This window comes from Juglans regia, chromosome 7 (assembly GCF_001411555.2).
Source record: "Juglans regia cultivar Chandler chromosome 7, Walnut 2.0, whole genome shotgun sequence".
Lineage (NCBI taxonomy): Eukaryota > Viridiplantae > Streptophyta > Magnoliopsida > Fagales > Juglandaceae > Juglans > Juglans regia.
This window is the reverse complement of record NC_049907.1, coordinates 14,251,438-14,315,599: the sequence shown is the minus strand read 5'-3', so window position 1 is coordinate 14,315,599 and position 64,162 is coordinate 14,251,438. Positions and strand designations below refer to the sequence as shown.

General features: G+C 36.9%; 2 protein-coding genes across 3 annotated transcripts; one reads left to right on the top strand and one right to left on the bottom strand.

Moving 5' to 3' along the window:
- Positions 1-7,039: 7,039 nt before the first annotated feature.
- LOC108990780 (metal tolerance protein C4) lies at positions 7,040-41,065 on the top strand. Of its 2 annotated transcripts, XM_035691919.1 has the most exons (13): positions 7,040-7,562; positions 7,699-7,753; positions 13,006-13,138; positions 13,300-13,355; positions 13,808-13,922; positions 14,055-14,112; positions 14,192-14,310; positions 24,532-24,651; positions 37,463-37,564; positions 37,648-37,720; positions 39,952-40,019; positions 40,424-40,484; positions 40,574-41,065. In XM_035691919.1, the coding sequence occupies exons 1-13, from the start codon at positions 7,235-7,237 to the stop codon at positions 40,696-40,698; spliced, it is 1,413 nt and encodes a 470-aa protein (XP_035547812.1). In that variant the 5' UTR covers positions 7,040-7,234; the 3' UTR covers positions 40,699-41,065. The 2 variants fall into 2 exon arrangements, with proteins under 2 accessions (XP_035547812.1, XP_035547813.1); XM_035691920.1 differs by lacking the exons at positions 7,040-7,562; positions 7,699-7,753 and adding an exon at positions 12,159-12,539.
- Positions 41,066-51,042: 9,977 nt separating this feature from the next.
- Positions 51,043-52,377, bottom strand: LOC108990774. The gene is made up of 2 exons (XM_018964854.2): positions 51,752-52,377; positions 51,043-51,683 (listed from the first exon to the last, which is right to left on the bottom strand). The coding sequence occupies exons 1-2, from the start codon at positions 52,194-52,196 to the stop codon at positions 51,163-51,165; spliced, it is 966 nt and encodes a 321-aa protein (XP_018820399.2). The 5' UTR covers positions 52,197-52,377; the 3' UTR covers positions 51,043-51,162.
- Between the last annotated feature and the right edge of the window lie 11,785 nt (positions 52,378-64,162).

The following is a 64,162-nucleotide window of genomic DNA, read 5'->3' as shown; positions in this document are numbered from 1 at the left end:
GTCCTCCAGCATCTGGATCGTCCTTTTTGATTGTCCATCAGTCTGTATTGAATTTAACTATAGTCTATATAAGTTCTAGACTTTTTATATTAGTATATATAATCAAATGTGTGAAAATTTATTTACAAACAAAAAAAATATATATATATTATAATTTATTATGCCAAAAATGTGTTTATATTGATATATATATATATAAAAAATAAGTTTATATTAATAACTTAATATTAATGTTTATGTTTAAGATTAAAATTTTATGTTATATTAATTTTCTATTATAAGATTAAAATTTATATGTTATATTAAAAATTATAAGATTAATTTTATATTATATCACATGTTATGTTAATTTGTTATAAAATTAATAGATTTGAATGATAAGATTAGAATTTTATATTTTATAAATTAGCAATTTAACACAATATATAATATAAATAAAAAATTATAAATATATATCGGTCCGATTAGGTTTAAATTGGTTTTCAAAATATGAAAACCAATACAACATCGGTTCAAGACCGGTTTTGGTTCTTAAGAATCGGTATCTCACCAGACCACTTTTTTTGGATTTTTTTTTACACCCCTACTTTTCACCTTGATCAATCCTTCGTTACCAAAGAATTCTAGCTAATAGTAGACCAATCGTTCGTACGTACACCCCCATTGCTCTTCTCTAGGGTGGTTGACTTGTTGTACTTGCATCTGACATTGGTAGAATTTGTGTTGTTGCTACAACATGTTTGTGATACAATTAAGTGCCCTTTCTAGTTCGCTCTCTCGCCCATCACACAGTTGATTTCCCTCGCGGCTACCCCTAGGTCGCTCGTCTCATGGAACTTTTAGATGCACCATATACTCGAATCCTGCCAAATAACCCAAACTTATTACTTTGTAGCTTAACTTCTGCCCACTAAACATAGATAAAAGTCCTTAGTACTAGAGACTTAGGAGATGTTTGGATTCGCAGGACATCTTAGCTCATCTCACTATTATTCATTACTATTCATCAACTTTAACTCATAAATCTCACTACTATTCACAACTCATCTCATTACTATTCACAATTCATCTCAACTCATCTCAAGTCATCTTCGAATCCAAACGTCTCCTTAAGCTTACGATGTTAGGGATTGAATCCTATTCCTTTGGTACTGTCCCCTACGTGACAATATGGATTTACCCAAAGTCATATAATCGGTCTGATACCAAGTTATGGTGCCCCATTCCTCGTCCTAGCACAGATCTGTGGTGCCAAGGGTGCCTGCCGGTAGGCAACACCTTGAATTTAGATCAGGGATATGTGTGCAATTTTCAGAAGAAAGTTGTGCACTTGTTCGCAAAATAAACATGTAAATGTATATCGCAACGGAATAAATACAAGTTTAGTAAAAAACTAAATGTTATTTGTACTAGAGATTTAAGCCATAAATAGGTTCATTCATTAATCCAGAAATATCCATATATCATTGTCACTTTTCAAATACCATTACAAAGTACCATCTGTTCCTATCCTACGTTTAAGTACGACAAACCAACCATGGTTTGTTGCCTGACTAAATAGTACATCTCTAAAAATACAAATATCTATTAATTAGAGACAGGTTTCCGCTATTAGTACTCGGGCGGGGTTGGTCCTCCTTCCTCGGGAACCTCTCCTGGAGCTACCTCTGCATCAAAGTCTACAGTTCCGATAGATGAAACCATATGTAGGTTAAACAGCTATGACAAAACTACTAATGAGAAACAATGCACGTAAAGATATAATGCACAATTTCATGTAAAAAATCAGTGAACACATATATTCATACATAGCGAGGAATCACCCTCTAAGTACGAAACATATGTATCCATAGTCATGGTGAGAAATCATTCTCTTGGTAAAACATAGTGGCTAAGCATGAGAGGAATCATCCTCTTAAGAATTACCCTTGTGCAAGTCTCAAGTATACATAAATATCATTGAGGTAAGGAATCACATTTTCCTCAAGTACATAAAACTCATCATATCTCATTATGTAGTCTTATCACATAAAATGTCAAACAGGGAAATCACTTCGTCGTTCGATCTGGAGAATCACTTCCACTTGGCCAACGTGTAAGTTGACTTGCCTGATTCAAATCCTCCAAAACACAACACACACACACAGACCGAAGTATACTTGTTGCACCGAGGATACGTCTTATTGGTCAACTGACTCGAAGACCCCACACATGTTACACTTGGGGGAATCTCTTAACCACTCTATCAAGTGAGACCAATACGAAACCATTCCACCCTAGTCATAACGTGGACCCTTACTCCTCATACGAAACTCATGGCAACTTGTTGTAGGAATGGCACAGGGACTCCTCAACCCACCCACACTTGTTGCCCCGAGGATACATCTAATTGGTCAACTGACTTGAAGACACCACAGATGTTACACTCGGGGGAATCTCTTAACCTTTCTTTCAAGTGAGACCAATATGAAATCATTCCATCCCAATCATCACGTGGACCCTTACTCCTCGTATGAAACTCGTGGCAACTTGTTGTAGGAATGACACAGGGACTCCTCAACCCACCCATGATGATGACACACGGTAAGACTCACGCACCTAACAATCACAATCACCACCGATTCAAGTAATCAAGCTCATCGTCTCAAATCATATAGTAAAAATAATCTATAAACATAATGAAAAGATGTATATTATTTTTATTAGCAGAAAGTGAAAAGTTTCTATGTAACACCCTGTATTTTAGTGTATTTTAATGAATGAATTATTTTTATTGATTCAGAATTTATTCTCTTGTTTTAAAATTATTGGATTTTTAATTAGGCTGTTTTTATGATTTTTAGTTTACGAAAATTATTTTTTTGAAGTGCTTTCTTTAAATTAATTATTGTTACGTGTTTAAATTTTTTCTCGAATTAAATTAACTTATTGTTGGGTTTAATTATTTATTTTCATTTTAATCACTGGGTTTGAATTATTTTATTTCACTTGCTGTTTTAAAATCGTTTCCGTTGGATCATTTTTGTGACCCAAGTTATGAGGTTTGGACCTCATTTCTTTCCCTATATTTTCTCTTTCCTCTTTTCTTTTTCCTTTCTTTTTCTTTTCTTCGTTTCTTTTCTTTCTTCTTCTTCTTTCCCCTCCCGCGCGACCCAGCCCCTCCCTCTTCCCCGTGCATTTTTCTTCGTCTGCCCACCCCACCGCCACCGTGACTTGCACCGCCCAGCCCAGCAGCTCCCCCACCCACCGGCGACCTTCCCCCTCCGATCTCAGCCTCCCCGACGCCGCTGTTAGCCTCCACGCGCTACACGAAGCCGCGGCCTTCTCTTCACTCCAGCGCCGCCGTCGCACCACCGTTGGCCACTATTTCTTCACCACTTCATCCTCGACCTCCAAGCAACCCATTGGACCCAACCCCACCTCCGATCCGTCATTGGTGAAGCACATCTAACTCCATTTCCGTTTTGGGTATTTTTGGCCTTAAACCACCATTTGCGCCGTCACCCACGGCCAACCATCACCACCACTAGCTTCACCGACATCCCTAGGCCCTACCCAAACAATTTCGGATCTTCGTTTGCACCCGTTAAAAAGTGGGTATTTGTGACCCACGGCCACAGTGTATTTTACACTGTTCCGCAGCTATTTTTCCACTTCTTGCACCTCCCTGATCCTCCAGAAATTATCATATAGCATTGTAAGTATTTTTCAAAGAATTCTCGTGAATTTAATGTATTTTTGTACTAGCACATTACACTGTATTTAATTGCTGATTGGTTTTGCCGGACTGAGTCCGAGGAGTATCGGGGTTGATTGGATTGGGTGTTGGAGTTGTTAGCATGATTGGTTTAGACTATGAGATTTGTTGGCGGTTCGGGTTTAAATATTGGTGTTTTGTGTATGACGTGGGTTGTGGCGGATATTGGTGATTTTAGGAAGTGATGGTATATTTTGGGATTATGAAGGTTTTAAGTTTTGAGAAATTTAAAATAGGTTATTTAATAAGTTTAGGCTTAAATATCGAAATATATGATTGATTGGAAACTTAAGGAAATTACGTGATTATCTTTATAGGTGACGATTTATAGTCGACTCGACATATTTGAGGAAAATTCTGGAAAAGTTAAGTCGTCCAAGTAAGTGGGGGTTCCTATGCTAGGTTTTATACGAATTATTGAGACTGAGGTTAACTTTATGAAAACTTTGCATATTTTGTGATGAAATGAAAACTTGAGAAAAATCAACCTCGGTCGTTTATTTGCATCACTCATGAAACCTGTACGAAAAAGAGAAAATATTTTTTGACATGCATTATATAGACATGAGTAATATTTGACATATTTCTGAAATATGCAAAAGAGCGAATATGATATCATTGAGATTTTTATGCATGTGCTATTGGATCTGTTTTTGATCAAATGGAAATGATATGGATATATTTCGCACGTGTTTTGATATGACATGGATATGATAAAACTTTGGCATGCTTATCTGTTCTGAATATGGTTCTGATATGATGATACTGGTTCACGTGATATGGTTGGTACCACCATAATATGATAGAGTGCACCCACTTTGGAAACAAAGTGGTCTTTTTACGTGTTCTTTCCTGTGTGCACACTCGGGGCTCCGAGATTGAAAAATGAGAAGTTCACTACATGATACTGCCTGGTTTGGCCACTGGGGATAGCACAACCCTACCACGGGGGTTAAACATGGTATATGATATGATATGATAAGATGAAGATGTTCAGTTATGTTATGCCAAAACGTTTTTGAATATAAAATAGATCCTCAAATATGAATTGTTGACTTGAGTATGAAATGATTGAAAAGTCGCTCTGATTTTCTGATAACACGTTTTCTGAGATCTGCATATAAAAATAAAATGTTTTGTTTCTGCATATTGAACTTTCTGAAAAGGCTTATGTTTACATGCTAGTATATGTTCTCTGCTTACTGAGTTATTAATAACTCACCCCTTATCTCCACAATATTTTTCAGATGATTTGAATGTTTCAGTTGAGGATCAAGGATATGGAGCATGGGTGAGAAGAGTTAAGAATGATGGTTTAAACATAGAAGGTTTATATGGGTATTGAGGATTTTCATTCAGTAAGCTTGTTGTGCTCTGATGATGTGATTTGTTGGGAGATTGATGTTTATATTAAATTTTGTATTGTCTTAGAATAGTTATTCTGGAGTAATTGATATAAATATATGAGTATTTTGTGCGATTGAGAAAAATTAGAATATGTACTATATGAAAGGAAAATGATTTTTAAGTGACATGAGTTAACTCTCCAGATCCTCGGGTATGGGGCGTTACATTCTAAATATGCAAAGTTAAACCTTAACATCCCAATATTCACCCCGCATTCCTAGAACTGTCTTAAAAGTTAACCTACCTCACAGTACATAAATACTACGGTAGCTCTAACACTGCTCACCTATCTCTCTCTTGAAGTCAGTTGCTCTCTTTGAAGACTTCAACTCCAAAGACTCCATTTTTACTATGAAAAGACTCCATTTTTACTATGAAGTGAGTAAAAATTGAGTCTTATCCCTTGAGTTATTAATGAACTATCAACAACATCGGACGAGATAAGCTGACCTTGAGCCAAGTACTTATCATTTTAACTAGGCAAGTGCCATAATTTATTTTTGGACGGGATGAGAGTACGATGCCCAAGAACCAGGTTAAAGAATGAGTTGTCATTCTCAGACAATAGACACACCAGAACGCCAGAGGGGTTGTGGCTTGTGTATAGATTAAGGTATGATAGAAAAAGAAAATGAAGGAAAGTATTTTATAGTTTATGAAATGAATGTTTATTGGTAAAGTTTATGAAGTTAATGTTTTATTGACAAGTTAAAGAATAAAGTTTAGAGTTGGAATTAATTGTGGATTGATGATTGATTATGCTCATTTATTTTACTATTAATTATAAAATAAATTATGCTTCTTAACGTAAATCTCATTTTATTATCTCATTGATGATATGAGATAAGATAAGATGAGAAGAAAGTTGAATAAAATATTGTTACAATATTATTTTTATTTTGGAATGTGAAAAAATTAAATTGTTTATTATATTTTGTGTAGAAATTTAAAAAAACTATAATAATTAGATGAGATGAAATGAAATGAAATGAGTTGAGAGAGTCTCTCAATCCAAACAACCCCTAAAAGTCATGTTAGGAAACAAATAGTTCTTTAAAAGTTTCTTAAAATTTCCTCACTTTCAATCAAAATGCTTTTACACCAAAATATTCTCACTCATTAAAACATAATACCTCAATTTGCTGAATAACTTTTCAAAACAAATTTCACATAATTAGAAAAAAATCTCTTAGTGAAAAATTCTATCCAAATATATTTTTTATTGGATCCGTCAGTTTTTAGTTCTTTTATTTTCATATGATATTACATTAGAAAAATGATATATACAGTCATAAAAATGTACAAATCTCGTATGAGTATTTTAAAAAAGTAGTTAAATTTGAAATTCACATGAAAAAATTAATTATTTAGTAATAGAGTTCACTTTTTTTTAAAAGAGTATGCGAGACTTGCACAACTTAAAACTATATCTAACATCATTACTCTTTTATATTTGTACTATTAAGATGTACAAATTTCACGCACTTTCTTTAAAAGAAATATTAAATTTAAAATTCACTTAAAAAATTATTTTCTTAATATGTAACAGATTCCAACTATAAAAAAAAGTGTACAAAATTTACAAACTTTGAAATGGTACATTAATTCTTACCCTGTCCCAATTTTATGATACAAAACTTTGTCTTTTTTCTATAGGTTGATTTGGTTACATAAAATTCTCATTTTATATAATTATTATAATTTTTTTTAAATTCTTATATAAAATATAATAAATAATTTATTTTTTTTAAATTTTTAAATTTTTAAATAAAATAATATTTTAAATTTATATTATAATTACATCTTATTTCAATTAATTGCATAACCAGACAACACCTAAAATTTTTGAAGTTTTAGAAGAAAAAGTTTTACATCTTATTTCAATAAAGAGAACAGAGAAAGAGGAGATTGGAGGGGGAATGCATGCGCGGCGAAGCAGTGATATACTGGTAGGGCGAGAAGTTTCTCTGAAATGGCATCTTCCTCCTCTATGCCGGCAAACACACTCGATCTTTCTCTTTTATTTATTTAATAATTTTGAAATGGAATAGTAGGAAATACCAACAAGCCATGCGGAGAAAAGCGGAGCCTTGCCTTAATATCCTTCGCTCTTACCTCCGCCGTTGCTCCTCCCACCAACTGCAAGACCACCCTTCCTTGCGCTCTCTTCGCGCTCTCCCCTATTTTCCACTCTTTCAACCCTCCCACCACAAAAACCGCGATCGTAGTCAAACTCTCACTCACAGCAAGAGCTATGACTCCAAGTTTGGTTCCTTTGTTAAGCTACTCTCTCCTCATTCTCCAGTTGCTGGTTCCTCCGAACGCTTCGTTCTATTGGGAATGGTTTCTTTGGACGGCCTTCACCGTCATCATTACCATCGGTACTCCTCCCATCGCAGTAAGTTGTCTCTGTCTCTGTCTCTGTTCTTTTTTTTGTTTTTCTTTCTTCTTTCTTGCTTTCCAGACTTAAATTTGCGCAATTAACCTATAAACTTTCATTTAATAAAGATGGGAATTTTCTTTTTCGGTTGCAGATTTTTTTACGAGGGCTAAGCAAGTGAAGGAGATCAACACCGCTGATGAACACAGGTCAAAATCTTGTCTCCTCTTCTGTTCCTGTTTTTTCCTCTATCTTGTCATTCGCGTTTGTGTATCTAGCATCGTATATGTTCATGTTTCTAATTTGGTCAAACTTGGTACTGTTGTATGGAAAATATAACTGATAAGGAAACGTATATTGTATATTGTATTGTGGTATATGTGAATTTAAAAAATGTCAATGGGAATAGTTGGGAAGATGTTGGAAGTACCTACACATAATTTAGCCAGGGTTTAAAGACAGTACAGTTATTGAAAATATGGTGGTAAGGTGAGGTGCTCTGTCAGCAGGCACAGTGTAAGCATGGTGGGCCCATAACCCACAGGTCCTAGAATCAAAATTTGGCTTTGATACTATTTGTAATACCCCAATGGAAGGCCCAAGCTATATGACCTATACTCTAAAAAGAAGGCCCAAGCCATATGACCTATACTCTAAAAAGAAGGCCCAAGCCATATGATCTATACTCTAAAAAGACTAGTCAATGATATAGTTCGAGCCCCATTGGAACCATTATAAAGAGCAAGAACTTCTCCTTTCAAATAATGTGAGATCTCATACCCCACCTACCCTTATCCCTATCATATGGGGTATCATAGTTCAACTAAAAGGTCTTGCCTTTCACTGAGAAAAGAAGGCGTTGCAATTTTATCTTTAGCACGAGTCTAAAGTATCAAATTCAGTGATTCTCAAACTTGGCAAGCATCTATAAATACGTTTTTTTGGATGCTTTGCAGACTCAAACTGTAGATGCAGATATATCAAGTTTCTACATAAAATGTGAGTCCATGTCTATGAAAAAAATGTGGGGAGATTATGACAGAATCAACCTCATTTTTTGACCACTTTTCTATTGTAAGACATTAGATTTTCCTATGGAGATACATTGAGTTTTAGCCCGATTCTACTCCAAGGCCTTTGTCCCTTTCTTTCTATCAATTTATTTTCTTTCTAACCATGTGATCTCAATTGTCTCTCCTCTCTCATGTCTCCTCCTCCAACTTTGTGCTCTCTCTCCTTTGTCTCTTTTCTCATCTCAAAAAATTGCAACCATGACAAGGACTCATAAGAAGGGATTAATTAGAAATCCCAACAATAAAAAGTTTTATATTAAAGAGGTGGATGGGACTAAAGTAGACAACATGAATTTCTAGGCTCCAAAGACTCTAAGAAACCAAAGCCTAAAATTCATATATTAGAGGAAAAAAACCCCCTTACAATGACTCAAAAGGGGCTATCTGTAATAGCCTCAACTAACTTTAGAATTGCTGCCCTTCATCTTTAATAGAACAAAAAAACTTTCATAGAACAAAAGGGGCTATTTGTAATAGCCTCCAGTTAATGTTCTTGTTGACAAAATGATGGCACCCACGTTGGAGGTGAAGGAACTTGATGTATTGCTGAGACTTGCCGCCATCTATTTAAACATCTTGTGACAACAACAATGGAGCTGCTGAGGAGGTATATGATTTGAATGCAAGGGATGGTGGGGGGAAAATATGGGTTTGTTGTTGGTGCCTTGTGAGGAGGAATGTTTAGGGCCTGGTGTATAGTTGGGAACTGTGTCTGGGGAAGATGTTGTCCCCCTGATATCTCTTCCTCCAATAAACAATATAGCTGGTTCATCACTGGATTGGGTTTTGCAAAAAGGTTAATGAGATACAACAGTGTGTGGGGATTCCATGTGGAGGATTTGACGACCAATTCACAACACTACTCACTGCAATTGAGGTGGGTCACTCGCTTGAAACAAAATCAAGATTTAAGAAGAGTAGGGAGTTAAAGCGCCTTACGTGGGCAATCGACTATGATGCAAAGGGAGGTAGTGGAAGTCGAGGGATGACTAGAGGGAGGGCAGGAGTATGAAGCCCTCCTCCGTCGTCGTAGGATCATTCGGGTGGAGAATTAGTCTTGAGGGAAACAAAGGGTTGGGCTAATTACAATGATTTGCTTTGCTTTGCTTTGGGGAGGCGTGTTTTGTCCCAATCGGGCTTGGTGTATATTGGATAGGTTTCTAATTTTTCCCTCTTGGGCGATGTTCATTAGGGGCTCTCTATTATGGGCTTGGTGTTTTCTCTTGTATACACCTAGCGTACTTGGTTACGCCTATTGATATTAATACATTTTTACTTATCAAAAAAAAAAAAAAACTTTGACCGTCCAACTTCGTTAAAAGTCACATGCTAGTCACGTGACATTTAAATAAGTACTTAAGACAATGAAGCATATCATAGTAATAAAAGACTGAGCTCGGGATGGCTAATAAGATGGATAAAATAGACTAGAAAAAATATTTGCTTTAGGCCTAGATCTACATCAATCCCTCTGGTTCAACATAATACTGAACTTTGAAGAGAAAACCTTGGCTGTTTCAGCATATAACACAAGATCAAATTTCTTCAACTCCTCTTTAGCAATCCACGTACTTTCACTAGCTGGCTTGCCCAATGACTTCACCAAGAACCGCCTATACTAAGTGTCTTTCCTTGATATAACATCTTTGAAATCAAGCACATTTTAGTGGGAGAGGCAAATTCCGGTTCTCTCAATATTTCTCCTCTTATTTGCCGACAATACCCTGATCTTTTGTGAGGCCAGCCATGACCATATTCGAGCCTTTAGGGCTTTTCTTCTATGCTTCAAAGCAATTTCTAGATTGAAGGTGAACTTGGCCAAATCAGATGTAGTTCCGGTGGGGCATGTTTATAATGTGGAAAGTATGGCTTCTATCTTGGAATGCAAGATATCTCGTTTGCCAATGAAATATCTTGGCCTTCTGTTGGGTGCCCCATACAAGTCGATATCAATTTGGGATGATGTGTTAGAAAAAAAGGAGCCGAAACTTGCAAGTTGGAAGAGAATGTACATATCCAAAGGTGTCAGTCACAGTTATTAAAAGTACCCTCTCCAATTTACAGACCTACTTCCTAACATTATTTCCACTTCCCTCTAAGGTGGCTTGCGGTATGGAGAAACTTCAGTGGGTTTCCTATGTGGGGGATGAATTATGTGTTTAAATTTCATCTGGTAAATTGGGCCATAGTCTATTCCCCAATTTCAGAAGGAGGTATGAGTATTTGAAATTTGTAGATTTTTAACAAGCCTTTGCTGGGCAAATGGCTATGAAGATATCATCTAGAACGGGGGGTCTTGTGGAGAACTGCCATAGGCTCAAAGTATGATAGAGCATGGGGAGGTTGGTGCTCAACTGAGGTGAGTGGACCATATGGGGTGGGGGCTCTAGAAGCACATCAAAAGAGGATGGACTACATACTTTAGTTATACCCAATTTGAGGTGATTGGTGGGTCTAGAATTAGATTCTGGCATGACATATGATGTGGTGAAAGGGCACTCAAAGAAGCTTATCTAGAATTTTATGGTATAGCAAGAATGAAGTCTCGATTTCAGACCTCCTAGATCAGTCCAACAGCATTCCCCAAGGAAATGTCACATTTTTTAGAGCTGTCCAAGATTGGGAAGTTGACGCATTCTCCGAATTCTATAACCTAGTATACTTTATTCCTATGAGAGGGGAGTTGAAGATAAGCTTTTTTGGCACCTCACTATGAAAGGAAAGTTCATTGTCCACTCATTCTACCAATCTATGAATACGCAAAATGCAAATCCATTCTCGTGGAAGAGTATTTGGAAGACAAAGTCCCCCCTAAAGCCAACATTTTTTGTATGGGCGGTTTCCTTGGGGAAAAGATCCTTACAATAGACCACTAAGGAAATGTGATTTTGTCAAAGTGGTACATAACTGAGGGGTGGATATTTTTGCTTCATTTTTTGATAGTTGTATTCCACCCATTAAGACAAGGTGTTGAGGATAGGCTTTGTTGGGTCTCCTTATGCAGAGGATTTTTCATAGTAAGTTTGTTCTCTATTGCTTTGCCCTCCCATGATGTATTAACTTTCTCATGGAAGAATATTTGGGGGAATAAGTCTCCTTCACAATTTCTTTTTGTTTGGATGACAACTTTAGGGAAGATTCTCAATTTGGACAACCTAAGGAAGTGACTAGTTTTAGTATTTGACTGGTGTTGTATGTGTAAAATGAGTTGGGAGTGTTTTGTGGAATTTTATTTTCAGTTTGTTTTGGGCTACATTTGGTCAAACATTGATGGGTGGTATATCACTTGGTGTGTTGAAAGGCCATGTTGGTAATCTTCATAGTGAAATATTATAGAAAATTATTCCATCTTGTTTGATGTGGTGCATTTGGAGGGAAAGAAACAGTAAAGAGTTTTTAGATTTTGAGTGGATGGTGGAGGATCTTAGAGCTTTCTTCATTAACTTCCTATGTCTTTCGATGTGTGTTCATTTTCGTACTATCTCTAGTGTTTTTAGACTGACCATGGCCTTATCCAATCGTTGAGTGCTCTCTTGCTTTGTTTCAAGCTTTCTCCGGCCTAAAGGAAAATCTTGTGAAGTCTCAAATGGTCCTGGTGGGCTTCGTGTTTAATACCAGAAGCTTGGCAAGTATTTTGGGATGCAAGGTATCTTCTTTGCCTATAAAATACCTTGGTCTTCCCTTGGGGGCAGCTTATAAAGCAAAGGCTATTGGGGATGGTGTGATTGAGAAGATTGAAAGAAGGTTGGCTAGAAAAGGATTTACTTGTCAAAGGGGGAAGAATCACTTGGTTTGAAAGGAACTGCTCGAGTTTTGAAGACCAGGAATGCTCTTTGGATGAACTTAGATGTTTATTTTCCACACCTTATTTCTATGGGCTTCTGATGTTGTCTTCAATGGGGCTAGCTTTCTTGACTTTCTTGTAATTACTTCTAGCCCCTAACTTATAACTAGGTGTTCTTTTCTGTATACCTCCTATGTACTTGGGCTATGCTTATTTATTCAATAAAACTTTATTTACTGACAAAAAAACTATTTTGCTTATCAAAAAAATGTTTTCAGCAACTTCTTGCTCTATTTTTTCCTCTTCCTGTTTATGTGTATCTACTGTATACTCTTGCCTATTTAGCTTGCATCCTCATTGCTTTTTTTAATAAAATTTTAACATATAAAAAAAAGGAAAAAGAAAATAAATCAAGTGGACCCTTTATATATTTGTATACCTCTTGATAGTCACACGGGTGATTCAATCGAGCACCCCACTTATTGATATATCAGTTTTCGTTTGATGCTTGCCTGTAATGTGCAAAGAGCCAACAATTTTAGTACCCCAATCTTTTACAATGTAATCCTTCTCCTTTCATACCTTTTTCATTTGTTTATTCTAGTCAACGAGCAGTCACGACTGCACTGTGGTGCAACCTCCTTGTATTTTCTCTGAAGTTTGGTGTCTGGCTATCAACCTCTAGCCATGTTATGTTGGCTGAAGTTGTGCACTCAGTTGCAGATTTTGCCAATCAGGTACTCTTTCAAGTTATTGTTCAGGACTGTTCTGTATTGAGCATTCTTATTTTTGGCTTGTTGCATTGAATTCAATTCAGTTTATTGATCATTGATTGTGGAAAAGCTATTTAGCCTTCACTTTGTGAGCAAGAGGAATCTAATTATTATTGACTTTGTAGGTACTTCTTGCTTATGGTCTGAGTAGTTCAAGACGTGCACCAGATGCTCTACATCCGTGAGTGTATCATGCATAAGCCACCTGTGCCCACCATTGATAACATCTTAAATTTCCATTATCTCCATCATCAACCAACGTACTCATGCATCTTATAATGAAACAACATGGGTCATTTTCTAGAAGACTTGCAATCCTATAAAAAAATGCCAGTTTTTATTTTTTATTTTTATTGGATCTACTCCTACATTTAAGTATGCCAACCAGAGTATTCAAGCCAATTGGCTGAACAAATTCAGGAGTGTTCTGTTTGAAATTACTGAAGCTGAATGTGTTTATAATAATCTTTTACATGGTTAAATCCGTTTATTTTTTAACCACCCGAAACATTTGTGCACAGAGTGGTCAATGACAACTGTTTTTTCTGTTTTTTTAAAGTTATACTCACCTTTGCACAGGTTCCTTATTGTTCTATATATATATGCTGAAATTATCATTCTTTTGTTTTGCAGTTATGGCTATTCCAAGGAAAGATTTGTTTGGTCTTTGATATCTGCTGTCGGTATCTTTTGTCTTGGTTCTGGAGCTACAATTGTTCATGGCTTTCAAAACTTATGGACTTCACAGGTACTTGTCCTAGTGAATCTTTACTCCTGAACTTTTCTGTCTACATAAATATTCTCTGTTCTAAATTCCCCTTTTTTAGCTGTTGCCTTGGTGAATGCATTTGAATTATATTAATAAATGTGCCTTCTTCAGCCCCCTGAACATATTTTGTATGCAGCTCTAGTGATTGGTGGTTCTTTTGTCATTGAAGGTACTCATAGCATTACAATTTTACATGTAGTTTACATTATTCCTCAATCCTGCTTAACATAAATAATTCTTTTCTTTAGGTGCTTCTCTGATTGTTGCCATACAAGCTGTCAAGAAAGGTGCAGCTGCAGAGGGAATGAAAGTGAGAGACTACATCTGGCGGGGTCATGATCCTACATCTGTTGCAGTCATGACAGAGGTTATCTACTGTGCCTTTTTGATCTATTCCTGTAACAAGTTGAAACTTTCACTTTTCTTTTCAAGAATAAATATGAAGTATGAGGAGATTATAATGGAAAGATAATTACCAAAGCAAGACTATAAAAAGCAGTAGAAAGATTTGGTCTATGCCAAGAGAGAACAATGGACTGTTAAATGGGGTTGTTATTGATCCAAAATCTCTATTCTGATCCATATATGATAGGACAACAGCTTTTTGGAATGTTTCTTGTACTTATTTCTTACATTTTCATGATTTGTTAAATTCATGATCGTAATTTGTTTGGTGAAATTTCTTTTGAGGTTCTCCTTTTACCAAGTTAATAAAAGAGAGAATGTTTACATAGATATCTTTATTGTTGAAAACTGGCTGAACTTTGCAAACTGTGAAGGGTTACTACACCAGTTATCCCAAAATATGATGGTTATGTGACTTCATTTGATTTTAGGGTTCTTACTTATCAAAAAAAAAAAAACGTTCTTGATTTTAGGGCAAGAATATCTGTTAGACTATATTAGACCACTTTTTTTTTTTGATTGGCATCGGGTGTCCAAGAACAAAGTCCCGATTAATCTCGGGGGTGCACAGGCCCTCGGCAAGGAGTTTCATGCAAGTGCACCTCGGGTAATTCAAGGGAAGTTCCCCCAGCCCAATGGCCTCTAGAAATTGTTTGCACCCAAGAAGATTTGAACCTTATACCTGGAGGGAGCATACCACCAAGACCAAGACTTTTACCACTTGAGCCAACTCCTAGGGGTTCAAATTAGACCACTTTCATACTGGTCTTATTACATAATCAACGCTTAATAACCCCAAGGGGTTGGCCCATGCGGTGAAAGCCTTGGTCTTGGTGTAAACTCCCTTCAAGGTCCAAGGCTCAACACTTTATGGGTGCAAACAATCCTTTGGGGCCACACCCCTTGGTGAAAAGCCAGCGATTTAACCAGTTCCGTGTAGAGAAACTTCCGAGGGTGCAGTGCACGGGACCGGAGTTTACTCTGCAGGGGTGGGTCTGAAGGGCCCTGCCTTGGAGAGGTTCCCCGACATAAAAAAAAAAAAACATCAACGCTTAATAATCTAAACATGTGACTTAAATTGCTTTACCTTATAGAGAAGCCCATGAAAAAAAAAAACAAAATAAAAATCATGGAAAAGAAAATTGATTACAGCCATTGATCTTGAGCACATCTTTCTCAGCCCCACATCGCAATAGTTTATATTTGGATAGAGAGACGTATTCTCCTTATTTTGGCTGCTATTATTATTGTCCACGTATTTATTTTCTTGTCAGTTCCATCAATCAATTCCTATAATTATTTTATGAGTTTCAGAAAAGGTATAAGATCCAAAAGAAAGATATATGAACCAGGTATTATGTTTAGTGTTGGACCAAATGGCGTCTCTTTTTCCATCAGCAAGTGGTGGGGGATAAGGCCATTGGTTCAACCTTATCCAACTGTGTGACTTAGTATGATTCAGAGTTCATAAAAGCTGGTTTTCTAATGACGTGACCAAGATCTTAGAAACCTTGACACTGGATGAAACAACTAAATATATGCCATGCTTTTCTCTCATAATTGGAGAGAGAGAGAGAGAGAGAGAGAGAGAGAGAGGATATAAATGCCATCGTTTTTGTTGCATTAGGGATGAGATGAGCGCTTTTGTTTCTTGCTATGATGTAGGAGTGTGAAAGAAAAGCAAAGAAAGTCAATATCTATCTTTTCTAGCTGGCTTAGGAAAAAGTGAGTTATAGTTGAGCTTTGTTAAGACTCTATTTGAATCAACTGGTGTGGTAGTAGAGTGGCTAGATCTTTAGATTTGAGAAATGAGCTGGGCTTGAGAAGGATTTTGGTCATCATATGCTGGAGGCTGTGGCTATCACATTATTGATTGTGATGATCTGTGTGCGCTGAAAATGGGTTGAAATTGTGTAACACCCCGTACCTCTAGGATTTTAAAAGCAAGAGGAACTGAGTGCTACTAACCTTAAAATCATTTTCCTAGCGCTAGGTATAAACGATTCCATCATCACAGTCATAAAACCAAAAGTACTTTATTAAAAGAAAACATCCCAAAAAAGGTTTTCAATAGCACTTATTGAAAAAGAGTCTAAAATCATGTGCTACAATAGGTCCAATAATCACAAGAAATGTACTATTAAGGCGTACTACAAAATTTTGTTAATTTTGCTCCTTTCCCTTGGAAGAACATTTGGAGGTCTTGTGTACCTTCTAAAATAGCCTTTTTTGTATGGAGTGCAGCTCTTGGGAAGATCTTGACTATAGATAATTTGAGAAAGAGGGGATGTGTAGTGATGGAGTGGTGCTATATGTGCAAAAAGAACGGAGAATTTGTGGACCACGTCTTACTGCATTGTGAGGTAACAAGGTTGTTGTGGGACGAGATTTTTCAAAGGGTCGATGTTGCTTGGGTCATGCCTTTGAGGGTGGTGGATTTGTTGGGTTGTTGGAGGAAAATGCAAGGTTGTCCTCAAGTGGCTGCAGTGTGGAAGATAATCCCGTTGTGCATCATGTGGTGTATTTGGTCGGAAAGGAATGCTCGATATTTTGAAGATAAGGAGCGCACAATGACGGAGCTGAGTAATTTTTTTATTCACACCTACTGCTTTGGTTTTCAGCCATTGTGTTAAATGGGAACAATGTTCATGACTTCTTGTCTTTAATTTATCGTTCTAAGAATGTATTTAGGTGTTCTTTTGTATACTTTCTGTATACACGGGCTATGCCTATTCATTCATATCAATAATATTTATCTCTTACTTATAAAAAAAAAAAAATCATGTGCTACAATAAATTAGTTCTGAAAATAAAGCGAATATCAAAACCCAAAATCCTCAAGCCTCGGTCTTGCCCCCTTGGGCCATATCCTACCCTGCACCATGCTTATAAACACCATCACTTGAGGCAGGCACAAATAAAAATAAAAATGAGTCAAATACTCAGTAAGAACTAAATCATACAGTAAACGTAATAACAATGTATGTTTTCAATCAAGCATCAAACATCTCAGTCATCATCATCATAATACAATATGTGTTATGGTTAGTGAACCTTACGGTCTTGGCTTTACTTGGGGCTAGCAGGTAAGAACCTAGCCCTCCGCGGGAATGTGCATCACTAGGTGTATCGCCAGTGACTCATTCCGGCATTGCAATCCACCCCTTAACCTCATGGTATCGTCTTCACTATCATGACCAATTCATTTATTTCATTAACAGTCAGACATGCAATTGTTCCTTTTATTTCTTTTCTTTTCATTTAGCCTTTCCTTATCTCTCATTCATTTAAAATATTTAGTCGTACTATATACATATCAGACAACCAAGAATTGTACATTTCACATATCACACGCATGACATTAATAATAAGAGTTCATGTAACATGGGCTGCTAAGAAAAGTCTATGCATATGTACTTGTAAACATGTACATATCTATACAGTTATAAAATATGAGCTTAATGCACGTGTCACAAATCGTCAAATGGCACTTATATTCAATCATATGGCCGGGTAAGCATTTTCTCACATGTAATAAAATGTGAATATAAATCATGCAACTACACCTAAAGAGGCTTCTCGTTACATTTAAAACCCTCCTAACTCAACCCTAATTACCCATGTGACTTAAAACCTATTTCCTTGTGGCTTGCTCTCTTCGTTTATTCATCATATAAAAGTATACCTAGAAAGGAGAGGTCCAAGGCTGCGACAATGAGGTGAAGCCGAGAGTTGCAATTGGTCATGAACTCCCTGTTTTGGTCTACAAAAATGGAGTTGTTTTCAACAACTGGAAATGTGGTGAGGGCAATGTGTGAGGTTGGACCAGAGTTAGGGAGGGATTGGAGGCTCACTTAGTGGCTTGCTGGAGTCCTCACGGTGGTTGACAGTGGTTGGACTAGGGAGAAAGTGTTGTGCACTACGGTTTTTACCGTTTGGTGTGTTATTGTGTGGTTGGTAATGAATTGGGCATAGTGTTTTGAGAATCCTTACGATGGTGTGGCTGGAGAGGGTGGTGCTCTAGAGGAGAGATGGTGGCTTAAGTTGGGCTCATGGTGGTTGAAACAAAATAAGAATAGAGGCTAGTCATTATACGTTCGTGCGGTGCGAACAAAATAAACACTCACCTGTCGTCAGTGGCTGTGCAGGGAGGAGCAGGTGGCAGTGCCGGTGGCTCGTTGACTTGCTGGAGGGGGACCTATGGGCTGCAGCAAAACCCTAGGAGCTAGGGTGCGTTTACATGATGCATGAAGATGCATATTTATGTACACAGGTCTGCTATATACATGAAGTCAAATGGGTTGTGGGTTAATAATCGGGTCATGCATATTGTTAGGTCCATCACAAGGGTCTTGGGTTGGATTGGGTCATAGGTCAGGGGCTTTATCTTGGGTCCTTGTTTTAGACATGAGCTTGGGTCATTACCCTAATACTAACCCATCTCAAAGCTAACTTCCAGCCCAATAACTTTAAAGCCTAAAATTTTCGAAGGTCCCCTTCAACCTCTTTCTAATTAACCTCAATACAATAAATTAAAGCCTAATAACATTAACATAAGATAAAATAATAATAATAACAATAGCATTTGAGTGGGAAATTGACATTTACATATTTCTTCCATCTTGTGTATAATTATAGAGTGAATGGAGGAGCTGATACGATGATGTGGTCACCGTCTAGGACGGGAAGATTTACTGTACGGTCGTACTATAAGTCCCTAATGAAACATTCTACAAGAGCGTTCCTATGGAAGAACATTTCAAAGACTAAGGCCCCTCTAAAAGTTTCTTTTATTGTATTTACAACTTCACTAGGGAAGATTCTCACCTTAGGCCTCTAGGGCAATTATCAGATTGCAGCTATGGAAGATGATTCTCATCTGTCCATGGTGGGTGCATATGGATGGAGAGGAATGGTCGCAACTTTGAGGATCATGAACGGACAATGGACGAGCTTAGAACTTTTTTTCTTCGAACTTTATTCCATTGGTCAATTGTAATAGACTTGAACGGCATGAACGTATATGATTTCCTTGTATCTTTAGACACCCATGCATAGGTGTTGCTTTTGTATATGTCCTGTGTACTTGGCTTTGTATTTTTTTAATAAAACTCGTATTTACCGATAAAAAAAATAGGGAAATTGTGGACCATTTATTGTTGCATTGTGAGGTGGCCAGGCGTTTAGGGGGTGGTATTTTCAATCGGACCAAAGAGGTATGAGTTATGCCTAGAAGGGTAGTAGAGTCGTTTGGGTGTTGGAAGGATCTTCGGGGTAATAAACATGTTGCTTGGATTTGGAAAATGATTCCTCATTGTATTTTGTGGTGCTTTTGGATGGAGAGGAATGGTAGGTGTTTTGAAGATTGGGAGTTCTTGGAAGAGCTGAAAAGATTCTTCTACAATGGGTCTAAGACTTCTTGGATTTGATTATTCTACAATGGGTCTAAGGGCAGGTTTGGGGGGTGAGATGAGAATTTTGTGTTTTGTTTTGAAGTTTAAAATATTATGTTTTAATATTATTATTGTTTTGGAATTTGAAAAAAGTGTATTGGGATTTAAAAAATGTGTATTGGGATTTGAAAAAGTTGAATTGTTTATTATATTTTGTATGGAGATTTGAAAAAAGTGTAATGATGAGATGAGAATTTTGTGTTTTGTCTTGTGTCCCAAACCTGCCCTAAGACTTCTTGGATTCTCTTTGTACACGTAGCATTTTCTCTCCGTACGCTTAACGTTTCAATGGTGGTTATGGGCATTTGACGGCGAGATTTGATTGAGTAGGCAGGAAGATGGGTCTTTCGAAACTGGTAGTAATCGAATCAAAGGTATCTGAGGTGATAAGGGATGGTAGATATCTACACATTAATGAGAGGAGCTGGAGAGTTGTGAAAGGTATGAGCTTGGGTTAGCCACGACACTCTGGTTCACCAAAGCATTGGAGGACTGTGTGAAGGTTGAAATTTGAAAAAAGTATAAATGCCACTTTTATTGCACTTATTCCCAAGAAGGTGGGGGCATTGGAGGTTAAGGATTATTGGCCTATTAGTCTTGTGAATGGGGTGTATAAGATTATTTCCAAGGTGCTTGCAAATCGATTGCAAGGAGTTTTGGGGCTGATCGTTACAAAACTCAAAATGCCTTTGCACGGGAAAGACAGATCTTGGACTCAATACTCATTGCTAATGAATGCTTAAATAGTAGATAAAATTTGGCAATTTGGGTCTCTTGCATAAATTGGACATGGATAAAGCTTACAATCATGCCAATTGGAATTTTTTGTTGTATTTGCTTGGGAGGTGTGGTTTTGGGGAGAGGTGGTGCACATGGATTTGGTGGTGCATATTGACGGCACGGTTCTCAAATATAGTGAATGGTTGCCCAATTGGTTTTTTTAACAGCTCCCAAGGTCTAAGGCAAGAGGATCCCTTGTCCCCCACTTCTCTTCGTCATAGTGATGGAGGTGTGTGGCAGAATGATTTTAGTGATGGTTAACAGGGGTTCTTGGCTGGATTTTTGGTTAGTGATATACATCGAGGTACTATTCACATTTATCATTTGTTGTTTGCATATGACACTTATTTTTTGCGGGGCCGATCTAAACCAAATTCAAGCACTAAGGGCATTTCTACTTTGCTTTGAGGCGGTATCTGGATTGAAAGTGAATTTATCCAAGTCAGAGTTAGTTCCAATTGGCAACATTCATCACATCCTTGGTTGTAAGGTCTCCTCCCTCCCTATGAATTATCTTGGCCTTCCCTTGGGGGCCGTCTCCAGGGCTAAAACTATTTGGGATGTAGTAATTGAGAAGATAGAATGAAGATTGGCATGTTGGAAGAGATTGTATCTATTGTAAGGTGGAATGATTACTAATCAAAAGTACTATTTCCAATCTACCTACATATTTCTTATCATTGTTTCCAATTCCTGCAAGTGTGGCGACACGTATTGAGAAACTGCAGCGTGATTTCCTTTGGAGTGGACTTGGGGATAATTCAAATTCCATCTGGTCAAGTGGGATAAGGTATGCTCCCCAATCTCTTCTGACGGTTTGAGAATTAGAAATCTGAGGGTGTTCAACAGGGCTCTACTTGGGAAATGGTTATGCGATATATACGGAACATGAAGCTTTATGGAAGTTGGTAATCGACTACAAATATGGAGGTTTTTTTTTTGGGGGGGGGGGGTTGGTGCTCTAGGGAGGTAAGTGGGGTTTATGGAGTGGGTATGTGGAAGCACATCATACGAGGGTGGGAAGTGTTTGTCCGTCATACCAAAATCGTGATGGGAGATGGCACAAAAATTAAATTCTGGCATGACATATGCTGTGGAGATAGCGCTCTTAAGCACTCATTCCCTACAATGTTCATACTTGGCGCATGAGAAAGAAGCTTCAATGATGGACCTCATGGAGATGGATTGTGACTTATTTCAGTGGAATGTGAGCTTCATTAGGGCAGCCCAAGATTGGGAAGTTAGCAATTTTGTAAATTTTTTCCAACTCCTATACTCCATGAGACAGAGGACCCAACAAGTTGATGCGTTGTGGTGGAAACCTGGCAGAAAAGGTATATTTTCAGTTCGTTCATTCTATAAGGCCCTCACACAACTGCAGAATAATCACTTTCCATGGAGAAGAATTAGGAGAAACAAGGCCCCTCCTAGGGCGGCATTTTTTGCATGAACAACATCTCTAGGAAAGATCGTGACAATGGATAATCTACGGAGATGCGGGGTGATAGTGGTGGAATGGTGTTACATGTGTAAACAAAGTGGTGAGACAGTGGACCATTTTCTACTACATTGTGAGATTGCTAGAGCGTTATGGATTGATGTATTCAGACGGGTAGAATTAGCCTGGGTTATGCCTGCAACAGTGGTTGAACTTCTGGCATGTTGGTCGAATATGGGCGGTATTCCACAAATCTTAGTTGTGTGGAAGGTGATTCCTATATGTATTTTTTGGTGCATTTGGCAGGAGCGCAATGACCGGGCCTTCGAAGACAGAGAGAGATCATTGGAGGAGATTAGATCATTGTTTTTTAGAACTCTGTTTCTTTGGGCCAAAGTTGTAGATTTTAACAGCCTAGATTTTCATGATTTTCTTATTTCTCTCTCTTCTTCTTAAATAGGTGTTAACTCTTGTATTTCCCCTGTGTACCTGGGCTAAGCTTATTCTCATTAATATAATACAATCGTTTACCTATAAAAAAAAGATTCATCTACAACACTCTTTTCTCTTGGGCTTCGGTCCTTGATTGTAATGGGGATGGTTTTCACAATTTACTTGTATCCATTTCTAGTTCATAGATGATGCTAGGTGTAAACCCCAAGGGGTTGGCCCAAGTGGTGAAGGTCTTGGTCTTGGAGTATCACTCCCTTCAAGGTCCAAGGTTCAACACCTCATGGGTGCAAACAATCTTTTGGGGCCACACCCCTTGGTGAAAAGACAGTGATTTAACCAATTCCGTCTAGAGAAACTTTAAAGGGTGCGATGCACGGGCCCTGCCTTGGAGTGGTTCCCCGACAAAAAAAAAAAGATGATGCTAGGTGTAATCTGTGTATACTTCGTGTATACTTGGGCTATGCCTCTTTCCAATCAATAAAACTTTATTCTTATAAAAAAAAAGTCTTCTGAATAACCCATACCTAATTGTCCTTGTTGTGAAAGTGGCCCCCCAATTGATGAGCCTTCTTTATGACATTGCCTTGTGATATCCTAGGGAGCAACATATGTCATATATAGGGTATGTTTTGGTTAGGAAAATATCGAGAATTCTTTAGAAAAGTTTGAGATATAGTTATTATTGGGTTTTGTGAAAGATTTGAGAATTGTTTGAATAAAAATTTGTTAAGATATGATGTTTATTGGGTTTGGTGAAAAGTGGGTAGGTAGATGAAAAGTTGTTTGGTTATAATTTTTTTATGACTTTGTTTTTAGTTTTTGTAAAAATCATTTTGGTTTTTTATTTTTCGCTGAAATCTATGGCAAAGTTTTTGAAGAAATAGTTTTGATTTAAAGATGTTTTGATTGAAGTTGAAAACATTTTTAACTGATTTGAACTTGGGTTCAACCTGTGCTAAGCGGTAATATTGTCAGTGGCACCCCTATGGGGTCAGCTGACAAGGGATTTGGGGTCAGTTGCACCTCAAGCTGTCCCCCACTCCAATTTTTCCAACACTATAGCATGGCTCATCAATTTTGGATTGGGTTTAGCAAACTATGGATGTGCATGGGCTTGAGCTGGTCACATAACCACTGTATATTTAACAGCCTGTGATAGAAAGAATTTGTTATGGGAGTAGTTAAGTTTGCGTAGTTTAGAGCAGCATTTTCTCTATTCTCTGTCTGCCTGGTAATGTATCACTTGTGTTTTAAAGATAAAAAAAAAAAAGGATCAAAAGGTTATCAACTATTTTCTCTAATTTCCCTCTCACTTCCCCTCACAGCCAAAAGGAAAAGAATTCTAAGAAAGAAAGGAGAAAAGAAAGAAAAAGCAATAAGTGACCTTAGCTTTTGGGGCTTTGCTTAAACTTTCATGCATGAGTCGCTCTTTCGGGCTAACAGGCACATACACCTTGTGTTAGCCTTGAGGTAGTTGTTCCATGCAGTGCTTTAAGAAATAAAATTTTAGTCATTGTTGAGAGGCATGGCTTCAACCCCAAGACTCTGAAGCCATTTATCTTCGTTGATTTGTAGACCAAGATTTTCTTATTTCACATATCCATTGAAGTGAATGTCAAGGCAATGCAGCTTTGGAGTGGTTTGAAAGAAGTGGTAGTACTTTTTTGTTTTTTGCAAAATGGAAGAAGTTTCAAGTTTCATTTTAATTCTGAATTTACTAGCGTTCTCCCATCCAGTTCTTTTGTTTTCATTCATATTTATTTATTTATTTATAAATTCCCATAAGGGTATGAACAGAACGTCACTTGTCTTGATCTGAAGCACATTTTTATTCCATACCTCATCTTTCTAGTTCTCTATCATGTTTTCTACCTCTTTGTTTTACTTTTCCTGTCTATGCTGATATACACATTATTTCCCTTGGTGCAACTATCATCTAAAAATGAGATCTGATTTGTGGTGATTACTCTGCATGGCTAATATTCTTCTCGAGAAGTGCGGTATGGCTTATATTGCTCAACTATATGATATCCCTTAGTAAATGACTTCAAATATGCAGGATGGTGCTGCAGTTACTGGCCTTGCCATTGCAGGAGCATCATTGATTGCAGTGAATACCACAGGAAATGCTATCTATGACCCCATAGGTTCAATAATAGTTGGCAACCTACTTGGATTGGTATGATGCTTCTCTCTCAACAACGTATTCTTTAAGTACGAGCTTGAATTGGTTTTGGGTACACTTACCCTCTTATTAATGTTTGTTCAAGGTTTTCTTTACACCATTGCATGAGTTATTCTAGTATAGCACCTAGGACTTGAGCATTGACTCGACGCATTGTCTCCATACCTTGTTACCCTAAAATATCGAGGGCACCTTGCCTTCTCCACCCCTAGGACCAACAAAGGGATCTAATGAGTATTTACCTATTTCTCTTTGATTATGCCTTAACTTGACCTAGGCCATACTTGGTCTTTGTGATTATGGGGGAACCCCTAGGTCTCCAAACATCAGATTCTTATCTCATTTCTCAGGACACTGGAAGCTTTTACAAATAACTTCTTATTATTATTTACTACTACTTCTACCATTACTACTAACAGAAATATAAAAAAAAAAATAATAAGAGCAGATGTTTAGTCTTGAAGGCAACAAAAAATGTGTGGGGTTTATGTTTGATTTGGATTGAAAATATTTGAAAAGATTCATATGATATGGAATTTTTTTCTTTGTTTCTATTCGTCTAGCCCTGCTTCTCCAAAAGTAAGCACTCATGGGTTCCTTCCATGTCACGCCCCGTACCTGGGGGTGAATCCTTCTAACCATATGTAACAAGAACTGAATAAAATTCTCAATAAAGTATCATGAACATCTCACCAAAAATTCTCACAGTGAAAAATAAATTCAACACTAATAAAACGTTGAATAAAGCTACTTGTCCTGACAAATGGGTCGTGACATGTTTTTTTTTTTTTTCTCTTAAGGAAGTCTTTTTGAATGATGTTGTGAATTTGTTTTTTTAAAAAAATGTGCAAGGGTATACAAAAAAAGAATGAAAAAAAGGGCCAAATGGCCTTATTGAGACCCATCCTCGGGCTACACCCTTGGTGGGTGTAGCACGACTCTAAAATGTTCCTCTTAAATCTGGCAAATAACCTAATGCCAATTGCATAAGCCAATTGCAGAAAACAAACCATATCCCAAAAATAACAGCGGTATTTCATAAGCATTTAATAATAATAGTATTAGACAAAAAGACCTCAGGCATAAGCATAATTGAAACAAAGGCCATGTTTACCCTGCGGCAGAGTTGTGCATCTCGGTGGTCAACCGAGCTGGAACAAAAAGTGGAATCTTTCCCCTATTAAGCTTGACGAGCTATGCTTGCACTCAGGAATGACCCACACAGAAAACCACTATCTCCAAAGTGGATGCACTCAAAAATAGAAACAAAGATGTCAGTACCAACATAATTATAGAGGCCACATTTTATACCCGTGGCGAGGCCAGAAACAGAAGCAGAACCATACTGTTATGCCTTAGAATTTTCAGATACAACATAATAACAGAAACATTGTACTATACAGATCATATCTTTTAATCACATAAACATTTCAGAAGTCATATTCACATTTTCCAAGTTGAGTGAAATCAGTTGAAATTAGTACAATCTATAAATAATAGAAATAACCTAGCACCTCTAAAAAGAAATGAGACGAAACATACTAATAGCACCATGACAATAACCCCACGATTCCAATTCTTTTAACCCAATTACTACCTCTTGTTTGTGGAAGGAAAGAGTAAGATTCCACTATTTCGAAAATAAGGTTACAGGCCCCTCTTTATATAGATGATAATGCTCATCTATTTTAGGGATATTTACAGCTAATCTAGAAAGGAAATCAGAACTACCTAAAACTGAAAGCTATAAAACGGGAAACTTATATCTACAGATTTGGTAACAGACTACCAAATCTCCTAAAATCATGGGATAAGAAAAACTGATCTGTTAGCTGTAGATCTCCTAGATATTAGCCCCTAATATTGCTAACAGATCCTTAAACATAAATCTCTCTATAATTCTACACTCCCCCTCAAGCTGGGCGGTAAATATTAATTAACCCCAGCTTGGAACTCAGATCATCAAACACCTTTCTCGATAGAGCCTTGGTAAGGATGTCTGTTGTCTGAAGACATGTAGGCACGTACAACATCTTGATTATTCCTTCCTCTATCTTCTCCTTTATAAAATGTCGATCAATTTCCACATGTTTTGTTCTATCATGATGAACTGGATTTTTGGCAATGCTGATTGCTGATTGCTGATTGATTATCACAGAACATTTTCATAGGTTCTTCATCTGAAATTTTTAATTCCTTTAGCACCCTTTTTAACCAAATTCCCTCACAAATACCGTGTGCCATTGCCCGGAATTCAGCTTCTGCACTGCTTCTTGACACCACTGACTGCTTCTTACTTCTCCAAGTGACCAAATTTCCCTACACAAAAGTGTAATATCCTGAAGTTGATCTTCGGTCTTGTACTGATCCTGCCCAATCTGCATCGCTGAACACTTCAATATCTCTTCTTTGGTTCTTCTCAAAAAATAATCCTCTACCTGGTGTTAGTTTCAGGTATCTCAGGATTCTATACACAGCTTCCATGCGTTCTTCATTTGGATTGTTCATGAACTGACTTACCATGCTAAAAGCAAATCCAATGTCTGGTCGTGTGTGAGATAGGTATTTTAGTTTACCTACTAATCTTTGGTATCTTCCTTTGTCCACGGGTGCACAATTTTCCTTAGCTCCTAGTTTGATAGTTGGATCCATAGGAGTATCTACCGGCTTACACCCGAGCATTCCAGTCTCTTTTAAGAGATTTAGGACACATTTTCTCTGTGAGACAGAGATTCCCTTTCTTGACCTTGCAATCTCCATACCTAGGAAATATTTAAGATTCCCAAGGTCCTTGATTTCAAATTCTGCAGCTAGTAAACTTTTGATGGTGCAGATTTCCTCTTCTTAGTCTCCTGTTAGGATTATGTCATCCACATACACTATGAGGACGGCAAGTTTTCCTGCAGAAGAGTGTTTAACAAATAGTGTATGGTCCGTCTGACATTGAGAGTAGCCATGCTTCTTCACTACCTTTGTGAATCTTTCAAACCAAGCTCTTGGAGATTGCTTGAGCCCATATAGAGATCTCCTAAGTTTACAAACCTTGTTGCATGTAGTTTGTGTCTCAAATCTGGGGGGAATTTCCATGTACACTTCTTCAGTTAGGTCCCCATTTAGAAAGGCATTCTTGACATCTAGTTGGTGGAGAGGCCAGTCAAGGTTTGCGGCCAAAGATAATAAAACCCGAACTGTGTTTAACTTGGCTACAGGAGCAAATGTCTCCTCATAATCGATTCCATATGATTGGGTGAATCCCTTTGCAACCAGCCGTGCCTTGAACCGATTAACACTCCCATCTTCATTATATTTTACTGTGAAGATCCATTTGCAGCCTACTGGGCGTTTCCCGGTTGGTAAGTCAGAGATTTCCCAAGTTCCATTTTTCTCTAGTGCATGAATTTTTTCATACACTGCTAATTTCCATTCTGGTGAGCCGAGAGCTTCTTGTATATTATTAGGAACTTGGATGTTGTCGAGGTTGGCAACAAAAGCTTTGAACTTCGGTGACAATCCTTCATATGACACAAATGTGTATATCGGATGTTTTGTGCATGATCTTACCCCTTTTCTCATAGCAATAGGAAGGCCACTGTCATCATTAGTTTCAGGATTAGTGTTACCTGGTGGATCTTCACTTGGTCTAGGACTTGAGTCAGACTCTTGGGTTTGCTCAAGAGATGCTTGTTGTTCCATCTCCTTTTGGTTCTTTCTCCTCCTTGAGTAGGTAATCAATTCATCACTCTTTGTTGATTGAATAGTGTCCAGATTTTGAGGTGTGTCCAGATTTTGAGGTGGATTGTTGGCTTGATCTTGAGTAGGAGGTTCTAGGAAGTAAGAAGACTCAAGGGAGAGATTTTGAGGAGGAAGTGATTCATGATTTAGTGATGGGCAAGTTTGGTCAGAATTATGAGAGACATGAGGTGATTCTTCAATATCCCAAAGTTGATATTCTAGGATAAAATTAGTCTCCCCCTGAATATCAGATTTGGGGAAATAAGGTTGTTGCTCAAAGAGGTGACATCCATGGAGTGATAGAATTGTTTAGTGACCGGTGAGTAGCATTTATATCCTTTTTGAGTTGGAGAGTACCCAAGGAAAATACATTTATGAGCTCTAGGATCAAGTTTGTCCCGGTGTTGTTGATGGACATGGACAAAAGCTGAACACCCGAAAACTTTGAATGGGATGGTGGAGATGAGACGAGTAGTGGGAAAGGACTGAAGGAGAATTTGACAGGGAGTCTGGAAGTTAAGAATCCGAGATGGCATCCTATTTATGAGGTATGCAGCAGTAAGGATGGTTTCACCCCAGAAATATTTTGGTACATGGGTAGAGAACATAAGAGACCGAGCCATATCAAGAAGATGCCGGTTTTTTCTTTCGGCAATACCATTTTGCTGAGTGTTAACACAGGAACTTTGGTGAACAATACCATGACTCGTGAGATAATCATTAAGGCTGGAATTGAAATACTCTTTGGCATTGTCAGTTTTCAGAATTTGAATTTTTGCTTGGAATTGTGTTTGGATCATGGTATTGAAGGTTTTAAAAATCTGGTTTGCCTAAGATTTTTCTTTCATGAGGAATACCCATGTGATTCTAGTGTGATCATCAATAAATGAAATGAACCAGTGAGAACCAGTAACATTTTTTATCCTAGAAGGGCCCCATATATCACTATGAATCATGGAAAAAGGTTGAGATGCTTTGTAGGATCTGTTAGGATAAGAATTGCGAATATGTTTAGAGAATTGACAGATCTCACATTGAAATTCATTTGGATTTTTACTATGGAATAATGAAGGAAACAACTTCTCAAGATACAAGAAATTTGGATGACCTAACCTATAGTGCCATAACATAATTGCACTATCATTATTAGACTAACTCACAGACAAAGAAACAGGACTACTGGACACTGAACAATCTGATTGATGAATTGCTCCTTGAGGAGGATCATTAACCTCTAGAAGATAGAGCCCCGAACACATCTTAGCACTGCCAATCGTCTTCCCCGAGTCCAAGACCTGAAATACACACAGATTTGAGCCAAATTTAGTAACACAGTTGAGATCACGAGTGAGTTTACTAATGGACAGTAAATTGCAATTTAATTTTGGTACAAGTAGAACGGAATCAAGAGTGATGTTCTCTGAAATTTGAACCGAGCCTGTACCAGCCACCTTTGAGAGTGAACCATCAGCTATTCGCACAGTTAAATTTTTATAGCATGGGGTGTAAGTTGAAAACAGCTTCTCATCTCCAGTCATATGATCAGAAGCTCCTGAGTCTATAATCCATGGACTGAGTCTCTCCTTGTTAGCATTTAGAGCACTTAAAAAATTACATTTTTGTGCCAGGGATCTGGTACCAACTGCAGTGGGAGCTGGTGCAGGCAAGGATTGGCTGAACATTTTCTGCAAGATCTCTATCTGTTCCTTGCTGAAGGGAGTTGGTTCGGGTGGAGGTTGTTCATCCATGGAAGCAAGGTTGCCTCGTCCTTCTTTGTCATTGGCAAACCGGGAAGGCCTCCAATCTGCTGGTTTGCCATGAATCTTCCGGCAGTTGTCCTTGGTGTGACCAGGACGTCGACAATGATCACACCATGGTCGCCCTTTCTTTGGTCTGTGATCGTTGTTGTTGTTGGATGGATTCCCTCTCACCACAAGTGCTGAACTCTCAGGATTTGTCACAGAATCTTGAGATCCCATCATGATCTTCTTTCGACTTTCCTCTCTCCGAACTTCTGAAAAAGCTTCTCGGATATTTGGTTGTGGTTTGGATCCTAAAATTCTTCCTCGTACTTCATCAAGGTTCTTATTTAATCCAATCAAAAATTTGTATATTCTTTTCCGTTCAATTATTTGTCTATACCTGATTCCATCATTCGGACAGCTCCAATTGTGCTCCTCGAATAAGTCTAGCTGCTGCCAATACCGATTGAGAGTGTTGAAGTATTGAGTCACTGTTAATTCTCCTTGGCGGAAGTCATGAAGAACACTTTCCACCTCGAATAATTCCGATGTATTCTCATTGTTAGAATATATTTCCTTGGCAGCATCCCAAATCTCCTTTGCTGTTCCATAGAGAAGAAAGTTTTCTCCAATGTCATTTGTCATGGAATTAATGAGCCATGACATGACCATATTATTCTCGACATTCCAGACTTTGAACTTTTCATCCGTCTTGTTTGGTTTGGCAGCATCTCCGGTGAGATAATCATCTTTGCCCTTTCCGCATATGAACATCATTACGGAATGGGACCATTGGAGATAGTTGTTCCCATTCAGTTTGTGTCCTGTAATGGGCATGAGGTTACTATCATTGTTGGAAGCCATGGCTTCCTGATTGGAGGTGATTTGGGAAACGGTAGCTCTTGAATCACGTTTCCCGTATTTGATCATATGAGGGAATTAGGGTTCAGAGATTGCTCTGATACCATCTTGTTTGTGGAAGGAAAGAGTAAGATTCCACTATTTCTAAAATAAGGTTACAGGCCCCTCTTTATGTAGATGATAATGCTCATCTATTTTAGGGATATTTACAGCTAATCTAGAAAGGAAATCAGAACTACCTAAAACTGAAAGCTATAAAACAGGAAACTTATATCTACAGATTTGGTAACAGACTACCAAATCTCCTAAAATCATGGGATAAGAAAAACTGATCTGTTAGCTGTAGATCTCCTAGATATTAGCCCCTAATATTGCTAACAGATCCTTAAACATAAATCTCTCTATAATTCTACACTACCCAACTTCAAAACTGAAAATAATTTCCAGACTTTTTCTATAATTGGTATAGGAGTACCCATCTATGCATATGTCTATTCAAATATTTCATAACATCCATTACCTAACGTGCCAATCCATTTAACCAAGGTTCAACCACATGTCATAAATAGGCTTTATACCATAGTCCAATTCTAGAGAGTAAGAACATTCACATAAAAGTACCCCAAATAATTCTTCAGTAACCATCAATTGACCAAACTTCACTGAAATTAAATCTATCCCATCCTCTAGCCAACTCTTGAAACCTCCAAACTTATTCTAAATTTTCACACAGTCTCCCCAAAACAAAGTTGTAAAATCATCCAAGTTCCACAACCAAACCATCACGATCAAGCCCAAATTTCCACCTACCCGAGACATAAACTAGCCAACCATATTTCAAAACAATGCTTTTATGCCAATCATACTCACAAGCACTCCAACTAATTGCACTAATATTACTTCTTAGTTGAAATTACTTCCATCTCCAAGTCAACAAGCAAATTCAACCCAACTTCACTGAAAGCCTAGAAATATGAGCCAACCCCATGGAATTAATACATCAAATTTCATGACATTATATCAAAACGATCACTGCTTATCGTGTCAACCATCCTTTAGCAAAGTTATTCCATAACCAACCGAGCAATCTCATTATCTCAACTCATTAAACTATATAGGTTTGCCAAGTCTAATGTCTTAACACCATACCACAGTGACCATCTTAGCGTAGGCAAGACCATATCCCAAACATCAGAACACAATGCCCATCTTAGCCTGGGCAAGACCATAGCCCTAGTTGTTGTGTCCCAATGATATGGCTCTGTACAAGAATCGAATTTATAATGGAAAACTAAGTAGAATCGAGGAAGCAAGACTGAGATTAAGGAATACCCGAAACTGGAGAGAGCAAGAGAGAGACCTCACCGAGATGGAGACTGTGATGCCCCTAGACCCCACTTGAGATTGGACGGTGTTTGTAGCATTGGGACATGCAAAATAAGGTTACACACCCTTTGTACATGACAATTAACATGCAATACACCTAGCATGTTTCTAGCAGTATGTAATAATCGTAGCGGAATGAGCTAGTAAAGGTTTGAGCAATTTAATATGGTACCAAAACAAGTACTAATAATCCCAAAGTACGAGGTTGTTTAAAACATCCATACAAAATAGGGTCCCAAACTATGACCCTTCGTAAAAATCCTCAAAAAATTGGTTTTCAGAATCTAGAAGTCCTTTTCTAAAATCTTCTTAATATCCTCCAAGAGCTTCAAAACATCACAGACGAACTCTTCGGCTGCTTCGACCGATCAACTAGTGAAGGGTCTGCGGTTTTCTCAGGACTCTTTGAGCTTTCCTTAACTATTGGGGGGGTTCTTCGTGTTTACACAGCTGAGATTTCAAGAAATCTCAACAAGCTAAACAAAATACATACACAGATATAACATAGGCATGTTTGAGGTAAACATGAACATGGATACATGAGCATGAGCGACATTTTTGTCAAAATATATTTTTTCCCATCTAGATTCCTTTTCAAAACATTGAACTTGTAACATATAACCATTTGCCAATTCTTTTAATCACTTTTTCACTTATTTCATATAACAATGTATGGATACCTCACATCTACCCTTATGAGCCGTGGGCTCCTTGCTAGTTATTGCACCACATCATCGGCCCTTTGACCGGGGTGAATGTCATATACAGATATGCTCAGGCAGCTTGAAATGCCTTCACCATGAGCTTTCAATATGATATGACAGTTCGCAATTCGCCACTGTATTTACCTTGTGTTGCACCCACTACCGTTAGGCGCTACTACGCTCTGAAATTCTTATAAAAAGAACTCATTCAAAGTCCGTTGACTATACTTCGTCAACCCAGAGGTTACCACTCTAATTGAATCACTCCAGAATGGATAGGGGAGTTCCACTAGGATATTCCCTTGTCCTAGCATTGGGGTCGTGTCAAAACTTGTTTAATGCACAACCCAAAACATGTAGCATGTAAACTTTTCATGAGATCATGACATGGCATGCAAACTTAACATGTGATCATGGCATATACTTATACTCAACATGCAGTGAATGCAACATGTCAACGGCTTCAAAATATTAGAACATTCGGATGCATACACACATAGGCTTAACACATAAGAATCAACATGGCATGAAACAATGCATATACTATGGCCGAGCATATCATTTAAACCAAAATTCCAGCAAGCATAATTTGGACATGTCATGAAAAATCAATCTTACAATGGTTAAAACCGAACATACAATGTTACATTTAAGAGCTTACAATTATCGAATGACACAAAAAACATATATGCAAAGTTTACACAAAGACATAAGTATATTATCCAAGAGTAAGTTAGAGGCTAACTTACAAGCTCCGAAATTAAAGAATAATGCCAACGAACAAGCAAGTTGTAACATATGTTCTAAGTGTCAGATTCTTGAAAGAAAATCCAAAGATCCAGGCATAAAATCAGTGCATTAAGGGGGATTAAAACCCTAACCCTAATTTGTTTTTAGGGATTTCCCATCCTTCCATCCTTTCCCATGTTTTTCTTACACTTTGGTTGACACCATGACGCATGGCAACAAGCCCTAGGGGCTGAATGACATCAAGCTTCTCCCTTTACATGGACGAAACCCTAGTGGCCAAGTGTGACAAGTCATTTCTTGCATGAGCAAAAACCCTAATGGTCGAGTGTGCTTGATGTGTAACAAAACATACTTGTGTGCGTGAAACCCTAATGGCCGGATGTACTAGGAGTGTATATGTCATTCTAGGTCGTGTATTCCTCACTTGATAACTAAATGAAAGTATCCCATGAGAACCCTAGTGATGGTCAACTATCACTCAAGCATTCACAAGGGTTTTCCTCCAATCCATTTTTCTTCAAGTGTTCGGGTTCTAAGAAAACCCTAGAGGCAAGACCATACTCAACTTGATTTCAAGCATGGCTCATCGTCCCATGGTCAAAAACCACACTTGTGTTCTCTTTCCTCGTGCTCCTTACAATACACAAAACAACCCTTCCTCCCCTTACAAAACCGAGACCTCTAGACTACTCCCTTTTGAAATTTCGTGATGTGAACTAGGAGTAGGGTTCGAGTTTCCTTACCGTGCTAGGCCCCATGAGATGCTCCATCAGCTTCCTTTTGAGTGTAACCTGTCGGCCCCTTAAAGCTAGGCTTTAAATATCCCTTCATTTCCCCGTGCCTCTCTTTCCTGTGATTGATTGTTCTTCTGATGACAAAAATATCATTGATCAACCTCATGCATGGATGCCATGTGGTGCCTCCTTACATCCACTGAAGTTCACTCCGCTTTCCTTCATTATTAGTTTCCTCAAAATTCCAAGAGAAACCTTTTGCATGTTTGCCAAGTGGCATAGCCGAAACCTCCAAGTCTCCATCATTAAATCCTTCTTGAAATCCCAAGGGACATACACATGCATGGATGCCAAGTGGCATCTTCTTGTGGTGGCCAAGCATCCCTCTCCCCCCTTTGTGCAAATTCCGAGATTCTCTCTTCTGCTTATTGCTCAGATGCTTATCTCCAAGATTCCTCATGATTACAAGCTTTTGGAAGACTAAGAGCCATCTTGTGCATGAGTGCCAAGTGGCATTTTAGGGCATGGGTGGAGCCAAATCGTGTAGATGGCATGTGGCACCCATGTGCCTCGTCCCCTTCCACTCAATCATGCCTCAGTTAAGCTGTCATAGATATTTGTGCTGGCCAAAGCCCTATTTCTATTGGCTCCCTAGGTACATGCGTGGGTCAGCCCCATCCTTAGTCCATTGGAAATCTAAGGGTGAGTTGCATGGGTGCCAAGTGTCTTAGACACACTCCAACCGAGCCATCCCTTCATCTACCTCATCATTGTCTCCTTGAAACTCTAAGAGACCCTTGCATGAGTGCCAAGTGGTGCCATATCACCAACCACCGAACACCCTTCTTTTATTTCTCAAGATTGATCTTCTAGAAATCCTAAAAGTCTCCTTGCATGAATGCCAAGTGGTGTGGCCCTTTAGGAAACCGAATCCCACTCATCATGCTTACTTTGGGAACACTAAGGGTCACTCAAACCTCAATGCATGATAGACACTGGTCACAACCTCTCTCTTCTCTTTGAAATTTTTGGAACCCTAAGGCTATTCCACTGAAAATGGCCTTTCCTTCTTATTTCTATTTCAAATCTAAGAAGCTACGGCATGAATGCCAAGTAGTGAAAATTTCGGGCCAACTGAAAATCACAAGGCCTAAAACCTAAATGGGCTTGGGCAGCTTCCTATCTTTGAAATGGAAGGAATCAACTTAAAAAGAAAGGTTCTTAATAGGTGGGGTTTTGACTAAATGGGTCCAAAGTCCATCAACTCTCTATACTTGTATATATCTTAGGCCCAAAAGGACCAATCTTGACCTCAAGGTTCTAGTAAAAAATTGGGGTGTCATAGAGACCTAATGGATAGGAGGAAAAGAAAGGGCTTTAAGGATCTGTCTTAAAAAAAAAAAACACGGGCATGGTGGGTTTTATTCTCTTGGGTTTGGGCTTGTAAACGGGCCTCCTATGACAATCTATTAGTGTAACACCCTGTTTCCCTAAGGTTAAGAATAAAGTCATTTTTAGAAATCTAGGGTAACCGGAATGCTACTAAACTTGCCTTTAAATGAAGCATCAGGTATAAAAGATTCCATATAATAAATAGAATTATTCCTTATTAAAATATTGAAATATTAAATTGGTATAGTAAAAACCATAAGTGGTTGTAATTGATTCTATTTGGGCCTAGTAAAAACAATAAATATTCTAAAATACTGGCAATCCATGAGTGGCTTTAATCTAATTAATGTTGGGCCTAGTAAAAGCCATTAATCACCACAATAAATTTTGGGCTTGTATTCTTTTATAATACTTTATTTTCTTGGGCTTCAACCATTATTTGTAATACGGATACTTTTCAGCTTGTATCTCTCACTAGTACCTAGTTGTAATTAGGTTTCATGATCTGTTTGTATTTTCCTGGGTACTTTGTTTCTATTCTTATTTCAATAAGGCTTACTTTTACCTATAAAAAAAAATTAATTTTGGGCCTGTAGCCTATTTGAAGTTGTCCAATAATCCGCAATTGGGCTTCCAAAAATATTGGCCCATTAATATCATCCAAAATCATCCATTAAAACTTAATGGGCCTTAAAATAAACTTTTGGGTCTATGGGCCGAACTAATATTCCTAGCCAGCCTCAATAAATAATAGCTTGTGGCCTATCCAATATGGCCTAGTAACCGAATTTAGGCCCAATAAAATTATCCTTATTTTGACCTTAGAAATATTGGACTGGGTCGTTACAATAAGATAGAGTTTGTACCAAAACCATTTACGGTGAACAGCCAACATATGTTCTAGCCATTAAAGATAATTTAGTGTTGTTCCAGGTTAGTGCATGAGGATACAAGTGCTAATTATAAATGCCTGGTAATATGGCCAAGGAAACAAAAATAGCGAGTACCATTACATCAAACGTATCTTTTCTGCCACTGCCTCTTTGATTATCTTGAGTATTGTAGGATCAGTTGGTGGCAGCATGTATGGGTTCTGGTCATATCAGATAACCTTTTCAGATAATGTGGAAGCTATGATCCAGGTTGGGGCTTTGAGTGTAAAGTGGAAACTGCTGTCCACAATGTTCCAAGTTGGTGCTAGTTCTAAATACTTGATATTATGACGTCATACCCGCTTCTCTGCCATTTACTGTTTGATTATTTAGACCTAGATGAAGTATGGCTTGTCATAACTCAGAGGCAATATGGGACTAATTCTGATTTCGTTGATGTTAAGTATAAAGTCGATTACCAATGTTTTAGCCCCCTCCCCCTCCTTTCCTCAGCAAATTAGTACGTGTACTATTGAGAGAGAGAGAGGTCAAAGGATCAAAAGGCATCACAAACTATGCAATTATGATTATAGTTTGACATAAGTTTAATAGAACTAAGTTTACCCTTGCAGGTGGCTATCTTTCTCATCCAGAGGAATCGGCATGCTTTAATTGGTAGAGCAATCGATGACCATGATATGGAGAAGGTTTTGCATTTCTTGAAAAATGACCCGGTATAACTATGCTAATAATTTGACTTTATCCACTTGGGTTACGTTTGTATTCTCGGATCTGAAAAATAAAGTGTTTCTTGCAGGTTGTAGATTCTCTATACGATTGCAAAAGTGAGGTTATTGGACCTGGATTCTTTAGATTTAAGGCTGAAATAGGTGAGTTTCCTGCTCTATCCTATTCTTTCTTGAGATTTAAGGTTCTGCTCAATATAATCCATTTTTACTACCTTCATCAAAATTCCCAGTATCCTTCTTGAGATACCCAACATATTAAAAGGTCAATTTCCATTGATATCATCAATACAACATTGGTGAGGTAATATATATGTTATGACATGGTGACATGTAACTAACTATATACTATGGTTAAGAAATATTAGTGCCCAGTTCTTTTTATAGGAATAAAAGGGAGGGGTGCAACATGAGGACTTCCCAGGAGGTTCACCAATATTAGTGCCCAGTTAACTCGTTGATCTGTAGATTAATAGACCTCTTGACCTGTAACACATGCAAACGCTGCTAGTAAATCTATGAGCACTTGCTTTTGCATCTTCTGAAGTTCCACCGTGGATTTTTTTAGTTTAAGTAGCTTTTATATTACTAAAATTTTGTTTAACAAAAATAAAATTATTACTAAAGAATGGGAATTTTGGTGATACAATGTAGCTGAATATTTGAATTTTTAAATGTTCATCCGATCTATCTGTTAAAAATTTCATGGGATCAACTTCATGACATTAAACTTTATCTCGAGAATTTTCAAAGTTTGAGCCACCTGTCATTTTTTAGATTCCTTTGCAGGTCTTCATTTCTTGAAAACCTTATACCAAGGATTATTCCTTTTAAATAAAGAAAAAAGAAGGAAACATAAATTTTAATATCACTACTATCAAACTACCACAATTGTCCCTTACTCCTCAAATTTGAAACATAAGTTGCAATTCATTGCCTCCTTTAAGATCTAACTGTTAAGATTGTTTCATGTCATCTTTTTTTTTGTGCATCTTTGTGGTTGGGTTTAAAAGGAGGGGATAGGGTACAACTATGTGTCAAATTGGGGCTAAGTAACAATTTTGGTATATTAGTGGTTATATTATGAATGGGGTGGTAGTTTGAATTCAAGGAAGTCCAGTGTACAACAACAACAACAATAATAATTAGTATAGTAAAATAATAATTTTGTGGCGTATGGCCATTGTTCCACGTTGAATAGAGTTGGATAATGGTTTTAGAAAGTGCCTCAGCTACACTGGCAATTTTAAGGGTGCTTGGGCCTTGTGAGTCTCGTCTATTTGTTTCCTTCCTCTCTAACTTCTTAAGAAAAGCAAAATAAAATTCAAAAACATGAAGAAAAACAAAAATATTACCTTGCCATAAATTTTGTGGACATTGATGTACTAGCACATGAATTTCAGTTAATGTTTTTGAAATTCCCAATGTACCCTTGTGAATTCACTAAATCACCTCCCAATTTACTTGAACAAATTGGATAGATCTCAATATTATGATTATTAAATAAATCAAATACTTGAAGTAAATAAATCACTTTGTTTAATACAATGATTGGTTTCGAAAGGAAACCCTTTAAAGAACTCTTTAAAGGTAAAACTCTACGGAGCAGCCAAACCCAGGAAAGTCAATCTTATTATTTGAAAATCAATTACAAGTACTCATCAATTACAAGACCTTTGCAACTTGATTCTCTTACTTGTCCAGACAAACGACCCGTTTGTCTTCCACCATGGTAGCAGCCAGAACATCTGACAATTTTCAAATATTGTCTTTCTTCCTAGAATTCTGGGGGCTGAAGTCCAATCACACGATCCTCCACACTTGGAGCACGATCACACTTGAGGAGAGATGAAAATCAAAGTGAAAATCCGCAAGTAGATTTTCCCTTCATAAGCACACGAGAAATATTTTAATGATCCTTAATCCAACTCCTTAAAGAGTCATGAAACCGAATCCCTTTAAATATTAGATTTGGAAAGAGCAGTTGAAGTAGGATTCTGCTAACAGGTAGAGTCAGTAGCGAGAACGTTTCCTAACGGATTGCTAACATTTCGCGATAACTCTTCACTGTGGTCACTGATCTGTGTTCAGCTTCTGTTCTGGATAATTGCAGATCTTTATGGATTCGAATTTCACGTTGCTGACTTATCTAAGCAACCTTAAGGACTTCTAGATAAACTCAATGTTGTTAACGATCAAGTCAACAATTGTTTTACATTCATCCAAATTCAAACTTATAATGATAAGATAAACTTTATCATTTAGTTATCTAATCCTAGCCAACTTTAGCATTTACGGTTTTGTTTTAATTTGGCATATTGGTATGATCATTGGTATAACTGTGTAATTTAATGGTGGCTTGCTGGATGTGACAGACTTCAATGGCGTGAGGGTGGTGCAAAATTACATAAATAGGACTGGACGTGTTGAGTGGGCCAGACAGGTAAATCCCCTTAGCCTGTGATTTTTCATCTTCGGTTGACTCCCAGTAATCTTTAGTTTCTTTTAAATGATTTGTAAGATAGAAGAAGATACCTTACAATTTATTGGCGAAGTAATTTCAATACTAGCTTCTTTTTGTTTACATGTTCCAAATGTGCAAAGACGCACAAACTTAGGACAGGCCAACAAATCAGTAGCTTTGTTCTATAGTTGTCATAGCACCATAAATAACTGATCTGCATCTTCTCTGATGTCCTTGCAATGAATTCCAAGAAACCAGCTCTGATAATCCAGATATTCTTCGAGCACACCCCCCACCCCAAAAAAAAAAAAATTTGGCTCTGGATTTTTTAACTAATATTTGCATGCGTTACTATGCATATCTGACTGGACTTGATGGGACAGTTTCGTGAAGCTGCAAAAGGGAAGGATGATACTGCATTGCTCAAGATCATGTCAAATTATGGTATGCATTGTATGAGAAATATACTTTATAACAACATGCCTAGAATACCGATCAAAAAACATGCCTAGAACTTTTGGGCCTTATTGCAGGTGAGGAAGTGGTTACAGCTCTAGGAAGTGAAGTTGATAGGCTAGAAAAGGAGATCCAGGAGCTTGTACCTGGTATTCGGCACGTGGATATTGAAGCCCATAATCCTACTGGCCCACCCCCGTGATCGACCGTTTCTATACTGGGGCTGTATTCTTTGTGCATCCTTCTTCATATGATTGTCAATAATTTTGATATCAAATAACAATCAAGTTTGGAGACCATGTACAATGATATATATCCGGAAATGAGGACTGTCTCACAACGCTAATGCATGCCATATGTTAATAATAAACATTATATATCTACCGTTTATTCATTGAACGTAGATACATGCGTTGACCACTCGAGTCTTATGGAGTAGCTCAAATTTTAGTGATATCTGATACGCTGAAGGTGAGGGTTGCAGCGAACGCATTAGGCATTTGTTGGATCTGATTGATGACTTTTACTATTGACCAGGTGTTTTCTATTCAATTTTTGTGTTGATTTCATATTTTTGGTCTATTTTTGCATTAGAGCTCTCTACTTGGCCCAAAACATGATCTCTCATCCTATTAATGTTATATTACACTGCACAAATTATACTATTTGGGCTCAATCTATGCTTTAGTTTTTTCAAAGGTCATAAACTTTGGATCTATGTTTCTGGGGATCTTCCAAAACCCATCAAATGCCCTATTGAATCAGATGAGGCTTCTCTCGTACTCGCCTTATTGATCAGGATATTAATGCTCATTAGATTCTTGCGTGGTTTCGTAATACCACTATTACATCCATTAGTGCCTTGTTTGGTAATTTTGATGATTCACAATCTGCTTGGGATATGTTTGTCGTTACTCATCTATTGATGGCTCTCATGAGTACGAACTTATACTTAAATCTTTATCATCTAAAGCAAGAACCAAGTCAGAAGTATCAATGGCTTTTGTGATCTCATGCAATTATTATGGGATCATATTGCTCTCTTAGATCCCGCTTGAAAGGATCCCATAGATGCCAAGCTATATGCGACATGAAGAGATCAACATCGACTTTACTGGTTTCTAGTAGCTCTACATGATTTTGAGTCTGTTCGAGGGAAACTTTTGTATCACACTCCTACAAATGCGTCAATTTCATCATTACCCATATAGTCTTGCCAACCCCAACTTTAGGTTCCTCATCTCTTCAACTAGAGCATTATGGCAAGACAATGTATTGTCACCCACCTTTCAAGTCTCTTGAAAACTACCATCGCTATTGTAGACGTCCAGGCCACACTATTGAGAATTGTAGGAGTCGCTTATAAACCTCCATGACCACTTCATTAGTTACTAATATTGAGAGTACCACATCTCTACTTGCTTCCTTCGGCAAGTCCTTCGAATTTACTATTATTCTATCTAAAGTTGACCTAGAGGCAATAATCTATCATGTTTTGATATGTTCTGGTAATGCATATTCCTCTACCCTCTCAGTCGTGCCAGGTAAACCTTCTCCATGGCTTCTTGATTTTGCATGTTACAATCATATGACACCTTACCTATTCGCATTTACCACATCTACTCCAATTGACAAGCTGCTTTTAAACCTTCGTTGTTCCACCTTAGGAAGATCTCTCCCACAACATCTTCGTGAGGCTTCAATTGACCCTCTTTGTCAAGCTGCAGAGGAACCTAATGCTTTATCCAAGAATCATACTTGGGACCTAGTTGACTTGCTACTAGGAAAGTTTGTTGTGGGGTCTAAGTGGATTTTCAAAATTAAAACTTGGTCTAATGTTACCATTGATAGGTATGAGGCTTGACATTTGGCTAGAGGATTTACTCATGAGTATGGTATAGATTATGAAGAGACCTTTGCCCATATTGCTCATCTCTCTTCATCCATGCCCTTTTGGTTGTTAATGCCTTTTATTATTGGTATCACTTTTTAGATGGATGTAAAAAATGCCTTTCTTAGTGGTGATATGAGTGAAAAAGTATATATGTAGCTACCTACTAACTTTTCTCATCCTATAGACAAGGTTATTCGTCTTCATTATGCTTTATATAGACTCAAGCAAACTCCTAGGGCATGGTTTTCAAAATTTAACACCACCATCTCTAGCCCTGGCTACTCTATGAAATCCTATTATTTGGCCTTGTTTATTAGTCACACAACTAAAGGTATCATTCTTCTTTTATTATATGTAGATGATATGATCATCACGAAAAATGATCTTATCAGTATTCAGGAGCTCAAACAATATCTTAGCCAGCATTTTGAGATGAAAGACCTTTGGACTAAGTTATTCTCGGTATTGAGGTTTCCTCTTCCTGTATAGGTTATTATCTGACTCGGGCCAAATACACTTATAATTTTCTCTCACATGCTAGCCTAACTGATTGTAAGGTTGCCAACATACCGACTAAACTTAATGCTCGTCTTAATCCTAACAAGGACCACTTTGTCTGTCGCCATCTTCTTCAAGGCTCGTTGCAACTTCATTATATTACTTCTCATAATCAGTTAACATACATTTTTACCAAGTCACATCCTTTTAAAAAGTCTCGCAATCTTGTTACCAAAATAAAGTTGGTTCCTTGTATGCCACCTTGAGTTTGAAGGGTGCTGTTAAACTAGTCTCTCTAGTCCCACATTGCTTGGGATATGTACAAATATATAGTAATTTATATATTATTTTATTGGGCTCCATATAAATAAGGCCCCATTTGTACAGCATGTATGCGATTCAATAAAGTATTTTCACTTTCATTAGGCATATTGAGTGTTGTTGTTTTGGGCATGCATGCCCCTCTCAAAATTCGATTCTCTTCATAGGCATCGACCCAACATTTCAGTACTTTATGTGCGGATTCACTTTTCCCGTTAGCTTGCATTAAGATAAGGAAACTGTTTGTGAACAACTTCGTTTTAGATAACAGGGATTGTATCAGAGTTAAGGCACATGACACAGCAACTGTACAAACCTCTTTTCAAAATGTACTGATAATTATTTTCAAAAGACACTCGAAACTTGTACGTAGACATGAACTTGTGCAAATCATTTTACCATCCAAAATCGCTTTTTCCTCAACCATTCAAAGCACCAAAACAATGTACCTATAATATTCCAAAGATTTGAGTTAGTAGTTATAAAAAGTAGTATCCCAAAGATTCGAACTTTAATTTACGTCCATATATATATATGCATGTGACGACATCGATTGCCCCAAATCTCGCTTTCTTTAAGGAGATCCAAACCCTTTGTGCTATACAAAACACTGTTTTCAATTTCGTACCGTACCGGCCGGTATGACCGATATTTGTCATACCGGCCATTGGGCCAGTACTGGTACCATATACGTTTTGTACCGGCCATACTGACCTCAATTTCGGTCTGTACCGGCCTATATTTTGGCCTTCAAATTTATTTTTTATTTTTTTAAACTACAAGCTTATTTTTTATCCCCAATTCAGACTAGATTATTTATAATTTATATATATATTTATATATAATTTATTCATATATAGACTATTAATTTAGAATATAATTTATATATATTTATATATATAATTTATTTATATATCGATTGTCCCGAAACGGTATCGGTACCGAAATATTTCGTTCTAGTGCCTTGACCGGTATAACTTCTGGTATGATATTCAAAACATTGATACAAAGTTCTAAATGAACAGGTACAACAAACCTCCTCTTGACTTGTCTTTTCCAGGATATAACAATCTAATTGATTATCATATAACTCGAACCAACCATGCATAAGTGGTTGAGTCCAAAATTCTCAAAAAAAAAAACCTCTCTTTTATCTGAAAAAATCTCAAAAAGGTCCACATTCTTTTTCTCTGTAATAATCTTTCTCGATATCGTATGCAAAATAATCAGTCGGTCAAATAATTACTCTTAAAAAATAGTCATCATTGTTAATCCCTCTAGGTGACCTTTCCAAATACGAGAACCATATGCCATATAATAAAGCCAAAATAAAGCTATAAGGAATTATGAGAAATTAGTGATGGTAACGTACAAGAGGCCATAAAGCGTCTTTTACTTTTTTGAAAACAAGACACTCACGTAAGAGAGATTCCGATCGAAGACCATTAACAGCTATATATAGCTATGAGGATTAATGCCGGACGTAAAAGGTTCATATACTAGAATGAAAAGACAACGGCAACAAAATAATTGAGAGCGGTTACTCATTGACCAACTTTATGATCAACCATAAATACTTTTTTTAAAAAAAAAACAAACTTATCAATCTTAAAAATCAACAATTAATCCAATGTAACTCCCAATCTTAATGGTTAAATGAATTTCAAAATCCACAATAACAAATCACTAACAAAAATTAAATAATATTCATTAAAAAAATACCAACACCTATGATGAAGGGGACTACACTTATGCTGAACTTTTTGGTATAAAAAAGTTGTCAATTATTTTGTGCTCTGCGATTAACAATCAATATTACCGTCGAACGGGTAATTTAGGGACGGAAAATGTTTTTCCTAAAGTCAATTTGCGTTCAAACGGGTACTAAAACGTTCGATCATGAATGAAATAAACAATCGAGCATAAATTAGTTACGATCAAACTAAAAATTGGCAGGATAAGTTAATTTAAGTAGGAACATTGACTTACCCTTTGACCAATTTATTAGGCCCCGTTTGGATAGTGAAAGTGTTTTATCTCATATCATCTCATCATTACGACTTTATCAAATTTTCACACAAAATATAATAAACAATTCAACTTTTTCAAATCTCAAAAATAATAATAATATTCTAACAATATTTTATTCAACTTTCAACTTTAATCTAAAACTATCTCATCTCATCTCATCTAAATTGCACCTAAAACTATCAGCGTTCGAACAATTATATGGAATTGAAAATAGAACAATTATTGTTCGAACGCTGTATATTTCATTCAATCGATATTTTTGGAGACGGAAGAAGTTGTCCCAAATAATATAACTATTAGAACATGGTTAGTAACTGTTCGAATGTACATTCAAATCTCATTCAAATGGACAATATAATGTTCCTAAGTAAAATATGGCGAGATCAACGAATTATTTGGTTGGAGTGGAAAAATTGTTTGAAGGCTTATATAGTATGTTCGAACATGATCATAATTTTTATTTATTTTTATGTCAAAACAATACCTTAGTCAATTATGGATAAATATTTAGTTTATATTAAAAAATAGTAGTTAAAGAATATATAGAATGAAGATCAATAAATAATTTAGAAAATGAAAAGATGGATGGACATTAAAAAGCTTGGTTATTAGAGAAAAATCTAATAATCTCTCTATGTACGTAAGAGATGTCACTCTAGATCTCTGTACGTACGTCATCTCTGGTACTCTAAATCTCTGTATACATTGCATCCATCACCTCAACTGTTTGTGCACGGGGTTCTACATGTACTATATCTGCAATCTCTTCATGAATAGTTGTGCACGTTGCCCATGTGTAGATGCCTCACCCAATACCCCATGCTCTGTCGGGTGCGCATCTCCCTAAATCTTGGTTGTCTCCATAGTGGGAGCACAAGGCCTCTTGTTGGAGTGTCCCTTGTTGCGTGAGAAGGTGAAGGAGTTAATCGACCAAATCGGCTCCTAGACATGACGCTCATCAACATCTGCCTAGACCTAGTGGCTAACAAAAATCGTGTGATCATGACCCAAAAGAACAAGATATATGTCGTAATATAGTGGGTCTATGATTGAATACTAGCAAAAATATAACTCGCTAGGTTGATAGGCTCCCCACGAGCAACGTGTATCATAACGATCCATGCTCACCTCAATCTTGTACTGCTGAGGATCGATATTGTTGGCAATGATTAAGTTCATTATCTTGAAAAAAGTAAAACCATCTTGTTTGATGCTTTTCCTCCCATGACAGGAAGGAGCATCTGGACTCACAACTAGCTGCCGAACCTCATGATCAGAGAGGCTGACTAGTCCATCTACATTAGTGCTCTCGTCCTCAGCCGTCTCCCCATCATTAGCAATTGTAGACTCCCTAAACACCATGTTCGGATATGTAGTGGGCAGCCAAGGGATATCAAGGAACTCGACTACCGCGTCCACTAAAAAATATAACAGATACACCCTAATAGAAATCGTGTATGCTTGATCATCTCGGTTGAGACCACCAAGCTCTCTATAGAACTCAAATACAATGTCGATGTAGGTGATGATATTTTCCATCCCCTCATCCTTCTGGTCAATAATTGATCGCTAATCATGCTCTATAAAGACATATGCAAGGGACCGCCCCTCCCAGCAAAGATTCTGAAAGTCCCTCAACTTCACCTAACGCTCGAGTAATACTGTTCTCTCTCAGACATCCTCGCTGGAGGGTTGACCAGCCCTACCACGCTTTCTACCCCTATAAGCCATGGTGATCCTGAAATTTTAAAAATAATACAAACAACAATGATTATAAAGTAATTTTTATAAAAAGCTGCAATTGATATCGAAAACTAAAAAATCATATATAAAAAGAACTATACGAATTGGAAGGTATAAAATATGTGAATGGATTCAAAATTTTCATACAATATTCAAAGGACATTATTAATGATGAATTTTAAGTGTAGAGAATTTCCATACAACGTTAATGAAAAATAAAAAAAAAACAACATGATATACACAATCTTGCATTATTAATACAATTACTAACATAATTGTGTGTACACTGTTTGATCGAATTTGAAAATTGTCACTTACTACTCAAACATAAAAGTTATTGTTTGAACGGGATAGAAGTGGTCAAATACGTCGTTCGAATGCCCGTTAGAACATAAAACATGCAGTCAAACACATACTTTAGTTGTATATTTGAACGGTAACATAAGCGTTCGATGAGTAAGTAACTATTGATTGAATGCGTATTGGAAGCATTCGACCAGTTCCTAGATCGAACTCAATGGTGGCTGAGTCAACTCACTTGCCATTAAACCAAACAAATCGGAGAAGTCTTTTCATTCTTCCATAAATAACAAGCATAGAAGGTCCAAATGAGCTTAGAGTCATCTCGTCCTTGTGTTTTCTGGCCACCTACAGTGTCCCATGGCCAGAAAATGTAAACCTAATTTATTTCCCTATTTTGTACAATACTATCCCAAAAAACTCAAAATCAACCCACCAGCATAATTGTGGTGTAGAAGTGGAGGCTAATGGTGGTGGGGACGATGGTAGTGTTGGTTGTGGATTAAGCTAGAAGCGGAGAGCCGAAATGACGTATGTGGGTTTTTTGTCAAACGGTGCTATACCTCGTACCCCCATAAGCTGTTATATGTTTAGAACCATTTGAACGCCTAGTTATTAAGTTTAGCCAGTATCCCATGGGCTGTAATAACGTTCAAAGGCTAAATTTAAATGTTTGAACATTAAATCACGTGAAACATAATGGTCAGTTGTGTTATATGAACGTTTGAGCGGTAAGTCACGTGACAAATACAGATTGAACGTTGATTTTAGTGTTCAAACAGTTTTGCATTGAGTACTAAAATGTTGTTCGAACATATAAGAATAGTATTTGAACATATAAGAATAGTTCGAATGGTGTGATGTTCCAATGTTCCTTATAATAATTTCAAATAGATAATTTTATATTTTTAAATTTTTGTTATTATTCTTGAGGTATGCACGGGTTTTTATGGTGTATTTATAATTGCATTTTACTATATTTTTTTAGTATGGTATTTATACTATAGATATAGTAATATTTGGAGAACTATAGTAATACTAAATATTAAGTGATAGGGTGATATACTAATACTTTATATATACTAGTATCATATAGTCTCACACACACACACACACACTAATACTAGTAATGTATACTACTATCATATATTAATATAGACATCTACTAATACTATAGTGATTTATTAGAAATTTATACTAGACCTAGTAATATTGGAGAACTATAGTAAGACTATATAATAATCTAGTGGATTAAATATCCTAAAACTATAGATTTAGTAATATTTGTAGGACTATAGTAATACTATATATTAAGTGATATAGTGATATATACTATAACTAAGTGATGCCCCCAGCCTCTGCTTAGGATTGGACAGTGACTGAAGTGTTGGGATATGCAACTCAAGTCTACATACCCCTGTACATGACAGTTAAGATGCAATGCACCTAACATATTTCTAGTAGTATGCAACAATCGTAGCGAAAATTCATAAATAATAGTAAGATCATGAGCAATTTCAAAAGTGTCATGGTACCATTTAAACTATAAAATCCCAAAACAACTTATGTGTTCAAATTCCCAAAATACAAAAGGGGTTTTAAAACCATATTACTCTGTTAATCGTTTTCTTTCTCAAATTTCACTTTCTTGAGCCTACTTTGCTTCGTCCTTGTTGACAATTTTCTTCAAATCTTTGAAAAGATTCAATACTTCGCTTATAAAATGGTCGACTACCTCTAGTCCGCCTTCTACAAATGGCTTCACTGAGCGCTCAAGGCTCTTTAGGGCCTCTTTAGCTACTGGGGGATCCAGTCTCTTGTGTTTCTCCATGATCGGTTTATTGACCTGTTAGAACTTCTACCATTTCGGATGGGGAATACTTGTTGTGTCAATTGGTCCTTAATCACAAAATCTTGATTAGAAAAATCAAAAGTCACTGGATAATCAGAAGTAAGTTGTCCTACAAACAATAAAATTCTTTCTAATTCAGGAACTAGAAGAACATCTCGTAAGGTAATAACAGAAAGACCAGAACCAATAATGGCATCACCAATATAAGTAACTTTCAAAAATTCACTATTGCCTAGCATAACATGATCGTGACCATTATAAGATTGAAGATTATGTAGGTTACCTTCGTGAGAGGTCATATGTGCAGATGCATCAGTATCTGAAGTCCATTCCTCATGGTGTGCCTTAGGATCGAGTTGAAGAGTAGTGAAGGCTTGAGGTAAATTATCTGGTTGCACCAAGTGATTAAAAGAATGCCAACAACAAATTGCAGGATGTCCTTTCTTGCCACATATCTGACATGTCAGATCACGGTTGTTTTCACGGGAAAAAGTTGCTAAAGAGGATCCTTGTTTGAAGTTTTTGTTTTGATTATTAGAAGGAGCAAAACCTCGACCTTTGGAGGAAAAATGATTTGATGGCCTGGAAGCCTTATTGGCAGGTTTTCCATAATTTTTGTCTGCATAGAAGACAATATACTGAGAGGAATCTGGTGTATGAAGGTTGAGGCGAGTCTCATAACTTTGAAGTAGGGGGACTACTTCATTGTAAGAGGGCATTGGTGGTTTGAGCGTCGAGGTAGTTAAAGGTTCATATCGTGCACCAAGTCATGTAAGCAATGAAAAAACTTCATTTTTGTCACTGACCGTGTGTCCAATAGCAGCAAGACTATCACATTCCTCCTTGAACTTTCGAAGGTAGTCATTGAGAGAAACTTCATGAGTTTTCTTCATGTATGTGAGTTGTTGATTGAGCTGAAATCGTCGTTCTTGAGAGGACTGGGCATAGGCTTCCTTGGGAGCTGCCCAAACCTGTGTGGAGGTATCAAGACCAATGACATGACCAAGAGCCTCTTCTGCTAAGGTGCCAATGATCCATCCTCTCAGTACATGATATGCCGTTTTCTATTTTTTGTATTCTGGATTGGAGACAATATGAGTTCCATCGATTGCTAGAAGTACAACAACTAGGGGTTGGCTTTCTCCTGTGAGAAAGTCTATGAGCTCTTGGCTTTCAACAAGTGCAAGGACTTGCTCACGTCAGAGTGGGTAATTTTCAGGCTTGAGCCTGAGAGTAACGAAATTACTAACATTTAGCGAAGCGGACGACATTGTATTTTTCTAATACCAAAAAGAATTTTGATAAATTAGAATAGATGGAAAAATCTCACCACACTTAAAACTGTGTGTGATCATATATATTTATATAACTTTCTATCTCTTTATAAAAGGATAATTACAAGATGAAAGACTAAACACAAGGCTGCTATCATGCTAGAATCATTGACAAGGATTTGATTGCAGGCTAAACTCAAGGCTGTTATTACACTAGTGTTTATTAACAAGGATTTGATTGATCTGTAGCCTTGATCTTTCGATGTGTATCTACTGAAACTCCCAAGTCTTTATCCATAATTCCGGCAGGAATAATAGGCAATGAATCCTATGTTTTATCAGGTAGAGCATTGCTACGTTCACCGAAAATGCATCTCCAATAAACATTCCGAATATGTTATTTCACTTTTATTTTATGTATTTTTTTAATCATCATAAATATTTTTTAAAAAAATAAAAAATTTACAATATCATAAAAAAATATTTTCTTAATTATTATATACACAAATTCTGAATATATTTTCAAGACAAAAAGTATTTCTCTATCAGGCAAAATGCGCCTGTACATATGACAGGCAATAAAGTGGTTTTCTTGTTCTGAAATCTGTTTTCAAGTACAAATGGACCAAAATCTCTACAAAATTCTAGTTACTGAGTGAAATCTTTCGTCATTAAAAGTACGTGAACAATAAATAGAGTTCCATTCCACAGCATTTAAGAGAATTACAAGCGCTATATTATATTTACTGCTTGTTAGAAAGGAGGGTCGACTGATATGGCGAGACTAGCATCCTGAAACCCTGTAGGAACATCAAATCCTGACATAAAGTCATCACCAAATATCACAGCACCAGCTGCCAGTGCACCAGCACCCACTCCCATTCCAAAACCCGGCCCCACGCCACGACCATGCGCTGCTGCTCCAGTTGATGCCGGCATATTTATGTAAGTCTCCGACAATCGATCTGTTCTTGGCAGAAAAGTGGGCATGTAACCTACATTAGCAGGCGGGGGTGGAGGTGGCGGAGGAGGAGTTATGGTCGGACGGTAGCTTGGTGCACCCGCTGGCATGTAGCTTGGTCCACCCACAGATGGATTGGAATAGCTTGTCGGGAATGGCCTTGAATGGGTATATGGGGAGTTTGACTGCATTTGGTTTTCTGGCCGATAAGTTGGTGGAACCGGAGGCAGGTGCTTGGAAAGAGCTGCGCCATCTCCGGTGGATAAGGTGATATTGTTGCTGAGATCCGAGAGCATAAATCCTTCCTCGTTGCCTATAAAATAAAAATACAATCTTGGAATCAAAATCATAAGTGAGTGGTATTTATTGATGAAGACCTACCTCTATACGAGCTTGGATCTTCCCTTTCCTCGGAAATACGAATTGAAATATCAACAAAGCCTTTGGGTTTACTGGAATTCCTTTTCCGCAGTTGATAACTTCCTACTTCTTCCGTTACAGGCCTCGAACCCTCATTTTTCTTGATCTGCTTGCCAAGAAACTCTTTCAAGACAACACTTGCTGTGCCCTGAAGCTTTTCTCTGAGGAATATGGGCTCTCTGCTGTAAACCTCAACGTGCAGTACCGGATCTAGGGAGTCGTCAACCAAGACAGCAAACTTGGTTTTCCAGACCGGATTTGCATTTCCGGAAGCATCAATCTTGGTACAATATTTATTGTTAGGATCAATCCACCCGACTGCAAACCACTGGAGCTTCCAGAGCGAGGAAGAATGCCGGAGACCCCTAGCAGATATCAGGCAGACCTCGACCCAATATTTCGCCATGCTTGCTTTTCGGCTGAAGAAAATGAATGTGAATTTTGTGGAGGGTTGAGATTTGTGAGTTTGATAGAATTGAGATGATTTGTGAATAATAGTGAGATTTGTGAATTAAAATTTATAAATATTAGTGAGATAAGTTGTGATGATCTCAACTCACCTCTAAAATATAATTAAATTTTGTATAAATGACATGCATTGGATTAGTTGAAAACTTTTAACATAGAATTGAATTATAGTAACTATAAAAAAATTTTTAAAATTGGAGAGTCACTATTCATCTATTAAATTCATATCTTATTCATAAATAATCAAGCAAGATTTTATTAAATTTTTTTAAAAATTTTTATTAATAAATAAGGCTATATTATGTCTAGATTTTTAAGAAAATATTTTTTATAAATAATGTTATATTATGTTGAATAATTAGGTTGATGTAAAAAATTATTGGGAAATAATAATTTTAAATAAAAATTAAATTATTAATTAATATATAAAATATATTTGTATAATATGAAAAATTATTATTATTAAAATATATAATATTAAAATATTATTTTATTAAATTGGATAGATTCTTTAATAATTTTGGCTTTAATCAAAATTTCAATCTTCAGCTAAATTTTAGGCTTGTTTCAAGCAAGATTGGATAAGGATAGAAAACGACAAAAGTGAAGCTGGTTTGCATTATATGTAAGGCTACTTTACTTTAACACTAGGAAAATTCTTTATCCCTCTTCTCCATTTGGAGGACATCTATCAGCACCTTTAATTGTGCCAAAAAGGGAATAATCGGTGGCCAGGTGTTTACGCGGATTTTAATAGTCAATTTGTGCGAAACTTGGTCCAATTTGTAAAGCTATTAAGGAAAGTTTTATCTCAAAACCAAGAAGAGAGGTTCAAGAGAGAAAGAAAGAGAGTGGATTCCACACGAGAAAAGAAGATAGTGGGAATTTTTTTTTTGGAAAGATAGTGGATTACACACTGATCTCTTATATCATTGTGCGAAACTTGGTCCAATTTATAATTAAATATCGTTATGTTATTAAAGTTGTTGAGTTTTTTTTTTTTTTTTAATTTCTAGATTCGTTTGTTTTCGCAACTTATCTCATTTCGTCTCATCTAATTATTATAATTTTTTTAAATTCTCACACAAAATAAAATAAATAATTCATTTTTTTCAAATCTCAAAATAAAAATAATATTAAAAAATATATTTTAATAATATTTTATTTAACTTTCAACTTTTATCTCAACTAAACTTATCTCATCTCATCTGTAAAAACAAATGAGACTGTAATTCAAATTATTGTTTGAAAGATTTGTAAATGTAGGAGAAGTCCGTTGAAAATTTGGGGGGTTACAAATTTTGTCAGCAACTCTAGCGCTTGTATTTCGTTTGATTTCTGAGAAAATGTAGATTGAACAACTTGAATGTAGAATACTAGAAACTCGGGATTGAAATGAAAATGAAGTTCACAGCAAACAGGAGACCATCACTAGAAACATTTGCTAATTGCATATTTAGTTTTCATTTCCTTTCCTTTCTCTTTGTTTTCTCAGTGATCAAATAGAAAAAGCAAGAAAAGATCATCGACTCTCACAATTACCACTTCAAAATTTATGACAAAAATAATGAATGTCAAATTTTGAATATTAAAGAGAATGGTTAGGACTGTTCATCTGGATTTTAGATTGGGCACTCAGGTATACCCAGCCCTGAACCTTGATTTAAGGTTAGCACGAGTTATGACCTAGGCCGAAACTCAGATGAATATGGGTTTTAAAATCTGAAAATCTAGGTTCCGCCCTGTAACCGTTTTTTTTTTTTTTAAGAAAAGCCTATATAAATGATTTTCTTTTCACATCAAATTTGACTCTGAGAGAATATGGCTCGATTCTACTTCATAAAAATACAAAATATTCAAAAACGCTAAAGTTAGAAACTAATTACCATTTTAACTAAATGCATTCAAAAGAAAATATACACAATATTCATCATGTAAAAATGCATGTAACACACTAGGGCTGCTACCCGCATAGTGCGCGCGTGACGGGGGGACCCTTCCTTGCACCCCGCCCTGCACCATGCCGGGGGTGGGGTTTTTTCCCTCGCCCCAATGTTGGGGGGCAGGGGGAAAATCCCCATCTGCCCAGCCCCCTGCCTAGGCCAACATATTGAGTCTAAAAATTTTTTTTCTAGACCCAAATTATAATATAATTTAACTTATAAACTAAAATTTATAAATACAAAAAGAACTTAAACTCATTAGAGTTAGATTTTGAATTATGTTGGCCTCCTAGACCAACCTTCATATAGGAGGCCAAGACAGTACAGTAATTATACTTAAGTAATGTGAGACTTACTACTAAGTATGACTACTGTATTGCCTTGGCCTCCTATATAAAGGTTGGTTTAGGAGGCCAAAGCAATCCAATAACTTGAATACAATTTTAAATTTTTAATAAATTGTATATATCTATATACAATATATTTATTTATATATATAACATTTTTTTTGTAGATGTAGAGTGGAGCGGGGGCGGGGGCGGGGGCGGGGTGGGGCCTCGCTGGGGTTATCCCGCCCCCACCCTAGCTAGGCCTTCTCCATGCGGGGCAGGGCGAATGGAGGTGGGGTAGTGGGGTACGGGGCCCCGCTGCCCACCCTTAAACACACAATGCAATTCATTATATTATTTTTTATTTATACATTACATTCTAAAATAAAAAATTACAATATATGAATTATTTTGATTTTGGAGACATTGTTTTGGTCATGGTCCTCTTGGGTTTGGCAGGAGACTTTGATTTCATCAGGCATGGAGAGCTGGAGTAACAACAACCTAAGAAATCTTCCTAGTTTTGGGCCCTCTTCATTTGGATTTGCTGCACCCATGGAATTCTCAAATCTCCAATCTACAAAATCAATCACCAATGAGATAAGAAAATATATATTGATTCAACACTCAACTGAATAATCATCTAAAAGCTGGTAATGAAAAATACAATGGGTGGGAATCAACAAGTTATCAATACGTGAGTGAATAACACGCATTCTTTTTTCAGCCCTTGCATAAATCTGTAGGGGACAATTAAATGGTAATCAAAGTGCAAATGCCAGACAAAATTAGGTGCAGAATTAAGATGAGCAAATGTTTAATTAACTTCAAAAGAATATTAGAAATATGATTTAAAAAGAAAACAATATGGGTCAAATAGCCAATATATGTATAATACCAATACCTCCATTGAAGATGAACACATTCTCTCATAATAGATTCTAAATTTTTCAGCATGAATGGGAAGGGAGACTCACAACAGCCTCAATTGAAGATGAAGGTAGATAATCATTTAAAAAAATATTAAAAACTGAGTTAGATATATAATAAACTGAGTTAGATAGATATTAAAAAAATTATTTCAAGTTTCAAACTTATCTTCAAGGTCCATTGACTGCATGTATTCTTCCAACTCTCGAATGTCAACTGGTTTGGTCCTTAACCAGTTTTGGGCACAAATGAGGGCTTCGACAATTTCTGGAGACAATGAACTTCTAAAAGGATTCAATATGCATCCTCCAGTACTGAATGCGGACTTCGAGGCAACAGTGCAAATGAGAGTGGCTAACATATCACATGCTACCTCAGAAAGGACTGGATAATTGAAGGAATTAACTCTCCACCATTCTAAGATATCAAAACCAAGCGAGTTTTTTTACACACGCCTCAGACAAATACTTCTCTAGCTCCAATCTAAACTGTTGGATTATGAGATTCAGCGATCTCCCTTAGGGACTCGCTAGACTTATGGGAGTCTATCGGTGCTTGACAACCCAACCCGCCAGTGCACCTTGTGTGCACTACGAAGCCCCTCATGCCCGCCCGCAGCACATATAGATGTGGGGCTTTGCGCAACCAAAGTGTATAAGGAAATAAAGTTGCACCTTTGCTAACAACAATTATTTTTGGCCTAGCTGTAAGTGCTTGATCTTAACATAAACTCCATAACACCCTGCTCCTCAAGGTATTTGGTGAACATGATATGAAATTTAGTCAAATGTGGTGCCTACTCATTGCCAATATTTGTATTAGTAGTGCTTGGCCTCCTTTGAGCGACATTAGAACTCCCCCCAGTAACCAGATGAAATGTGTTATACTACTAGATCAAGAGGCTTAAAAGGAGTTAACATTGTCCTCTATCTTATTTGTCAATTCATACCCTTTACACTTTTACAACCAAAACTTCATTGTCATAATTGTATATTGTGGATCAAGCACAAAAGTAACATATATAATCAAATTGAACTTATTTGTGCCACCCCAATACTTGTCATACTTGTCATATTTATTCCCATAGTACTAGTGATAATATCATAAATCAAGCACATATCATTTAATGCATCTTCAATTGTGCAAAGTTGCTCAAAATATACATTAGCCATCACATACAAAGAACCAGAAATGTTCAATGTAACAATATAAAACATTTTCAGCAACTTTACAAAAATTAGTGCATTTTCCAATCATCACTAGTGGGGTTCATGAATTATTCATCCACAAACACATATTGTTCAAATGTTTATTAAATTTTTCACCGGTACTCAACATAAAATATGTGGAGTTCTATCTAGTAGGAACATCCAAGCAAATCATCCTCCCACTGATCTTTTCCTTTGCCGCACAAGCTTTGAACTTGGCAAATCTTGAAGGCGAAGATTTCACATACGTGACAACATCCCTAATCTTTGTTACAAATTCATAAACATCCTTCAAGCCATCCATAACAATCAGATTCAATATATGGGCAGCACACTGCACGTGAAGAAATTCACCACCCAATATAGTACAATCATTGTTTTTTATTCGCATCATAATGTAATCAACAATAACATCATTTGAGGAAGTATTGACAACTATGATGGTCAAAATTTTATTAACACCTCATTCATGCTGTTACCCAGATGACTAACACAAGATGAGGTGAATTGAGTTGTATTTAAAAATTTGCAATTATAAATTAAATATACAATATAAAATATGAACAAAATACAAAGCAACAGTAAATATAAAGAGTAAGGGTAAGAGGAAGCAAACTTAGTATTTTCACGAGATTCAGTCTCACTGTCTATGTCTTCGCCTCAAGCTACCCCTTGAGAATTTCCAAATTCACTATTCAATCTCCTTCAGGTGGAGAGAAAAACGTATTACACCATTGAGCAGTACTGCTACAAAGAATCTGTGTAGAACACCCTCTACACTTGCAATCACCTTGCACATGGTGATTCAACGTCTATTTCCTGTGTCGAACACCTTCTACACACACAAGGGTTATACACATATTTTTACTGATATAAGAGCTGATAGTGGGTAGGTTATTAGAAAACATTCCTCAATTAGTAGAATAAGAACAATACAGTATAAAACTATATCTCTCTCAAAATGAATAAGGGTTAAGGATCAATGTTTAGATAAGAGAGATTGAAAGTTTGAATGAATTTTGTAAAACTTCCAATAATGTGTTCTTGTGTTTTGAATTTGAAGATTTCAATTGAGCTATTTATAGGCATATGAGACTTCATTTTTAAATTTAAAAAGATTCACATGTCAAAAAGGAGCACCACTCATTTTTCAAAAATTTCAAATAAAAGTTTCTCCTTTTGCAATTGTAAAAAACAACATCATTCATTTTTCAAAATTTTCAAACCTAATCTTTTACTTTTCACATATGACAAAATGAGCATGATTTACTTTTCATTTTCAAACAAAATCATCTTCATTTTGCATATGTCAAAAATAATATCAATCGCTTTTCAAAATTTTCAAACTTAATCTTTTACTTTTCGCATATGACAAAAGGAGCACTATTTACTTTTCAAAATTTTCAAACTAAATCATCTACCTTTTGCATATGTCAAAAAGAACATCAATCACTTTTCAAGATTTTCAAATCTAATCTTTTACTTTTTGCATATAACAAAAGGACAATTTACTTTTTTCAAACAAAATCATTTACCTTTTGCATATGTTAAAAAGATCATCAATCACTTTTGAAAAGTTTCAAACAAAATATGCATATGTGAAATATGACAATCAATCATCTTACAAAAATTCAAAATTCAAATTTTTAATATTCAAATATGTCATGCACATGTGAAAAATGCAATTTGATGCTTTATGAGAAAGTATTAATTTTGAGCCTTAATCCAATTTCAAATTTTATCAAGAGATGAGAATTACTCTAAGAGCTTTATTTGTAAGCTTGTTCCATTTCTTGCTCATGCTTGATTTGTTGATGTGCTTGGCTCCATTGTGTAGACAACTTGAACTTGAGATTCCTTTATGCTTGAATTCATTTGTTATCATCAAAATCTATATGTAGATATGTATAATTGTATAAAGCTTGAAACCTTGGGTTCAACACATACAATCTCAAGTCTAGCACCCTCCTAATAATTTCGCCCTTATGGTTAGGAATTTGGCAAAACTTAAGTATTTTTTTTATGCAATCTCCAATGGCAATCAATAAAATGTGCGGTAATGCACATGTAGTTTATATTTTGCATCGACGTCCAAATATCGGTGGTAAGATAGATTCTTTGACCATTCAACAATTTATTTAGTTGTATCTTCTCTTCGTTATATAGCTTAATATAATCCATTTTTAAAGTAATTCGGAATAACAAAATAAATTGAGACTCTAAATCAGCCACGAACTCAACAAACCATTTGTCCTCCACTAGCCTAAAAAGCAATTCACACCTAATAAAAACTTAGCGATTGACACCCTAAGTTTTTCTACATCATACTTTACTAGACCTTGTGGGCTACACACTCTTCTCTCTGCATCCCTTTTAACACTAGATGATTGACTTTTTTCAACTCCTTTAACTCTGAGAGAGGAAGTTTCATATGCATTCTAGATGTGGTGTATTATAGATGAAGTACCATTCTTATAGTGGCAACTATATAGCTTAACGCAATAATTGCACGGAGCTTTTGGTTTATCGTGATCAATAGGTTGCACTTTAGTAAAGTGTTCACAAACTACCGATTGGTTACTAGGTATTTGTTTTGGATTTCTTGGGTAAAGGGTGGGATGGAATGGGTAGGGTATTCTGTATATGTGGATGAAGGGGTTGGAAGACTCACATGCTCCTCCATATCCACTGGAATAGACGAGGAGTCACCACCAACTCCCTGGATTATACCAACATTATAACTCACAAAATCTCCTTCCATCTGTTATTAAGTAATAAAAATCATCAAACATAATATAATAAATAATCAAACACTGATCTAATTGTGGACTCTACTATAAAAACCACCCTAAATTTTAATCAAAATATTACATTCAGCAAGAGCTTTTTTTTTTTTTTTTTTGAAATAACTCATTTCCATTTAATCAACCCAACGGGATACAAGGAGGAAGATCCTCCAAAGTTATAATATGATCATAATTGGATAGAGCATCTTTTTCTAACAAGTGAGCTATAGAGTTGTCATTTCTCCTTACATGAGAAACCTCCCACTTAGCCAAATTTTCTAAAAGCTGTTTAGCTTCACTAATAAACATGCTTGCACTGTTACAACTTTCTTTGTCCCTTCTAAGCTGGTTGATGACTTGAAGGGAGTTCCCTTAAATGATTACTTGTGTTAGACCAAGCTCCAGGCCAAATTGTACAGTTTTAAGAACACCGAATGCCTTAGCTAACAATGGATCAGGGAATAGATGCTTCTTAGTCCTCAAGGTTGCAATGATTGAGCCTGAGCTGTTCCTCACAGCCACTCCCACTCCAACAATGCCTCTAGCCTTATCCACTGCACTGTCCCAGTTCATCTTGACCCAATTTGTTTGTGGAGCCTGCCAAACCTCAGCACATTCAACAAGAGCTATCTATATCATCCATGCATGAGAATTCAAATTCATTTGTTCATGTATAAGGAACAGCAAAAGTAGAAAAAGAATAAGAAAAAAAAAAAAGAAGACCAAACACATTACTAATGGGAAAGAAGTTGATCTGCCACATCAGATAACATAAAAAACTATTTGTATTTTGATATCTTAATTTATTAATATTCTGGGCTACGCTATAATTGTTGTGTTTACACACTTTTTTTTTTTTTTTATAAAAGAGAAGGTAGTCACATGTCCAAAAGTGACCCCTGCCCAAGTTTATTAATAAGCCTTCACTTTTGGTTACAGTCTCAGTACTTGATCTTTACAAAAAACTATTGAACTAAAAACTCAAGTACTCAAAACAATACAAAAGACACAAAAAACATAAAGGTACATTACCAAATATTTCATTTTGACTTAGCATTTCCGAATCTGAGGTAGGCCACATGCATCTGTTCTGATTATCCCTTTTAACAAATGTGGAAGCTTCGTTTGACCTATCCATACATGGGACACCCCACTACTTCCTAGTCTTGCCAAATAATCAGCAGCCTTATTTCCTTCCCGATATATATGCCTCACAACAAAGTTAATCTCCCCTAACATTCTAACTATTTCTTCCCAAAAATCCTCAAGATACTAAAGAGTACATCTTCCATTCTTAATCCAATTCACTACTATTAAGGAATCCATCTCTATAACAAGATTCTCATATCCCCATTGCTTACAATGTGTATGACCAGCCCATAGAGTCATAACTTCCGCAAGATTATTACTTCCATGCCCATATGACTCTAAAAAAGCACATACCACTTTCCCTAATTCATTCCTAACTACTCCACCTGCATCCAACATTCCCAGATTATTCCGACTACTACCATCTACATTCATTTTAAGCCACCCTCTATTTGGCTTTTCCCATTTAACTACCTTCAAAACTTCCTTCTTTCTCTCAATAATAGGTATACTCAAAGATTTTAACACCTTAATATCATTAACCAGCGAACGAGAGACCTTATTAATTTTAATACCAACCCATTGAATCCAAATATCAAAATGTTTGAATTAATCATCAGAGCTAAATATTGATTCGAGCCTCCCACAACATCCACCTGTATCCCAGCAACCCAGAAGTACCAAAGCTTCCCAGCCTTGTCCGCATTAGAGATGCACGCACTAAACGAAAAATAATCACACCAGTAACTTAGTTGACTGTCATCCCGAAAAGGTTCCGCCAGAAATAAAACACAAGGCTGATGTACACGAACTAGCTTCCGTAATCTCTTCTTCAATGTTCCAATTCCTCTTAAATTCCAAAACATAACTTTCTTCATCATTGAATTTGTTTAGAGGGCCTGCTTGGAACCCGTGTTGAGCTTCATAACTTTCGTGTAAAATTTACTTTATTTTTTGATAACTCAGAATCAGAATTTCCGTCCTTCTCCTTCGCTGGATGCGCCACCTCCATCTCATCCTCAGATTTTGATTCCATACCAAGATGATCTTGGTCAAAAACCACCAGTTGCAAGTCCTCCGAACTAGAAGCCCGTGTACCTCCTATTTGCTCCTTAGAGTTAACGTCCAGACCATCCATATCAGACCCCACCACAGGTTGGTCATTACCCATAACCAAAACCAAGCCTTTTTCCGCTCCACTTGATTCTGCCAACATTGTCACATCTATCCCAGATTCTAAAGCCCAAACTGCTTCCCGATCACTCTCAGTTTCTCCCTTATCAATCTCAGCATCTAAAGACACCACCCCTTCATTACTTCCATCCTTTAACTCATTTTCCTCTACATTATGAATTACCAAAACAGAGGATGTCTCGATAGCCTTACCTAATTAATCTTTTGCCGTATTAACCGCATCCTCCTTCTCCTTAGGAACCCAAACTCGGTTAGATTTAATATTCCTCAAGTTCTTGTAGTCTTTCCCTTCCTTGAACTTAGTCTTACATGTTTTCAGATTATGTCCTTGCACTTTACAGCAAGAACAAAAGGCTGGCAGAGTTTCATATTCAACTTCTTGGAATATACTTGCAGGCTGTCTTGGCGTTCCAATCCAAAAGGAAGATATTGGCTCTTGATCAATATTCATAAGGACACAAACTCGCACACCATCAGTTCTTGTTGCACACCTCGTTGCATTATCCCTACGTAAAAATGAACCTATCGGAGCCACTATATTGCTGAGGTATGATTCTTGATAAAGATTCGGTGGAAGGCCAGGTAGCATAAGCCACACTGGCACCTACGCAAGTTCCTCATCTTCTTGGAACTCCACTTTCCAATGAAATGCCCGGTATGCAGCCCCTTCAATATCACAGCTTTCCCTTGATAAAGCTTTCAGGAAATCTTCTTCATTCGAGAAGCGTACAAAAACATTTCTTGGCCGGCGCATCACAGATACCACAGGCTGGGTCGAAAGACCCCATCGGCTATGTATAAAACCTCTAATACGATCCAGATCGATCCAGGAACTTCAAGACTAATGAAAACCGAAACGGAACCGCAGATCGATCCAGCTCTTCCTTTGTAAACTGCACAAATACTTCTCCCTCAACATGCTTAGGCTGCCGAAGCGGAAAACTGACCTTCGGGATAGCCTGAGTTGGAGTTTTCAATAAGTCCACAAAAGTCCTCTGCGGGACTGGAAGACGTGGTGGGGGTTGGGAACTCCCTGCCTCAGCCATGCGCTTTCGTGAAGCCACTCCCTAGTCAGGGAGCATAACCTCACACATAAGGCTTACGACGAACGTAGTCCTGCTTGGAGCGTCGTAGCGTAGCTTGTATCGTCGTGTTAAAAATTACGTTTCTTGGAGCGTTTCTTTTCTCTAATCCTATGAGGTGGCTAACAAGTTATGTGCTTAGTGTTTACACACGAATTTGTGATTAATAAAACTCAATATATTTTGATTCAAACACTCTAAAGAGCTTTTCATTTTGTTTAATTTTGTGAAAGGACGAACGTGGTTTTTTTAGGAGGAACCCGCCTCTACAAACATCAGTTTGTGAATAATTGTCAGATGGCTTTATTGATAGCATCATTACATATGAAATAAATGCTAATTGATTTGTTCAGAAATAAAGTAAGTCTGCCTCGTCAAAACAATTATTCTCTAGCTAAAGATACCCGTAGTTGCCAAATATATAACATCTTTTGAAGTTGGACTTTAGATTTTCGTATCAAATTACATAGAGAAAAGGAAGCACATTTCACCACATTTAAAGACAGGTCTTTTCTCAATCAATCTATAACATCTTTTGACATTTTTAATTTCCATAATTTGAAAAAAAAATCATAAAAATTTCGTCAGGCATATTCTTAAATGTTAAGGGAACCCACCACCTTTTTAAATCTTGAAAGAAAATTAATCAATCTAAAATACTCATCTCTAAAATTAAATGATCAATTCCATCTCATCAAGTAGATCTATGATGCAATAAGATGTTCAAATGCAACCATCTTAATACTCATCATTTAATTCTTGTTGGAAATATTCAACTAATAAATATTCATCAAGTTTCATGAACCACCAAGGACTGCATATCCAGCATGCAACAGTGGTGAACCGGTGTGTGATTATTTCCCCAGTTGGGTCAATCTCAATTCACAGATTGCGTCAAACCATTTTTAGTATTCTCAATTTCTCACCATGCACATAGAGATAGATAAAGAGACAGAAAATGACTCAAGCATTTGCAAACTTGGTCATGAAATTTGAGCATAAAACAAACCCAAATCAGAATAAAATGCAGAGAACAAACTTTGGGATCATGAGGATGACGGCGAGTCGATGACGACGATGATGGGGTCACAAGAATGACAGGGTTTCTTCAATTGGCACTAAGGGAGGGAGGCTAGGGTTTCTTCGTGGAGAGAGAGAGAGAGAGAGAGAGAGAGAGAGAGAGAGAGAGAGAGAGAGAGAGAGAGAGAGAGAGAGAGGGATACGGGAATGGGGAAGGGTGATGCTGGGGTTAGTTTAAAAGAAAAATCCGATCGGGTTTTGTTATGTGGATATTGACCCAGGTTTATTCTTGGCCTGAACCCTTAACTGGAACTCGGTTATCC

Excerpts from the sequence above, each read along its gene's own strand:
- LOC108990774 (XM_018964854.2), bottom strand. The coding sequence starts at position 52,196 with ATGGCGAAATATTGGGTCGAGGTCTGCCTGATATCTGCTAGGGGTCTC. Across the intron at positions 51,684-51,751 it reads AGATCCAAGCTCGTATAGAG|GCAACGAGGAAGGATTTATG; the intron begins GTAGGTCTTCAT and ends TTTATTTTATAG.
- LOC108990780 (XM_035691919.1), top strand. The coding sequence starts at position 7,235 with ATGCGGAGAAAAGCGGAGCCTTGCCTTAATATCCTTCGCTCTTACCTC. Across the intron at positions 13,356-13,807 it reads GCACCAGATGCTCTACATCC|TTATGGCTATTCCAAGGAAA; the intron begins GTGAGTGTATCA and ends TTTGTTTTGCAG. Across the intron at positions 37,565-37,647 it reads ATTTCTTGAAAAATGACCCG|GTTGTAGATTCTCTATACGA; the intron begins GTATAACTATGC and ends TGTTTCTTGCAG.